Raw genomic sequence first — 71,057 nt, 5'->3', positions numbered from 1 at the left:
CAAAATGTATTTCTCGAAAAAGCAATACTTAAGTCAAGCAAATTAACAGCACACAATTTGCTAAACAAAACAGTATTTGTACTATACACATTTTTTTAAAGATTAAAATATCTTGTTACACTCTAAACAAATTATCCTTATCCAGGTCAAATCATCTTGTTGCTTTAACTGAGTTAAGTTACGACAATGTGTAGCAATGTGTCAAGTTTATGTGTAAACTTGCAGCTGCATGTTGGCAGAACTTAACTCAGTCAAAGCAACCAGATGACTTGACCTGGATAAGGATCATTTAGAATGTAAGATGACGTTTAGCAGGAGTCATCAGTACTTTGGCCTTTTCACTTGCACCCTGTGGAGAGAAAGACGTATGAGCAAGGCACGTAAATAACAAAACCTTTTCAAAACAAATCAAAGCCAGTGGAAATACAATATGGCTGACTTCAAAGGTAATAAAGATTGAGTCATTGTTCCTACACCCAATCTACATTAACATTACAGGAGGAACTTGTTCAGTTATGAGCCAGCCTGGGGATGAGGCAACAAAAAGCACAATGTGACTTCATTTGCCTGTTACTCTATTGACTGATGAACTCAACAGAGCCCAAAGCAAAGTTGATCTACTGGTTGGTTCAGTGTCCTGTCTAAATCTCTGAGTGACTGATAATCCAGTGGGGTTCAAGTGTAGCACTGGAAAAAACAAAAAAAACAATTATGTCTAAGCTTACCCATCAGCCTCCATTTTCTTTCTCTTCTCAATGATCTGTGAAATTAAACAATGACAAGGCAAGAAGAGTGAGTCAACATGAACTTGGCTATGGTCACATTGCAAGCCTAATACAACAGTCAGGTGATCAGATGAGACCATACTTACAGCACTGATCTTCTTCCACTGGCGGTCGAGCTCGGCCTTCTCGTTTGTCTCTTTGAAGCGGCGAGTCTTTCTGCCCTCAGACATCTTGATGCCATACTGAAAGGCAGCCCTGGACAAGATTAAATAAGGCACATGTTATATACAGATATACTTTGAAAACTTTTCTTGAATTATTAAAAACAAAAAGACAAAACATGTTACAAGAAATGTTACTTTTGTGTGTGTGTGTGTGTTCCTGCGTGTTGTGTGAAACACATACTTGGGAAGAGCTTCTTTGTTATTCATGTAATCACTGTACTCTTCTTGTGTGTCAAAGTCCCAGCGACCCAGAGGACCTTTCTTGTTACCCTTTGTAGAAAATAAAATGAAGAACTTGATCAGCACACAACAGTAGGGATAAAAAACACATTAACCAGTTCATTTTAGAGGTGTGACGAGATCTCATCCCACGAGATCTGGTGATACAAAACTCACGATATATTTCTCGTCAAGGTAAAAATCTGTCTCGTGGAGAATAGGGGTGTGACGAGATCTCATGCCACAAGATCTGGCGATACAAAAATGTCACGATATATTTCTCGTCAAGGTATCAAGTATCCAGCTGTAGCCAGCATGACTGACGAGTCTGACTAAATTAGCATAGAAGATGCCCCAGCCACTTTTACTTTTTTTTTTTTTTTTTTTGTGTAGCAGCATTTTGGGTACCTGCTGGAAACAATAATCCCACTCAATTACACCGTTTTCCCTAAAGAAAAAGTGGCGTGGCTCTTTTAAGAGTGCCGAATGCCGAGCTACACTAACATGCTAGCCACCAAGTGTGTGCCACTTGCACTGGTTTAGTTTCAATGGAGATTCATGTGTGTGAGGGTATTAGGCTGCGTAGATTCAACACAGATCCATGAATCTTGTAAACTCTGTGCAACAGGCTTGTGCAAAATTCCAGAATTGAATTGAAACTGGCTCTTAAATTCCAATTAAATTCTTGAATTTCACTTGCATTTCACTTGAGGTAGCAAACAGGAAGCAGAATTGCAATTCGAATTGTGCACAACCCTGCTGTGCAAGACTGAAAAAAGCACAGTGGCAGCACAAATAGCGGTTATGCTACTGTGTTTTAGGGAAAACGGTGCCACGAGATCTTGTCACAACCCTAGTCCATTTAGAAAAGTGAAATGGAGCAGGATTACTTCAGTGTTCCAAGTATAGTAGTGATATGGTGTGATGACTTCTGGCAATAGACCACATGCCATTAAAACAAACCTGGTCCATTTTGCTGTAGTCCACTTCCTCATCACTGTCCACAGCCAAGTCATCCATACTGAGAGGACATAGCAATTGCAGAATAAAAGACTGATTAAATGTTTATGTGAGACTATGTGAAGATGTAATCTTCTGTTTCCATGTTTTTTTTTTTATGTCTCTATATTGCTTTCTCAGCAAATTGTGTGTCTGATGGTGAGTTTGCAACAGGACAGCTCATAGGCACTTACGTGGCTGGGTAGCACTCTGCGTAGCTGTTCGATGTTCCAAAGAAGTCGCCGAGACTCTTCTTTTCATCACGCCTTATTCCAGCAGTACAACGCGGTTAAGGGCCTTATCAAAAAACATCTCCAGGACAAACACATGAGCAGAGAGAGACAGGCCAAAAACAACACAAATCAGGTTCAGACAATACACCCTGCCTGAACGATCACTGATGACAAGCTGATTGCAGTAGCTATGAGCACCCTTGGACATGCTGACACTAGTTAGGCAGGTTGGTCTGGGGTGAGTCGGTATGTCTCTCTGGTGAGGTGATAAAGGATATGTCTCTTGGCCTGGCCACGGATCTCCTGCAGCACCAGCAAACTTCTCATTAATCAACTTGAGCTGGTCCTTTACTGATCCTGGACCTGTGGGAATCAGGGCACAGAGATGGAGGCTGAGTGGACACGACAACACAACAGACAACTACTATACAAAACAGAGTGTACACAACAGATAACCACTACATAATGGAATGTGAGACACACACATACACACACAAATCAGAAGGAGGAAGAAAAGAAGGAAATATTTACCTTTCTCAATATCAATCGCCTGAGGAGAAGAAATTTAAGAAAATACTCTGTTAGATGAGCATGGTGCTCCATTAAGTGTGTATGAATGTATGCGTAATGAATTCATACATGTGCATCCATTTTTCTCACTCAATGCTCACCTCATCATCTGCTCGAGGTTTCTCAAAGTAACTGTGCCGTCTTTTTTCCTCCTCTCGGTCCCTCTCTCGCTCCCTCTCCCGGTCTCTCTCCCTCTCCCGCTCCTTCTCCCTCTCACGGTAGCGCTCCTTCTCCTTATCTCGGCTGACCTTCGTTGAGGTGGACGGAGCGTAGTCTCCGATGTCGTCAAATATGCTGCAGGACAATTTGGACAATCAAGTATGAGCGTTCACTCCTGGAGCTTTCTTGAAATTAGTGAAAATGAGCAAACACTGTTTTCTGATAAATCTTCAATTACAAACCCTATGTCTGCTTCAGGTGCCTTCTTTTCATCAAGCTTCACTGAAAAGGGGAGAGAAATTTCAGAAATATTATATCCAAACTATATCTGTCAATCAACCTTGCATTCCTTTATAAACACATGCTGCAGTGCCAACGCTACACAGACTCACCCTTGTCTTTCTTCTTGAGTTTCTTGTTACGTGTGCCCTGCCTCAGGTAAGAAAGGATCTGGGTCAGCTTACTGATGACGATGTCATTAGTGGTGAGGGTGGTCTGGGCCTGTGGGGAGAGAAGGCCTCAGAATTCAGAAAGGACACTCAGGTGACTGCAGACAGACCCTCACCCTGTCTCGCAGTGTTAACCAAAGTGACACCCAAACTGGAGCCGGACACAGATGAGCATGTAGGGGGGCCAAAAGATATGAGATAAGAGACATCAGACCAATACTTTTTAAAGTAGTGTGAATGGAGAGACACACACAATTTGTTTCAGGAATGGGAAGGGGTTTGCTATGGTTGTTACTAGGGGTCGACCAATTATCGGCCTGGCCGATTATTAGGGCCAATATTTAGCATTTTTATAATAATCGGTATCGGTCATTTTTTCCACCGATAAGCCGATATTGAAATGGATAAAGAACGAAACGCGCTACTTTGTCTGTAAAGCGTCTCTCACTCCCTGCATTTGCTACTCTGTGGAGCATTGTCCCGCCCACTACACCATCTGATTTGTTAGTTAGCACGAATGCAGCCAATCAGGATCGAAGACTGAACACAGAGAAAGTTTAGGATTCTCACTGAAGCAGACTGTAGACTGGGCTTCAGCTGTACGGAGCTGCTTTTTGAAGGTAAGGAAGGTAGCTTACATTGCTGAAGTTGCAATAAATCACAATCATCTACACTGAAGTTACAAAAACACCACTTTGTAAGCTATTGCACCCACTTCCTTCATTTAGCGAATTCCCGATTGATGCACGTTGGTATGCTGTTTACTAGTTAGCCTACAAACTTCGCCTCGTCCATTAATTGTGAATAACAGGACACCTCGGCGGACATAGTACAGACAAGTCCTAAATTATGCGATAGCGAACGTCAAAAAGTCTAATTGCTCCTTTTTGAAACGGACTGTCAAAAAAGAGTACATGCACCCAGGGCCAGCCGTAATTTGATCCGACCTGAACTAAATCGCGTCTTGAGCTGGCTATTAACGTGCCTTTTAGGCTCTCAAAAGTGTATCTTATAGCATATGGACACAAATTGCATGCTTAAATAGCCTAAGAACTATTTTGTTAAACTATTCAACCGTAACACTTGCCATCACGCATGCACCTCTTCCTCTCCCTCTCTCATGCACTCACACACACGATGGCAAAGCATCCTCTTTGTGACAGGTCCCTTAACAAGCACATAGCCCATTGTGTAGGCCTACTATGAAAATAATTGCTATCACTCAGCTCTTGGATCAACATGATAGGCCTACACAGGATATACACTTGCAAGTGATGCAAGTTGATAGACAATTGTGTATCAAAAGAAGAAAGAAAAGTTTGCATAATTAAATGCTTTTGAATGAAATTTTTGCAGCATATCGCCTTTGCTATCTACCCCCCTTTTTGACAACTGACATATCGGTTTTACATATCGGTTATCGGCCTCCTGTTTTGGTAATAGTTGATATCGGTATCGGCTCTGAAAAAAACATATCGGTCGATCCCTAGTTGTTACTGGCATGTCGCTAGGGTAGTTGTTGTGGAGGTTACTATGGTGTTGGCCAGGCCTTCACTCACCTCCATGGTGGGGCAGTCAGCTTTGCTGCGGATGAGTGTGGTGGGGATGTCTGTGTCTGCGTACTCATCCTCCAGATCCACCACGTAGGCCATGCGCCCTGGCAGGAAGAGCTCGTTCCTCTCCATCTGTCGCCCTTTGAACAGGATGCGGTAGATGTTTCTTCCTGTAAAATGGAAGTGAAATAGTAGAACATAAGGAACACTCTGTTCCCCCCCAGATAAGATACTGTGTTAGATGACACTACGCGGTAATGTATCTTCATTCTTCAGAAGTGAACGACAGCCCAGGAATTAATTTGACATAACCTACAGACACTTACCAAGGCGTGTCTTAAACTCAATTTTCTGCTCAGGGTCTTCATCTTTTCTGTGGAAGCAAAAGACATTTTCTTTAAACACTTAAAAAAAAGTTGAATACTTGTGTGTCAGTGGCCCAGAGAACCAAATGAACCCCTGTAGGATATGGTTTCATACTTACTTGACTTCTTTCTGTACTTTCTCTATCATGTCCTCTTCTTCTCTCTCCTTGCTGGTGATCTCAGCTCGTACCTGAGAGTGGCCAAAGAAAACAAGTTTTTACTATAAGACCTATGTACCATGGAGAAGATGAAGATAAAAGCACATACAAGGAAAAAGTTCTGCATGACCAGTCAGTTACTTCAAACCACAGACTGTTTCAGCATCGATTTCAGAGACTGACCTTTTGCAACAGGGCAAAATCCAATCCTTTCACCAAGTGAGTATGCTCCATGTCACCACCCAAGAACTTGGACTCCTGGATCAACTGACGCCTCTTCTCTGCAGCCGATTTATCCCTGGCAATCAATTGTGAAACAGTGGATACAGATCAACATAGCAAACAACGCAGCAGCTTGAGTGAACACCCCACAAACATAATGAGTCTCTCACAAATCAAACATGTAACACGCAACATAACCGGTATTCACTGAATAATTATATTAGCATTTCTAACTTTAAAAAAAGTAAAAGTGCCTATCCCAGCAGGAGACACTCACGCTTCTGCCGTGGGGCCCACAGCTCTGTAGTTGGCCGTGGTGCTGATGAGCTCCGTCTCCTCGTAGTCCTTGTTGACACCGTCACGTCTCTCACGGGCTCGGTCACGGTACTTCTCAGCGAGCTCACGCTCCCTCTCCATCTCTTGCTGACGCAACTTGGCATAGTAACTGAGAGGGAGGGGATATGACATATCATATATCAATTTAAAAACCACCAACATGTTAGAGAAATGGATATATTATTACTTCTATAAAAATGGGTTACTAGATTGACAGAACCATCTTAAATCCAAACCTTTTCTTCTTCCGCCTACGTGCAGCAGGGTCCTCATCTTCATTATACTCCCGTGGCATTCTGGGTAAGGAAACCATATTAAGTGGCAAGGAGGGGAATAGAATCTGATTTCACATTTACATCACAGTTCACAAATACTACACTCAAACCCTCCAGGGATCACACTTCTGCTCCCCTGACATGCTTGACTGAACAATAATAGCATGTGTGTGTGTGTGTGTGTGTGTTAGGGATGCACGATATATCGGCGGTCGATATATTATTGGCCGATAAGTGAAAAAATGAAAGTATTATTATCGGTCCAATAACAGAATTCTGGCCGATAATTTGTGCCGATATTTTTTAAAGTCCTAATTTAGGCCTACGTAAGGTCCGTCTGGCTACACTGAGCTACTTGAGCTTGGTTGGCTATACTTTTTCCTCAATATAATGTCAGCAGTGTGAATGTATTTCACCACTCTAACAAAATCTGTGGATATGCGTTCATTTGGGAGTCTGTGCATCTCAAAATCCTCTCGTGAATGATCCGCCATTTAACCTTACCAGAGCGGAGCTCAGTCCTATCTAGAGCGGTCTTGTGCTGGTGTATTTGCACTTTACCGCGCTGGTCGGGGAAACAAATGTTAGTGGGACGACTACATAAGTAGGCCTAGTTCTAAGTTGTGTTTTAGTATTATATTTGCATTACTTTAGTTTGGGTTTTGTATTATTACCTAGAAATATGCTAACCATTCGTGCTTCAGTTCCAGACAGGTCACCAAGTTATTAAAACCTTCGGGGCAAATGCCTTTCATTTCTGCTGCAGCAGGTTGTGCGCAACAGAGTAGACAGACATAAGATACAGTATGAGGAGTTGCAGCTTTATTCAGTTACCCGCAGTTGAAACTAAACCTAAGTTTCCCTCACAAAATCTGATTTGGTCGCTATACTGTAGCTTATTCCAAGCTGAGCCGTTTATGAGCGTTTAGTCCTAAATGAAAACGATTCAAACTCTCTAGCCACTCACTCGCAATTCACTGATGTCAGGTTCACTTAAAGGAGCCACACATAGGGCTAGGCTACTGTTATGTTGTTGACTGCCGTACTATTGAGGACTATTATGAGTTCTGTCCATCATTTGGTGGTAGGCAAAATTACTGCAATAAAATTATGCTTATTAAATGCTTTCCCCAAATCACTTTTCACAATTTTGTTTCAGGAGTAATATTATCGGTTATCGTATCGGTATCGGCCACAACAAACCAATAAATATCGGTTATCGTTATCGGCACTAAAATTCCATATCGGTGCATCTCTAGTGTGTGTATATGATATATGCGTGCATTGACAGACACTCACTCATGCTGTCTTGATTTTGATGGTGGAGCTGAGGAAGGTGTAGCTCGAGGGGTCATCAAAAGCTTTCTGAAGTCTTCATTGGTCAGCTTAGACCTATGAGTTTGAGAAGGATGACTGGTTATTGTCAAGAGTATGGATAATGCTACATATCAGATATTGTAGTCTGTGTACATTTCTACAACTATTTGGTTACCTATTTTTATAATACAAATGTAACCAAGTAGAGACTCACAATACTATTTAATAAACGGCAACAAAAAAAGCCTTTGAGGCCATAGCAATAACATTATGCTGTACATATTATGGCTGTCTCAGCACAACCACATGAACAACGAATGATACAACAAATCAAAGGTACCATTGTATAGCATTACAAACAACAATCACACTCACTGATTTGCTGACCGATGATCCTCCACCTCATGGCCGTCAGGTGCCAGGGGATTTGAGTAGAGCTCAGCTGTAGAAAGAATAAAGTTCATGGTAATGCAGTTATTTCCTATGAACAGGTTGCTTACTTTAAGCGACCATAGGCATGCATAACAGGCGCCTCCACTGGTTTAGTGACGGTATTAAAACTGTATTAAAATACGCCTTATTATGACTCAACCATCAGTAACACGGATCGACAACAAAGCATACCAGGCAAACTACACAGTATAATTACAAAATCGTATATAATAATATAATCGGATATAAGGGTACGTGGAGCTAGCTAGTTAGCAACCATTACATGAATACAAGCGTTAAGATCAACATACCAACAAAACGTCTATAGGCTACAATGACACATGCTAAACTATGATGTGTAGAGTAATGTAACGGAAAAAAACTTTCATTCACGTGTGTATTCCCATGATCTATAGGCATATTTACACAAGTGTGTTATCGAGCAACCTAGCTAGATAGCTAATATTCACATGCTAGCAGGTTTCTGCAACAACTGCGACAAAACATTACTTACTCTCTGGCATTTTGAGGCTTTAGGATGCCAAATGTATGATTAATTGAAGTATTTAGACAGTCCTCTATGAGATATATTCTGTTTTCAGACAGGAAATACGGGAAATATGCGCACAGTAACCAGGCTAGCTACTCCGTGTCTGTAGCAAACAAGGTGAAATGCGGAAGTAATCTATTTCTTGGCTTGCGAGAAAAAGGCTCATGGCACAATTGCTGCCACCTACCGGACTGGAGAATAATCGTCAAGGTTGACCAAGTTGCAGCCAGCCCAAGCTCCCCTGGTTGCAGTGTGCAGAGATAGATAGATAGATTAGATACTTTATTGATTCACTTCACTAGATCACTTTGATGCAATGACTCAGAGCATTATAAACTAGCCTACTTTTTAGAAAGTATTAGCAATTGTGTTGGAGAAAATGTGAGTGAAATGCAGAAGAACATTCTCACTGCAGCTCACAGGCCTAACTGCGGTTAGACTCATTGTGTAAAGTGGAACATATAATTTCCTTATGCCTAACTTGTTGAATTAATTTAAGCAAGGAACATTGTAGTATCTCAATTGTTCTAGGGAACTATCCAATAGATGAATCCAAAAGATTAATCATTTTATCTGATTGAATCTTTTCTCCTATGGGTTGCATGAATGCACAAGGTCAGTGTTCTTGCAGTGGTCAATATGCACATTTTGTCTGCCTTCCGAGTGACCACCCAAAACAAGAGGGCCCTGTGCAGCAATACATGATTATGTTACTTCTCATTCTTTAGAAATTACATTGAGCTGCATCCCACTCACATATTTGTTCCTCATTCTCTCTTTTCTGCCAGTTAAGTTTTGAACATCAACATGTTTATGGGCCTGGGGCGCCTTTCCCAAAACCATAGTTGCTAACTAATTTAGGTTTAGATGGTTTTGGGAAACACACCCCTGTTTGTCCAGATAAACCACCCCTAGCTCAGCCATTGAAAAGACTAGGAGAATTGATCTGAATATGTTTGTTTGTTTGTTAACAGACGACGACAAAACAGAATAGCCTGTTAAAACAGTATACCATCAGAATATATTGCTGTGAAGACGTATATGAATGTACCTTATTACTGTTGTTTTTCAAGAGATAGGAATATTCTAGCCTCTAAATTTCCACTTCTGTGCCTTGCTAAATTTGACTTGTTGTCAACAGGAAGGGCTCTAGGGCCAACAGAGTAACATGCACAACATTTGGATTAAATGTCTAGGCCTATCTTCCAGCAGATGATGACAGAATATGGATGCATAAGCATCCAGAACTGACAATTTAGATGAAACTTCAGTTTATTATGACCGCCGCGCAGCGAAGCGGTGGTCATATAGCTGCGCGGCGGTCATATAGGTTTAGTCAGATTTTTTCTTTTTTTTTCTTTTTCGCATGCCCAAATTTCCGTCAATGATTCCCGGGACACTGAAAGACCGGGGTACACGAAACTTGGTGGACATGTAACCCCACACATGGATAGCATGGAACCATCGTTTTTCGTTTTGATCTGTAGCCCCCCCGCTGAATTGGACCCCCGAAAGGAGGGTAGGGCAGACACAGTTTTCTGTGAATATCTCGAAAACCGTAGGGTTTAGGAGGACCATTTTTTTTTGTATGTTGATCTCAAGGGGCCATGTCAACCCATTCCATAACCACTCATTTCATGTATAGCGCCACCTAGTTAAACACAAAAAAGTAAAAATGAGGTGGTGTAATTGAAGGTATCTGTGACCTAACATAGTCAAAACTGCACGAAATTGGAAGTGTAGGATCATTATGACACCCTCTGTATGCACGCCAAGTTTTGTGGAATTCCGTTCATGGGGGGCCACACAATAAATTAATTTATGTTACTATACACCAACTGGCCTGCAGGTGGCCGGAGACAGTTTTCTGTGAATATCTCGAGAACCGTAGGGCCTAGGAGGTCCACCTTTTTTTTTTGTATGTTGGTCTTAAGGGGGCATGTCAACCCATCCCATTACCACTTATTTCATGTATAGCGCCACCTAGTTAAAAAATTAAAAGCAAAAATTAGGTGTTTTCATCACAATATCTCTGGCTGACAAGGTCAAAACTGCACGAAATTAAAAGTGTAGGATCATTATGACACCCTCCGAATGCATGCCAAGTTTTGTGTACTTTCGGTCATGGGGGGCCTTACAATAAAATAATTTATGTGTACATTTAGTGACGTACACCAACAAGGATTCCCGGGACACTGAAAGACCGGGGTACACAAAACTTGGTGGGCATGTACCCCCACATGGATAGCATGGAACCGTCATTTTTCGTTTTCATCTGCAGCCCCCCCGCTTGACTGGACCCCCCGAAAGGAGGGTAGGGCAGACACAGTTCTCTGTGAATTTTTTATGGTATGTTGGTCTCAAGGGCCCACATCAACCTGGCTTATAATCACTCATTTGTGATTTGCACCCAACCCCCCTCGTAAGCCATTGGTTTCCAAAGGAGATTTTTTTTGTGTCGCCAGCATAGCCTTGACAATATATGTTGTAAATAGGCCTACCTTATAATCCTACCTGTAGCTTAGGGAAGCTAACAGCTTTCTATTAGGATCTAGTTTGTTAGTTACAGTTTTGTCATAACTCCCTAATGCATTTTTGCATTTAGAATAGCCAGAGCGTGTATATCTCAATCTGAAAATTAAACAATATCGGGTGCCTATGTACTAGGCTGGGTGAACCCAGCCTGATCTGCCCCATTTATTTATTTTTTGATTTCTTAAAAGATTGAGCTTGGTCTGATGAAAGCCAGACTAGCCATGGACCTCAGTTACAAAATGCAAGGGAACATGAATCAGCCTATATTTGCACGAACAATAACGGACAGAAGCTCTTCAACTTTGGCCCGTTAAAATGTGTATGAACAGTCTAGCGACGCATTTCATCTAGGCCCATTAGGACATGTCAGTTATTTGCACCACTGGTTAGATGTAAAACAGCATTTCGTTTCAGACTACTGTTACTTAATTTGTGCATTGACAATAAAGTATTACATGAACTAAAGATGACTAAAATCTTATGTAGAAGAAGAAACATTCACAAAAAATCCATCCATCCAAAAATGACCTTTGTTTTTGATAGCTGTTGAAAACGGCATGGAACTGACAGAGATGTTTTTGTTTATAAATACATAAAAAAAATAAAAAAAATAACATTATGCTGATACCTTTTGCTTTTCCCAAATACAATGTAGCCTACAGGTGGAAGTGACCTTTCATCAATCCAGTTGCAATGGATGAACTGTGATGAACTGCCCTACTTGTGAAAATTGAGATTTTAAAGGTTTTATAACAATGCTACATCTTCTTTGGCTATTCTACAATCTATTCACCTTTTCAGCACCAGTAGGCTACTTTCTGTGCAGCCGCACACACACACTCAGGCATGCCAAACAAGCATACACAAAAGTTTCAAGAGTGGGGGATGGAGTAAAATATGGAGACAAATTGAAGTGTGATTTATTTTCGCGGAATGGATGTACAGGACTGAGCGGCGGTCATATTTTGTACCGCTATGCGGTACATCTAGTTTGGTTTACTTTGAATCTCAAAATGAATTATTCCCAGCTGTTATTCCATTTTAAAATACAATGGGGTCAAACAGAAATTGCAAGTGTTATGAGCAAGATGGGCAGGAAATTGTCAAAGCCAGTAAGTGACATCTGTGATTTGTAATAAGACTACAAAACCTGCAACCATGAACACTTGGGAACATACTGGGCTTTGGAGACAGGCCCGTTGTCATTTCTCCACAGTACTTCACACCACTAGATGGCAATAATCTACGTAAACTCAGTTAGCTGATCGCCTGTGGCTGCAATCCAGGTAGAGATGGGAGAGATGCCTCTTAAGCTAAGAAGAGAGCAAACCTGAAGGGCCACAAAGATGACCATCCTTGTCAGAGGGTTCTAATGCCCTGCCAAGAGAAGGAAAAAAAACAAAGCTCATGTTTTGGTTGGACAATAGGAAATGTTGCAAGAGAAATGGAAATGACAACACTAAGTGTAAGTCCAACAGTAGCATATTCAAGTGTTCCTCCATGGATGTTTAAAGAAGTAGCAATAGATTTAGCATTATTGGAAGAAAGGGAGAGTGGAGTTACTATTGATAATTGTGCATTTGAAATAAATGTCAGAGAAAAGTATGGAAATAATATGTGTACACAGATGCATCAAAAATAAACAAGAGAGTAGGAGTTGCATATGCAATTCCCGAATTACAGTTTAAAGGCTAAGAGAGTTAGTGATGATCTTGCTGTATAAACAGCTGAATTAATTGCAATATGGTTGGCGTTATAATGGGTGGAGGAGTATAGATCTAAAAGTGTAGCAATATGGTCTGACTCAAGTTCAGCTTTATTAAGTATAAGGAATGTACATTCTGAATCCAGGCAGGATATTATAAATAAGATAGTGCATTTGGTAAATAGGTTAACCAATTCAGGAGTCAGTGTCCTTCTGGGGTGGGTTCCAGCTCATGTAGGAGTAGTGGGGAATGAAGTGGCAGACAAGTATGCTAAACAGGCAACAAAACAAGACAGTATAGGTATTCAGGTACAATATAGCAAGGCTGAAATTAAAAACATGATTAAAGCTAAGAATAAGGAAATATGACAATATTTATGGGATAATGAAGTTACAGGCAGGCATCTGTATTGAATTCAAAAGAATGTAGGATGGAGTAGGAGTACCAGCAGAAGCAAACAGGAGGAGGATATTGTGTCAAGAATGAGGTATGGGCATACAGGGTTGAACAGCACACTAGTTTTAATGAGAAAGCATGCTGATGGTTAGGCTACTGTGAGTGTGGCAATCAAGAAACCGTAGAACTTGTTATAGTACAGTGTCCTAAATTCCAACAGGAACGGCAGACACTTATAGAGCAGCTAGCACAAGAAAAAATAAGTCTGGACATAACAGATATACTGCAAAGAAATTCTGGGGAACAATGTTTTAGATGTGTTTTTCAATACTTGAAAACAACAGGTTTATTCCATAGAATTTAGAGGGATGTAGTATTCAGACCCACACTCCTATTCAGAAGGTGGCGGTAATGCACCTAAAAGCTGTTTGCTAACCGCCAAAAAAAAAGAAGAAGAATCAGACAGGGGCGCGCGGAAATAAACAGGAAAACTCAATCGACGCATTTTACCCGCCTCATTTGCAAGGAACATTTGAATCTTTATTTGATATAATTTTATGCCTTTCTGCAACTTTGCAGCAAGACATTAAACTATGATAAGTTAACTTGATATTACCAAATGTGTCTTGTTCTTTATTAACGCATTTTCCCACAATCAAACCATCTAACGCTGGTCAAATATGGCATCGTCTTCACACCCACAGAGAAGTGAAAAAGATAATAGCCTTCATGAGAAAGGTGAGCCACTGCAATTTAATTCTGTGGTTTCTAATAAATAACGCGACAACATCTTCTATGATAGAATAACGCTTCAACATATTTAATGCTGAAACAAATGCTTTATTTCCTCTCCAGCTCTGAAAGCATTCCCCTCTTCTGATTTAACGGAGGACGACCTCATCCAAAATCCTCAGTTTTGCAAGCTTCTGGCCAAACTGTCAACACATGTGGACAGCACTGGGCTCACCGAGTCTCTTCGGAAAGAACTGGAAAAGGCATAGTGTTATATTTTCTAAACAGCCAATATCTCAGCTATATGTAAAGCCTTTATTCATGTACTCAACACTTGTATTTAATGTATTGAGAAGACGCCTGTATCCTTCACTTATGATAGTGCATTTAGTGCATTTGATTTCCATTTTAATAAGTGTTTAAACATCATTGCTGTTTACAAATTTAAGGCGGAAGAGGAGCTTCAGGCTGAGACAAAAAAGTGGATGAGGCCTATGATTATTCATCAGTTACTGGAGGAGATGGTTCAGGAGTACATAGTCGGAAAACACCGATCCACAGCTATGCCAGGGAATGACAAGGTACACAGGGATTCAGGGGGTGGACATTCACATTTCTTGTTGATGCTTATAACCAAGCAACAGAACAACTGATAAAGCTGACATATTGTTTTGAGTCAGTGGTGGTCCCGCATATTCCTGCTGCATTCAGTTGCTGATTCAATGTGCATGCTTGATTGTTGTAAATATGAATGGTCTATTTGCAGTTTTACACAACACTAGAGCAGCGCTTACTGGCTGCTAAATGTGACGTGCAGTTGGGTCTGAGTGAGGGCCCGTCCTCTGTCCTGGAGATCTCTGCCGACCACTTAAACAGAGTAATGCCTTCAGAGCAGGTAGGTCTGTGCCATTACTGCGATACTTGTGGTTGTGGATTTGCTTTTTGAATGGTGTGTAACCCATTATGCATGAATTTGATTTACTTAGTCTTCCTTCATCTGGTCCTCATGGAGGAATAAGAGTGTATCTCTAGACCATTAGTGAAGTAAACCTCTGTGCTCTGTCTACTGTCTTTGTTTTCCTCGAGGGAAATGCCTTCACTTCTTCACAATTATGTTCCCTCAATTAGTCATTGTGAATTTGGACATTGAATTTGGGTTGCGACTATGTTGCATATAGGGATGTAACGGTATGAAAATTTAACCTCACGCTTATAGTGACCAAAATTATCACGGTTTTCGGTATTATCACGGTATAAAAAGAGTGGCTACATGATCCTACGGAGCCCCGGATATGTCATGGGGGGAGAAAAATATTAATTCGTTCCCACGAAATAGGTAATTTGTGGGCATGAAATATTAATTCGTTCCCACGAAATAGTAATTTGTGGCCACGAAATATGTAGGCCTATAGGCTGTGCACTGGACAGCTGGATGAGCAAATCAAGCGCAACTCCTCAAACAGGAACAGTCACTGTCACACAATGGACAGGGATTGTATGGTAGAGTGCTATTTTAGGCTGGGAATGAAATACAAAGACATTTTGAAAAGCCTGGGATTGGAGGGATTCATTATTAGCGAGAGGCATCTCCACAGACTATTAAGAGCCAGGTCGCTGCACCGGCGTAGGTAGGGGAGAACCGGGACGAATGAAACACTTCTTAATTAAACGTAATTTACAAAGACATAGTAAAACACTGAAAGTTAATATTTTGTCACTAGCAACCTACATCTATCCTCTGTCAAATACAGTTGCATTTACAGCTCTGAACAAAAATGTTCAAGAGTTATTTAAGGAGAAGTCGAACGTGCGTTTTTTGTTTCTTTTGTCCCTCCTGGCTGGGACGAATGAAACAGCATGGGGGACGAATGAAACATACAGCTTAAATTATGTAAACTTTCCACAATTTCAATATTTGACAACATATCATGAATGGTACTTCCAGTATGTGTTATTTTAGATAGATTGCTGCTGGGCTATATGTCTTGGTTCATGTCTGTTAACAACTCATTGCCGTCATGGTGAAGCGCATATCTCGCGCTTATGGAAATAGCATGCATGCCATTAATATAGCTAGAATAATGCATGTTTCAAATTATATAATGTTTCTATAGTACAAAATGTTATTTTACTCTGTTAAAGCCACCACACATCCAAATAAGTGTCCTTCATGACCCACAGGCCGTCAGTCTCCATAGGTTAACATGGCAAAACTCGACCCCCTACCTGATAGCCCCAAATATATTTGCATCTTTCTAAAACTGCTTTTCCATGTCTCACCTGCATACAATATAGCATAAACACAGATACGTGTGCATTGACTTAGAATAAATGGGGTTTACTGCCTGGTCGGGACAAATGAAATGGGTGTTTCAATTGTCCCCCCATAAACATTTAGCATTATAGGCTGTTTTGCATCCATTACAAACAAACATGCAATGTGAACGTCTGGGATTGGGGAGAGCACTAAATGCTCTACTGAATAAGCATGAAGTCAAACCTTTAAATGAAAAACACATCAATCAAAAAACACATCATAATCAAAAAAAATAAATAAACCGCTAATGAAGTAAACTTGTGACCATCAGAAATCGTTTATGGCCTGTAACTCCGTGATAACAGGACGTAACAGGATGGTATTTGGCTGAGCAACGGAGGTTAATATGCTCTATGTTTTGTCCAAATGATGTCTGTCTATCATCGTTACTTTTCGGAGAAAACCGGAATGTTTCATTAGTCCCCGTTTCAATCGTCGGTTGTACCCTACTGCAAACCAGAGAATTGAGAGCTGGTGGGGAGTGATGAGAAAAGACACGACAGGCTTCTACTGGGCTTCGATTTGCTCACCCAGCTGTCCAGTGCCGTTAGACTATACATATTTATTGGCCATAAATTACTATTTAGGTGGGAGCGAATTAATATTTCGTGGCCACAAATTACCTATTTAGGTGGGAGCGAATTAATATTCGTGGCCACAAATTAGTACTTTGTGGGAACGAATTGCTATTTTGTGGCCACAACTTATTATTTTGTGGGAACGAATTGCTATTTCGTGGCCACAACTTATTATTTTTTTCCCCCATGACATATCCGGGGCTCCGTATGATCCAGTACACGTTTTGCGGTGAAAATGTTCTGCCTTTTAAAATCAGGTGTAAACTAATCCGTATCACAGTTAAATCCATCAATTAGACAACAGAATCAGTAGGGTACCAGTTTTTTTTCATTGTACCAGGCCTACTGTATGTTAAAAGCAGGCTCGGATGAACCTGGGAAGGATTAAACACACGGTTTCCACACCGTGGTAATCAACTGCGATAATTATGATATTTGAAATGAAAACGGTAGTTGTTATCGTCAAGATTTTTTATCGCGGTTTACCATTATACCGGTAATCGTTACATCCCTAGTTGCATACTTACTTTAAAGGAAAATTTTGGTATTTAGCACTTTGAGTCCCTTTTCTGGTTTGTTTTGGATGAACTAGAGTGGTGGACACCGAAATTTTGACGATTGGTCCTGTCTCGACTTTTCTGACTCGTTTTGAATTGCCTTTGACTACTTCAGAGTGGCTGCAACAGGCATGCACAAACATGTCCTAAAACAAACCTTAACGTTCGTTTTCAAAACTGTGTAACTCACCGAATGGTTACTGGTGTTCGTTGATGTTCCAAAACAAGTAGCATAGCGAAATACAGTTTCTGTCGTTTTGTAAAATCCCATTGATTTCTGTTGGAAGACTCATTGCACGTTGATATTACTGCGCCACCGTCTGTGCTTCAGCCTCAAATATTGAGCGGAAGTTTATACGCGGTTGTGTGGTGTCTGAAAAAATAGTTCCACAATAGCAAATAAGACGGCTGGAAATCATACATTGCGCCGATATATTTGATTTTAAAGGTCTCATCTCATCGTTTTTTCATTAATTTTGCCATGGTCTCTAGTATTAATGAATGCCCTGTGAGCCGGTTTTGGTGAAAAAAATGCTCTCCTGCGTCTATTTCATACTGTTCTAGTTTGGTGGGGAAGGTGGGAGGGGAGGAACGACAGGATTTGCCTCTTGCTCATGAATATTCATGACATGTTAAAGTACTGTGACGCTCCCTCCAGTGCGTCCTCACCCGATTCTGCCTGTGCTATGCTCCATATTCAACTTTACAGTGCTAAAACCTGGCTAAAACTCGAGTCAAAACTGTTGCACAAAATGTCTTCGGAGATACAACTTCATGTGTTTGATCCTAGTATCCGAGAAGGAAGAAGAACCGCTTCCTGATCGTTTGTCGGTGAACGTTGGTTTAATAGAATGGTAACAATTGCATGTCAGCTTAAAATTTTTCCTAAAAGAGGTAAACGTTTGTGGCAATCGTCATCTTGCATTCAAGGAATAAACAGTTGGAAACGTTTTAAAATAAAAACCTATTTCTTTACACAGTCAAAAGTCTTTGCAATCTTCCTAGTAGATATTTTACTTCACAACACAGGTTATAAGCACCCTAAATGCAGTTCAGCCACTGACCTAGCCTGCTAATTGTATGCTATCGGAATAGATAGTTATGGTTTGAATTCCATGATACTATCATTGAAAGACCACTTGGTTATAGCTCAATATATATATAGATCTAAATGCAAACACACTTACCTACTCCTAGCTATATTTCGCTGGAATTGCACCAGAATGCCTACAGAAGAAGAGAACGTGTGCTGCAAGACTTCTCCAGTAATGAGTATAAACTATGGCTTTGATAGCCTACATTGGCAGAGGTTAGCCTAAGTTGTTTTCTGTCACGTATGACCCTTAGGAAAAAGTACTATAGGAATCTTATAGTATAAGACTACTATAGAAAAACTATAGCAGTTATAGGATATTATAGAGTTATTAGTAGTACTTCTACAGTATGTCCCAAAATACGTATTCCTATAAGATTACTATGGACCCTTTCAAGAGTTCTATTATCAGCATCATAGTTGGCCCCACAAGACTTCCTTTTTAACATTCCATATGTTATCTTAATGCAGAGGAAGTAGATTGGGGCCCAAATAGAACGTTCAAGCATTGTTTTTGTTTACCTTGTTGAAAGGGTCTATAATATTTTATACTACTTTTTCATAAGGGGATTGCTCATGTGTTTAGAAAAATGGGCAACACCAGTACCCCTGTTGTCTGTATGACCCTGTACCCAGTCTGCCTTAACATAATGTACTCCCTTCAAAATGCACTAAACATTCGACTATGACGACTATGGCCCCCCGTGAGACAGAAGAGATGAGAAAGGTAAGATAAACCTTTAGCCTAAAAGGGACAAAAACTGATGCAACTCCTAAAACTAATATACAAAACAGGTCAATTTTCAATAAATAGCTTTATTATATTTACATACAGCAGTGGTACTCAAAGTGTGGTCCGCAAGCTCTCTCAAGTGTTCCACAAGTAGATGTGGTAAAATATAATAGATGAGTTGTTTGCAATATTGAGCCAACTTGTATGTACAGTAAATCCAAACAGTTCTGCAACACTCATGTAACCTACAGTATGCCAGTTTAAATCATATGAATCCTCTGACAGCATAAGCATGGTGCAAAGACAATAAGCAAGGTGGTTTAGTGAGAAGGCCTATTGTGTAATATACTGTTGAAGTAGGTCTACTGTTTTGTTTTTTTATAGCTAGGTGGTCAGTGATCTTTATACAGATGATTATTATTGTTTAAGTGGTCCTTGGTCTGAAAAAGTTTGAGAAACACTAACAAATAGTAATATTGCAGTCTATTAAAATAATGCAAACATAAAACAAGAACATCCAAACTATGCACAGAATTAACAATGTCCTCATTTTGCCAGAAGATGCAGACATCTGGCCTACAGATCCTTTGTAAGATGGTGCTGGGATTATTTAGGGAAAAAGGTCTGAGTTGTTGTTTCGGCTTGTGTTGTCTTGGGTATCCGAAGGGCCAACACACAAAACACATTCGTTGGCTGTGATGATTCTATTACATTGCTCATTGATTGCGCTGGGCCATAGGTGGAGCCATCAGGTGTTATTGTGGAGATGTCACTTTCATCCTCCTCCTCCTCTTGATCAACCCGAGGTCTTCTAGCTGGCCTTGGATGAACAGGCTTTATGGGAGTAGAGGTAGCAGGCCCCCATGTCCATGGTGTATCCGAAGTGCTTGTATCAGTACTCATACTTTTCATGAAGTATTCTGTTTGGGTACCTAAAGTAAATAAATGTGTATTACTGTCAGTTACAAGATACTAATAGTACACAGGACATTCACTATCTCACACAAAACTGTACTGGCACAATGGAAACAAAAAATATTTTAGTGACCATGGTAAGGTGTATGATGTACTAAGTAGCACACCCACAAGAAGACATTCAGTAATATCAATTATATCTGTTATGCAATTCATGGGTTTCATCAGGTCCATTTACACAGGTGTATTAATCAAGCACCATGCAGTCTGCATTCATAATCGAGGTACTTGATTTTATACACCTGTGGAAAGTGACCTGATGAAACCCATGAATTGACTTTCCCAAACATTGACGAGCACATAAGAACCTGTAATAGCCTACTAGAAAAAGACTTCTAGAAACTAACTTGCACAACAATAAAAGTTAGATCACAAACCTTTGCTTCTAGCGTGATGACCTAATGTAGGCTAGAAAGCTGTGTAGCCCAACATGAGGATGTGCTCTGGAAGACATACAAAACACTAAGTAAACAGCAAGTAATCAAACAAAACATCATTGTAGGCCTACTACATTAGACTGAAGTGTAAATACCTGGGCTCTAGTGATAGCAACTTAGCCTAATAGTGCACGGGTATTGTGTTTTTGATTTTCCCTGTTTAGACTAGAACAATACCAGTCCTTAGTTGAGCATAAGATATTGTTGCCAATATTATTTTTTGTGGTTTAACGCTTAGGTTAGAAGATTATAGGTTCAACAAGCTAAATCTCTGTGTAGTGTGGTCATACAGTTTCTTATGAGTGTAGCTACACCAGCTACGTAACTGAAGCATTCCGTTCGCGTTGCGTCTTCTGCAACAATTAGCTTCCAATAGGTCTAATCAATGGAAGTAGTTACACCTGGCGCGTGGCCTGTAGGCTAGATTAAAAAAAATAGACCATTCCTCTAATGGATTTTACCAGAGCCCTTCCTATTAGACATTCTCTGATTTTACACGTCGCGAACAGAACACTTCAGTTACGTGCCTGGTGTAGCTTCCTGTAATATAGGCTAGCCTAAGCCTAGCTTGTGCCCTTTTCATGCATGCTAACGTGAAGAATATGAACATGCTATTTTGTAACAGTCGTTAGGTGGAAAAGTTTGTTTGTACTTACAGCTTGTGAGCTGGTGGTCGATCGTCGTGATCGACCACCAGGTCCAGGTTTTCAGAACATCGATGCAAAACCACTTTCTAACTGTAGGCAGGCACAGTGAGTGTGGTCGAAATGATTGGAACACAGAACTAATGTTGCACTATACTTCGGTGGTGGTGTTCCAACGATAAATTCCAACCATTTCTTCCTCAACTCTTCTTTTTAAGGCAAGACATGTAACATTGATGTGTTATTGCCACAAATAACACAGGCACAAATTTGCTCCACCATGTTAGCAACTTGCTGTTAGCTCCTACAAGCTGCAGAGAGACAATCTCCTGGCCAAAATCTTCCTGTCTTCCTGTGGGCGGTCACAAGCCAAGGTGGGCGAGGCCATGAATAATTGTTTTCCCTCTTGGCGCCACAGGGAAGGGCTTTTTTTCTGATTCGCTTGTTTTTCCGTGTATTTTCTTTCATTGGCTAATGCGGGCAATGGGGGTAGAAGATAATTTTCACATGCAGCATGCATATGCAACTTGGAGTGAGCTATAGTATTTCGAAAGGAACAAGTATTAAACGGTTTCTCGGTGAATGAGACCTTTAATAATCAACGAACACCACTAACCACTCGGTGAGTTGAACAGTTTTGAAAACGAACGTTAAGGGTTGTTTTAGGACATGCTTGTGCATGCCTGTTGCAGCCAATGTTGAAGCATTAAAGGCAATTCAAAACGAGTCAGAAAACTCGAGACAGGACCAATCATCAAAATTCGGTGTCCACCACTCTAGTTCAGCCAAAACAAACCAGGTAAGGGACTCAAAGTGCTAAATACCGGAATTTTCCTTTAATAGCAGGAAATTTCAAGTTGTTTTCGTTTCCTTCCATAAGGATATACAAGATATGGAAGAAAGGCTGCCAAAGGAGCTTGAGAAACATCTGAAAAGGAAGGCTTTTAGCATCCTAACCTATATCCAGCCTGAATCAGGTGCATTGTTTTACTCAGAATTCTCTGTAGGACTTGTTGGAATTGATGAGAGCTCTTTTACTTTTCTCTAAAGCATTTCCCTATTTGATTTCAAGGTATTTTTATGTTTATTTCCCCTGATGACTACTTTGTTTCATGTGCTTGTACACATGCATCATATGCAGTGTAAACCTGGTAAACTGCCCTAGCCTACTTTCTAGATGCACAACTTCGTTTCACTTTGTGAAGAGAGTCTGACCTCTCATGATTGGGAAACATTCCAACTCTAACATCGTAATGGGCGTAGACTTAAGGTTAACTTTTAAATCATTAGTCCAGCCTACACATCACATTGATCAGCGATTCCTAATGTTACTTCCTACTTCGCCTAACCTTTACAAACTGATAATATACCGCATTGGTAGTCAGGAAACAATTTATTTAGGCCTGCCTTTGCTGTACTTACATTTACACATTCTTCCGACTGCAATTCTTTTATGTTAGCAGATATTTGTTATTGCCGTTTGCCACAGCCACTTTTGATTTCCAAACTAGCATCATCCCCTCTCGTTGCTGATTGACCAACAACCTGGAAACATTATTGTATTTTCAGATGCCAGATATGATAATGAATGGAGATACTAGGCAGGCGGGGCCAGGCTAATACTGCACCTCATATTTCCTTAAAGAATATCTGTTAAAATAAAAAACAATTATATGTGAAAAGCAATATATATAGTACAATATAAACCCATTAGGTCATACAGGTCTAAAGAAAACCAATAAAACGATACAGTAACGTGAATAAAAACAATGCAATTACCAAACTTACACAAAACTAAGATGGGAGAGACTTACTAAGTGGCCACTTACTTGGCTAACCTGATTTCCTCTCGTAGGTCGTTGCAAAACCTCGGGGCCTGACACTAACTGTTCTGTCCCCTTTAGTCTTGAGACGGGCTTCAGGAACAGCTAAAAAAACACTACCAGAGGACTTCAATGTACGTATAGGTGTATAAGGCACTAAGTGAGAGAGAGACCATGTAGAGCTTTATAGGTGATTAGAAGAATAATGACATGTATTTCAAAACATACTGGGAGCCAGTGCAGTGAGCTTTTCTTAAAATGTCTTTTGTAACCTTCAGCCATGCTGTTAATAATTAGTAACAATTTTGAATATTTAAAAAATAATCATAATTATGAATCCCTGTTTGTTTTGTTGTGCGTCTTTGTCTCTGTCTCTCTCTCTCTCTCTCTCTCTCTCTCTCTCTCCAGAGAAGGACAGTGATGGTCTAAAGTTGGAGAAGTTCAACCATCTCCCTGAACTGCTAAAGGAAGAGATTGACAGAATTGAGCATTTACGAGAAGAAAATGCAGAGATGGCCTTCAGATTGACGCGGGAAACTCACAGTTATCTCAATGTATGTCAACATTTCAATACAATCAGTTACAATACTGTACTGATGTATCATAAAATAACCATATAGAGTTGTTTAAGTAATGCACTCAATATACTTCATATTAAACCTTAAATATTAAAATATTTGAGAGAATGAATCTGCTGGTAACCTTACACCAAGTCACAGCACTACAGAACTCTGTCCCTTATACAACTTATTGATTACATGCAGTGCCACAGTAGGATGTAGCCATTAAACAGTTCAACAGCGAGATGCCAGAACAGCTCTGGAGGATGGCCATGTTTACTTGTAGTTCTGGCTTTGCCAAGATATTTTCTCTTGCATCTATTAAGTGAGCTAAACAGTCCCATTAATCATCTGTGAACTGTGTGTGTGATTTCTCAAAATGTATTGTTCCAGAGTCCAGACACACCACATGTTCAATGTTACTTAAACATACAAAAAATATATAAATATATATATTTCTTGATTTGAGGGGACCACACATCACTGTCACTGGTTTGCCCATATGAGTGCAAATCTAGAAGAAAATATCTTAGAGGAAGGTTGCGCTGATTTAAAACCCCTTTCTTAATCAGAATCAGATTAAAATGTCATGATGCATTAGCGTGTCTCAGTTTTGGTATTGAGGATCACTGATGTTTTGGCCACCATCCCAGGACTTATTGGAGCACATGAAGCTTCTACAGACTTTGCTTCTGGAGAACAGATTAAAAGTTCAGACAAAGTTGGACAGGAAGAAGTTGGAATACCTTGAAGCCAAATGTCAACTTGGTGTGCAGAAGATAAGGTTTGTATTTTGGGAATGTGTACACTTTTGGATTCGCATTGACTGATAAAATATGATAAAAATGTCATCTTTACTAAATGTACTATTGTCTCTCCTTCAGGGTTGAGATGTTGGATATACAGCTGGACACGTACACAGCGAGCAAAATATCTACACATAAACAAATCAGGTGGGTTCCAAAGCACCTAACTTAAAATGATTGCCCTATGGTTTATCTTAATCAAATGGAGAAATAAATAAATACATAACAGAATTACAAATAGTTATGGTTATGGGATTTGGCAGACGCTTTTGTCCAAAGTGACATACAACTACGCAATAATATAATACTTAAATTTAACAGGGAACAATTTAAAATGTTGGTCAGACTACATTAAAGGTTGTATCAGCGATTTTAGGCCAAAAAAAGGCCCAAACATAAATTATCACATTCATCTAATCTTTCCTAATGATCCGCTAGCTGCCTGCCCCATAAGCAGGCCGTCAAAAAAACGCGTCTCTAGGCAGCCTAGGCTCCGAGATCTGTACACAAAAACAATAGCTACCAACAGGGGTTGGCAACCACTCAAAAGCAAAATAGAGTGTTTCAACCAATAACCGACGAGATGCACGTTTAGGAGAGTTTCAAGGGGAGGGAGTAGCGAGCTAGCTCTCTGTTTTGTTTGAACATCAACAGAAGTGACGTATCCCCGCTATCGCTGATACAACCTTTAAGGACGACAGCAATAATAACAACAATGTCAATTCGATCTATAGCCTAATGAAATAAACAATGAAATTGAAGGAGAATATCAATAATAAAAAACAATGTCAATAGCCTAATGAAAATAAACAATACTATAATATACAAACCATAACGCATAAGAAGTAGGCAGAATTACAAATGCCTATATGCATTTTACAGTGAATCCAGTATATGCTAGTTATACAACAAAGATGTAGAGTGCAAGCTTTATTTTCATTCCTTTGACTGATTTGGTTCTTTGTCATCCTGCACAGAGAGCATCTGGAAACAGAGTTGACAGCCACTCAGAAGGAGAAGCAGGCTGCTGAGAGCAAACTGGCTTCATATGAGATGTTTGGTCAAGAGTTCAAAGACCTGGCGGAGGAATATGCTCGGCTTCAGGTTGAAATTGAAGCCAAAAAGTTGGCTATAGATTCCTTGACTAAACTAGAGGTTAAATGATTTCAGTTATGGTCCAAATAAAGCACTTTTTATATGTTTTTGTTGATTTTCATATATAAAAAAAACATAACACCTGGTGAAATACATGTTCAAATGTTACTGGTTTAATTTGTACAAATGTTTGTGATTACTGACACACAATAGTATTAAATAATAAAACGGTGTTTTATGATCATGATTGTGGCTCTGGCAGTCTTATTACTAAACGCCTTCAGAGGATGGATTTCCAATGTCAGGTAAAGGTAAGGGGACCTCAGTTCTAGACATACAAGGATACAAGGGAGTTTATTGTCACATGCATATAGTTACTGGAAGTAAGAAATGCAGTGAAATTATGTCTGGTGTCAGCCTATTTGTGCATTAATGGGGGTAAAAAGTGCAGTAGAAGAGGGGTTTAGTAGATTAAGTGGCAAGGGCTGCATAAAAAAAGGTGGGGAGGATTGGGATTGGGTGGGGGGCACCAACAAGGAGCACCCAAGAGCAACAGGGGCAAGGAAAAACTCCCTTACCAAGGAAGAAACCTTGGGCAGATCCACGGCTCAAGGGGCTAACCCAACTGCCAGGGGTCTGGGTGTGTGTGTTGGGGGGATGACCGGGGAGATGGGATAGTGTGCTGTGTATGTGAGGGGGGAGAGGGCAGTGTGCAATATGTGTGTTGGAGAAGCTTCCTCATGAGACAATGTGCTGTGTGGGGGCAGTGTGCTGTAAGTATGTTGGGGATGTGTGTTGGAGAAGCTTCCTGATGAAATAATGTGCTGTGTATGTAGGGGCAGGGACTTACTATTGCAAGCAGAGTACTGTATGTAATGTATGTGAGTGATGACAGTGAAGATGTGTGTGTGGTAGGAAGTGGAGCAGTGACTGTGTGTGTGTGTGTGTGTGGGTAGGTGGGGGCAGTGTGCTGTAAGTATGTAGAGGATGTGTGTTGAGAAGATCCTGAAGACAATGTGCTGTGTATGTGGGGGCAGTGTGCAGCAAGTATGTAGAGGAGTGCTGTATGTATGTGAAGTGATGACAGTGATGATGTAAGTGTGTGTGTTGGGGATGGGGGGCAGAAAGGCTAGGCAATCAAGGACATGGGTAGATGGAGGAGAAATCAAAAATAATAAATAAAAAGTGTGCAAAAGTTGGAGAAAGTCAGATGTGTGTGTGTGTGTGTGTGTTTTGACGTGTGATGAAATAAGAAAATAAATAAAAGGTCTGTAGCATAGGGAGAGGGATGTAAAAGTGCTAAAAGTCTTGTAGGTGTGTGTGGGTGGGTGGGGGGTCATGAGTGCTGAGGAGTGAATGAGTGCAAAGTCAGTATAGTGTGAGTTCAGAGTTGGGAAATGTTTGAGAGTGCTGAGGAGTGAATGTGCAAAGTCAGTATAGTGTGAGTTCAGAGTTCGGATGGCCTGGGGATAAAAACTTCTCCTGAGTCTCTCAGTTCTGGCTTTGTGACTACATAGGCGTCTTCTTGATTTCAGCGGTAGGAATAATCCATTGTTAGGATCTATCTGCGCCAGCAGAGACCAGGCTAAGTCTACATCCTGTCTATTTCACATAGCCTGCTGGCTGAGAGAGCAGTGAAAGTGTGTACACATCAAAGACAGTAAAATTACAGACATATACAGGTTATATATCCTTTGAGTAAAAGAACATCTGGAACTTGACTTTTCCAGCACCGTTTTCTCATCGTGTCATTCATACGCGATATCATTGGCCACTGGTCAAACACGTCATTGGGGGCAGTCTGTTTAGAAATTGACATCATGGCGGCCGCCGTTGTGAGAGGAATTGGCTCTAACCTTGCAAGAAACCTTCGTGAAATTCGCTTACATTTGTGTCAGACGTCCGTGGCCAGTCAAGGAGCCAGGTACTGTACTCAATTTGTTACAGTTATGTGACAATTATATGTTCCAAAATCCTATGTTTAGCCAGCCGGACAGATCTCGCTGGTTAGCTAACGTTAATGTTAGCTGGCCGAAGCACGTCCTCAAGGTTTCCAGTCAGTCAATAATTTGCTGTTGGAGTATGTCAGCAGTGAGAAATTTGTGCAGGAATCGTTTCAGTTAATGCAACCATGAGTAGCTTCTTTTAATAGCGTCTTGATGCTTGACTCTGTAAAGCCCAAGTAAAAGTAAAAGCTTGCTAGGTACACTTTAACGTTAGCTACATTCAACTTAGCTAGCCAGCTCTAACGTTAGTTCACCTGGCTGCAGAAAAAGCAACGCTATCTGTCGCCTACCACATACATAATTAACTTGACATTTGTTGGTCCTTGTGGGTTGCAGAGATTTTGTGGAACAACACTATGTGACCCTCAAGAAGGCCAACCCTGACTTTCCCATCCTGGTCAGAGAGTGTTCGGGTGTACAGCCCAGGCTGTGGGCACGCTACGGTGAGACATTAGTTCTTGAAGTCTGTGTTTAGAATGCAACTGTAGGGATAACAACATAACACATTTTTAGAAAGTAAAAGTAAAGTCTGTTTAGTTCTAGTTGTAATTTAAAAAGGACAACTAACTAATGCGGATAAAATGCCTTCTCTGCAAACCTAAACTGACTAACCCTAACATTTAAAGGGGTGTATTGGTGAAGTGGGACACACATTTTTGTTTCTAAACAAACCAATTAAGGAAGAGGATGACCTTTTGAAATTACCTATAGTAAATGATTTAAAACACCCCGTCCTTACTAATCACCTGACCACATTTGATGGCCTACTACTGTGCCATAGCCTAGGCTACATCAATACGATCGATCCTATAGTAAGTTACAAAAATGTCAAAAGTGTATCTGCTAGCATATGCAAGCTGATTATAATCAATCACTAAAGTATCATGGATAAAGTACTCTGCAATAAATAAATGTATCTAACTTTATTTACACAATATGTGGTCAAAATCAAATCAAGTTTTGCAAGAGGTAATACACCTTAATTTGATGTCCCACTTTAACAACAATTAGCTGTCCCACTTTACCAATACCCATACTGTGCATACTTATTATTTTAATTCTATTTTGTTGACCTGTGACCCGGTGCTTTGTCCTGTCTTGCAGATTTCGGGAAAGAAAGTAGTGTTGCTCTTGACAACATGAACGCTGATCAAGTGGCAAAAGCAATCGAAACAGTTGCTAATGCAAAACCGTAATGGCCACCAATTTGCATCATCGGAAGAAGAATGGGTCTGTCTTATTGTAAAATGTGTATTGTACTCTCTCAAATGTGATTAAAGATAAAATACGTTTATTTAAATATACAACTGTCACGCCTCTTCTGATACTTTTCCTCTTATGTAGGATATTTCCTGGTTATGACCTCGTATGATTTGTCAAAATAATTAGAGGGGATGCATTGAAATCCGGAGACTTCTTATTATTATTATTTTTCGTTTTACCTTTTTGTGCGCGCTATTCAGCCCAAACCGCTTAACGTACAAATTTGGTTCAAACACCGTTCCGTAGATCGTAGAGCTTTACCGTCTTATCCGTTTTTCATTTTTGAGAAGTTTATACTTTTTGAGATATTTGTAATTAAAAGTGTATTTTTCCCCCATAGACTTGAATGGGCGCTGTGATGTCATAATAGAGCCAGCTGCGCTCGTTTAGTAGTTCTCAGAGCAGTTCCCAGGCTAATCAGAACACTGGCACAGGTGTCACCTGTGAGAAATCCAACTGTCTCAGCTTCTAAGCATACAATCTAGCTCTACCTGAACTACACATCCTGTTAAAGTGTTTCCTGTGTGTCAAAATAAAAGTCCCAGCCATATCTCATGCATTCAGCATTATATCTCCAGAAAGGCTTGACGTACATGCTTCAAATTTGGTATGAGAGTTTTTATGGACTCAAAGGTGAAGTGAGTTGATGTTGGAGGTTGAAGGTCAAATGTCAAGGTCAAAAACACCTTGAGTGTGATATCAAGAATGCCATGTCACACAAGATTCAAATTTGGTTACTCCAAAAGCACCTTTGCAGGTATCACAATTACCCTACCAACCAGCTAGCAGCAAGCTCAACAGCCCCACCAACACCCTAACCAGCAGATTGCATCCCCTTCTAGTTAAGAAAGGAATTCAATTTAAAATTAATTTCTCTTACAAGGTTTTGATTAGCTTCTGGATATTTGCAACTGCAGCATTGGTGTTGGTTACGTTTGAAACAGATTTGGACAGTCAAAAATGGCTATATCACACAATTGATGTAAATTGAAATGAAATAGAATCTAAAGGTTGCATATTGCTGTTATGGTCTGTCAGTAGACCTATGTAGCTTAGTGTTTAAACTTCTTTCAGTCTTAGTCCATGAGCCAGAGGCCCATGATGGGCCGATCAGTGCCAACTGAGGGTACCAAACTGTATTGTTATTTTCTGATGGCTATATGTGTCTATAACACAAAAATGCATGATGGACATCTGGGACTCACAGCTGAAGCTTGGTAGAGCGCTCTATACAGGTAGTGTATGAAAAAAGACGCCTACAATTTCAAACCTCATTAGAAAACCTGGAACACCAAATAGAACATTTCTGTTTTTTTCTGTTAAGATTTTACATGTTTGCTGTCCAAAAACAATGGATTTTAAAACAGAATTACATTATGTTTCAGTATACACATTCAAATCTGCCCAATTAACTTCAGTTATTTCCCTGCAACGTTTTTCAAACCTTTTGACCTTTTGCAACATATAATATTAAAATAAAATTCTACATATATTTTAAATATTGGTTGTAAAGGAATATCTCACAATTTTTTTAAAAAAAAAATTTTGTATGCATAATTGAAATTATTTTGTCCTTGTTGAATTTTGGTGGACATAGAGAAAGATGTCTCAACTCCTCTTTCATCACATCTTGAGGATATATGTTTTTAGAAAATATATTGTAATTGGATATATTAATTTTCCCTTCATGGGATGCCAAAAGATTAGTTATGCACTCGATTTTACCTACATCTAATGTGTTATGCATGTGCGACAAAATAAAGCGGAGGATTAAACTTGTCTCAAGACATATTAAATCATATCTTGAGGGAATATGCTGAGAATATATGGTTTAAGTGGTTGAATCAGTTTTCCCTAAATGGCACAGGCCAAAAGGTATTAACCATACACCCAATTTACTCATACCCTATGAGTTATGAATGAGCAGCAAAGTAAAGGGGAGGGTGAAAAATGTCAAAACCTATGTTAGATCACATCCTGACGGTATATACAGTTGAGAACAAAATGATTCATACCCCTGGCAAATATTGATGTAATGTTGATTTTCTCTTGACCAATATGTTTGTTCTGACTGAAACAGCTTTTTCAATGGTGGTGCTTCGGCATCGGGCTAGCATTGAAAAAGCTGTTGGTAGTATCGGCTAACTAGCGCCAGATTTTGGAGTGCAGGGGACAAGCCGAGATGGGCTATGAGACATACATTCACACTCGGTATCATGTTTCAACACACTTTAGGTCAATATCACACCGGAATTCTCCTTTAAATAATCAATGTAAACATCTTTATTTACCATCAAAGCTCTCAAAATGGTTCTTATAGTACCCACCAAGCCTCTCCAGGTCTCCACAATGATTTTAGACTGCACCTTTTTAGCAGCAATCTGGGTTTTGAGGCAGGAACGAATATTTGCCATCACTTTGGCGTTGTGTTAACTTTTTTGACTGATTGAGGTCTGGACTCTGGCTGGGCCACTCTAAAATATTGACATTGTTCTCTGTTAACCATTTCTTGCCTTGTTTAGCTGTATGTTTTGGATCATTGTATGGTTTAATGGTCCAATGAGGCCTATTGGGGCAGGTCTTTTGGCAAACTGCCTGATCTTTTCCTCCAGAATCTCAGTGTAGCCTCTTGCTTTAGTGTTACCGTTTACTTTGAGTAGGTCACCAGCTCCCCTTGGTTGAAAAACATCCCAAAAGAATACTTTTCTAACCCCCACAATTGAAAAGGACATGGTGTCATTGGAATTTAATGCTTATTTTTTTATGCCAATCTCAGGCCATGTCCCTGGGTCAAAAAGAAATCTAGCGAAAGCTAAATTCTTTGTCCAGGTGTGCCCTTATAAAGGTTCAGCTGAGTTGTGCATGTTTGGAGAAGAGTGATCCATAATCAGCATCCAAGATGACCCAGTGATCAATTTTGAGATGGAGTCAAAATTTCAACCACCAAAACACCATCCACAATGTGGAGAATAGTTATAGTAATGTATTAGTTTTGGGTGTTTTTTTAGACGATGGAACCTAATGAACGTCTCAAAGTAAACGGTAACACTAAAACAAGGGGCTACACTGAGATTTTTGGTGGAAAAGATCAGGCAGTCTGCCGAGAGACCTGCCCCAATGGGCATCATTGGACCACTAAACCACACAATGATCCAAAACATACAGCCAAACAAGGCAAGAAATTGTTAACTGAGAACAATATCAACATTTTAGAGTGGCAGAGCCAGAGTCCATACCTCTTCCTTTTCCTGACTGTAAACCCGGATTGCTGTTAAAACGGTGTGGTCTAGAATCATTGTGGAGACATAGAGAGGTTTGGTAGATATTATAAGAACCATTTTGAGAGTAGTTAATGCAAATAAAGATGTTTCCATTGATTATTTAAAAAGGGTATGAATAATTTTGGACTTGCCAGTTTTCATAAACATGCTAAAAAAAAAGATAACGATTATTTTTTGGATTCCTTGTTTCCATGTTTTCCCTAAATGGTACAGCCCAAAAAGGTATCAGCCATATACTCTATTTACCAATACCCAATGTATTATGTAATGAGGAGGGTAGGACATGACTCATGGTTGAATTGGTTTTCCCTTCATGGTGCAGACCAAAATGTATTAGGTGTACACTTTTCTTCACCTAAATCCAATCAATTCAATCCCCATTTCAGTGGGTAATTTACTTAACAGGCTGTAGAACTCAGCCTTCAGCTGTGAGTTTGGAAAATCCATCACACATTTTTGTCATGTGGGGGCATAGACAAACAAGAAAAAACAGGTTTGGTTTCTCTGCAGGCTCATGGACTATCTGCCTAGGATTTATTTTTGAGTTTGGGATATGTTTTCTTTTCTCTTTAAAAAGGGGATTTTACCACAGCAACAGATCATTTAAACCACACAGTCCAATATGTGCACTCATTGTTTTGCATCAGTGTAGGTCTATAGGTCATCCTAGCTGTAATAAGAACACGTGAAGCACTGCAGGGACTCCTGGTCTTCAGCGTCCTGCTGTATTTGGCATACTACATACTTAGAGCCAGGCAACCACTTCAAAGATGAAAACTAATGCAAAAACTGATGAGAAAAATATGACCATTTATTACAATGTACTAATGTTTAGTATTCAATACAGTTGTATGAGATTGAGTGCAATAGGACATGATGGCAAAAGCTGTGTGCACGTGAGAGACACCTTGGCAGAGACTGAATACCTTCTTTCCAGGACCGAAAAGGAGACTAGGAAAAAAACTGAGCTTCAGAGAACGCCGGCAACTTGCATCAAGGCTCAGTAGCTCTGGCAGGTGTAGGCTTCAAGTGCCTTGGAATTTGTGTCTCCAGATGGGCATTTTTTTTTCCAGCCAGGCTTCACCAGACTCACTGACTTTGTTTCACTTAGTTTCTCAGTGAGATGAAAATGAGCAGAGATATTAGGTGGGCAGGGCGTGTCTAGGCATTTTCAGCCTTTAGTCTCCACAATAAATGCAGCCAACATCTTATTTTTACTTTACGTTTCCTCATCCACTGACAGGGCTAATAAAAGATGCTATGTGGTTATGTGGTGTTCAAACTATCAATGTCTCCCTAGTGATACAGGTATATGTGTCAATGTGCTTTATGGAATATAGAAAATAATTGCATAGAGATGCTCTGTTGGACAAAAGCCTTGGCCATCTCAGACACATAATAAGCTTGAGTATCCAGAATCCTTGAAAGTACTAAGTACACACTGGCAACAAGACTGGAAATTTCTCTCACATGTTCTCCGCCAGGTCAGATGATGGGGCCAAACTTCCAGTTACTGCTGTAGTTACATCTAATCCGCCTGCAATGCTTTGGCACCCTGTCTGGTCCAACATTGGGGTGTGTGGTAACTGGCATCTTGCCGCCATTGTTGCAGGTTTGCCTTGTGGCCTTGTGGAGAGGTATATCATTAACCGATTCAGGGCTCATTGTATCATATTAAAGCTGCAACAGATTATCTTTAAATACGACAACATGGATAGGTATTTCCAAATTATTCATTGCACATAAGATATGACATGAGATAATTGCAATATTTACCAATTATTCACCTTAATACTTTATTTTATTAAATACCATCTAACCAATCCTAATCAACAGGTTAAAATTCAGGGTGCTATACTGGTAAACCTGAAGTATTCTAGCCTCTTTCTTACTGGAACTGAAATGCGCCACCATACAAGACTCATTCTATGACTGAAGGTGATGAAATACTAAGTGGAAATGTTACACAAATCAGGGACAAATGATAAGAACCCATTAGCACAAGAAGTTCACAGTAAAGCCAACATCTGTAGACAAGATCTGCCGATTTGTACAATGACTCACCTCAAAACACTACTTCATTTCTGTCTGGTAAAATGAGGAGGAGTTAGACAGATAACTTTAATGGAGCTCAGACGAATCCCCCTATGGACTGTATTCATGAATCAGTGCATATAACATTAGCCTTTCCTTTCGAAGAACTCCACAGATTCACCATGGGGCCCAGTCAGAACCCACATTTTTACAGGATGATGTCACATTCAGCTCCCGGTTCACTAGAGGACGTGAGAAGTAAGGCAAAGACTGTATTCCTCTCACTTTTAACACAAAACAGATTCTTGTTGTTAAAGCACTCCTCAAGCCATCTGCCAACCTAACACAAACATTCACTGACCATAATGTTTCAGATCTCTGTCCTCTTTGCTCTTGATCAGCATCAGAGCTACTCTGGCCTATACTTTAATCAACTGTTGCCACAGAAAATATTTGTGGTTTATGGTGAGCACTTTGTCGAGAACGAATGACAAAAATCAAGCCTCTTTTTCCTTTTTCCACACAAGATGTGTTCATCATATACACTAAGTTATTTTCTATCTAAAGAATCATGCATTCGGCTTTGTCAAACCTCTCTTTTGTAACAAGACAGTCCTACCATTTATTCAGAGAAAAATATTTTTAGAAATAAATGTACCACACGTATGTACCGGACTCAAAATTCATATGAATTCAGTCTCTCCTGTGTGTAGGGTACCCTTATGTGTTGGAGTGAATGCATAGAGCACACTGTTGACCTCTTTTAAACCATCTCTGGGAAAGTCATTACATTTATGCAGCACACAGCATCAAGTGAATGTTCAAGGAAAGCATATAAACGCCAAAATAAACGCTGGGGCAGCTTGAACTGTTTTGGCTGGACATAAAGATCATACTTTTTGTTCTTGGAGAGGATATCACTACAGGTCACGTCGCATTTGTGGCAGTCTTGCTGGTTTATTAAATCCTGGGCTAATATAAAAATGAGGCCATCAAGATTTTGAATGCCATGCTGGCAGCATATGTGAACTGAAGGAAGACAGAGGTTTTGGCCTATATGAGTTATGTAGGCTACACTTCTCTCATTGCTTCATAGAGCTAGACTAGGACTATCTGTTCCATATTGTAATCATTTGTTAAATGTAAAGGATAGTTGTGGCACATCATAGTCCACCACAACTGAATGAAATTACAAGTTTGTGTTGAGGTTTTTGCAATAAGACACATCACAAAAAGTTAGAGAGTAGGTCTGACACATTGTACATTACACTCCTATTTACAACAGGAGTGTAGTAGGGCTACGTAAGAAGTATTCCACGTTTCCACAACCAAATAATCTTCTTTCATGGTAACACATTGAACATGTTGCATTCTACTTCCTTAACGTTCTCTTGTGCACTGAACGTAGCACTGGACAAATGTAAATAAAGTAGGGCTAGATGTCAATTTACAAACGCGAGGATGGAACGTGACCCTCTTGCATTATTAGGCTATAATACATCAGCGGTGCAAAGGTTGAATTACGCTTGCAGCTTAGTGGATACTCTGAAGCAGATGTGCAGTTCGCATGCAAAGGCAAAGAGTACTTGTTTAAAATTAGGGGAGGTCCCTAAGCGTCTTATTTCAGGTCGATGGGATGCATCTAAACGGGCGGAGTTTACGCGACCGTCTTGGAAAATGTGCAATACGAGTAATCTGTGTGTAGCACTCAGCAGTCATCTAAGCTGTAGTCAGAGTGTGCTCTGTCCCCAATTGCTAAATGGGTTTAAAATGACCAGACCAATACCATAGAACCATAGGGCATTTCAAATAACCAGGTGTTCGTTGGACGGCTACAATCAGCCTGGTTTTCTTTTCCCCGCGGGGCGTGTAGTACTGAACGCTCCATAAGCGCGTGCAAGCGAGTCATGTTGGTTGGTGTTGCCAGTTTTTGATCAATGACGACTCTTGAGATGAATGAATATTAATCTTGAAGTCGTTATGCCAGCTCAGGATCACCCGTAGCCTACACAGTAAACAGGTTTAGTAGCCTACGTGGATGAAACATGGCTATGCTGGCACTGACTGGTCTTTTTTTGCTCAATTTATTACGCTTTAGCGGCGCGTCCTGGGACTGGGTAAAGCCAAACCAGGTGGAGAGCGAATCTATCCACTTCCAGGGTTCTGCCGCATATAAAGCGAAGCAACCTCCGCACATCATTTTCATTCTAACGGATGACCAGGGATTTCACGACATAGGCTACCATGATTCGGACATCCGCACTCCAACACTGGACAAGCTTGCCAAGGAGGGAGTCAGACTGGAGAACTATTATGTGCAACCCCTTTGCACACCGTCACGCAGTCAGCTGATCACTGGCAGGTAAGTTGACAATTTGACAAAGAAGTAGTTGATATTATTAAGATTACTTAGAGCTTCATGAAGACTAACTTGAAATGGATTCCCTATGTGCTAGGTAAATTACTACAGTGTACAGATGCTTAGTAATACCTATGTCAGTATAACCTACAGTTCGAATGTAATGCCATAACAGTGATATCATCACACTGGTATAGCCCAGCTATAGCACTTAATAATATAACACTTAATCTCATATTAACTCTTACACTGAACTGAATGCATCTAAAGAAACTACAGATATGACAGATATACACACACATGCTTTCTCTCTTTCTTCTCTCTCTCTCTCTCTCTCTCTCTCTCTCTCTCTCTCTCTCTCTCTCTCTCTCTCACACACACACACACACACACACACACACACACACACTCAAAACCTAATATGTGCTTCTCAGAGGGAGGGAGCAAATTGCACAGACAGAAAAAGCCACAGCATCTTTCAGAGGTGAGAAATGAGAATAGTATGCAGGAAAAGGTCAGCAGCACAGCTATTTCCACTGGCAACACAGGCCCCAATTACCCAACCTTACTTCCAGAGAAATCTTCAAATACAATTGCTTAATCATTGTGCTTTACAGGAAATGGACAGAAATTACCAAAACAGTGAACAGATTAGCAGCGTAGTGGTCTCTCCCTCTTCAGTCTGAGTCCAGGGAAGTGGCCACAGAGAGTCTTTGAGAAGTGTTTGTATAGGTTGAAGTTGGCAAACAGGCGAAAACAAAGAGAACCAGAGAGTGGTATAGTTTGCTCTGACGCCACCGAATTGTGAAACACAAGTGGTGGATGTGTGATGACATTTAAGTGCAGGGGGAAAGACTAAACAAAACCAAAATGACAAAGGCTGAGGGAAGGTAATTAAAAGAGGTTAAAGACGTAAGTTGTGGTTTTGGCAAAGTCACTTTTAAAAGTTTGTTGGGGGAGTGCAAATCTGCAGAATTGACTTTGTGCAGAGACCACACAGCTGCCGGTGACCGTCCTGGGAAACAGCTGTGCAGCTGTGTATCTTAACACAAGGACATTGTGTGCATATGTGTGCGGATGTGCACACACATCTGTATGTGTGTGTGTTGTTTGTGCATATATACAGTATCTATTTATCTAGCTTTTTAGGTCTCTCTCTGTTTCTCCATCTCAATCTCTCAATCTATCCATCCCTTGTAAGTAGACGAAGGCACACATAACTGAACCATATTTAACTAGGGGAATGTGTGAGGGAAAGTGTTTACCTCCTTTTGGAGACTCCTGCTATATAAAGAATTCTCACAAAAACAAAACAATGAAATGTGTCAGTGAAATGTTGATTCATTTCCTTAATTGGTTGCATGTGTAGCAGAGACATGATGTTTTAACTTTAAAGTCTGGGATAATCCCAGTGGGATTCTGAATTAATGTTTTCCAATGTTAAAATTGCCTGTCTATGTTCTGGGATGTGTAATGAAGATGCTCTAGAAAGAGACGTGTTTCCTCATAAAGTATGACGATGTGTTTTTGTCTTACAAGACTATTGTGAGCATAATGGTGCAGCTATAGGATTGCTACCTGAAAACTGCTCAGCTTCGTAAGAGTCTGTGTCACTTTGAATATAAGCGGCTGCTAAATACCACTCACTCTACTTCCCCTTCTGTTCTTCCCCCCGTCCAGGTATCAGATCCACACTGGTCTCCAGCACTCCATCATCCGGCCCCGGCAGCCCAACTGCCTGCCCCAGCACATGGCCACCCTGCCCCAGCGCCTGCAGGAGGCCGGCTACGCCACCCACATGGTGGGCAAGTGGCACCTGGGCTTCTACAAGAAGGACTGTCTGCCCACGCGCCGCGGCTTCCACACCTACTTCGGCTCGCTGACCGGCAGTGTGGACTACTACACCTACAGCTCGTGCGACGGCAAGGCGCTGTGCGGCTACGACCTCCACGAGGGCGAGTCGGTGGCCTGGGGCCAGAAGGGCAAGTACTCCACGCACCTGTACACGCAGCGCGTGCGCAAGATCCTGGCGGCGCACGACCCGCACAGCCAGCCGCTCTTCCTCTTCGTGTCGCTCCAGGCGGTGCACACGCCCCTCAAGCCGCCCAAGGAGTACATCTACCCGTACCGCGACATGGGCAACGTGGCGCGGCGGAAGTACGCGGCGGTGGTGTCCATCGTGGACGAGGCGGTGCACAACATCACCTATGCCCTGCGGAAGTACGGCTACTACAAGAACAGCGTGCTCATCTTTTCCACGGACAACGGCGCGCAGCCCTTCACGGGGGGCAGCAACTGGCCCCTGCGCGGGAGGAAGGGGACCTACTGGGAGGGTGGCGTGAGGGGGTTGGGGTTCGTGCACAGCCCTTTGCTGCGACACCGGCGGAGAGTGAGCAAGGCCCTCCTGCACATCACCGACTGGTTCCCCACGCTGGTCGGTCTGGCCAGAGGAAACGTGTCTCAGGACCCCGGGCTGGACGGCTACGACATCTGGCCCACCATCAGCGAGGGCAAGGAGTCCCCGCGAATGGAGATCCTGCACAACATCGACCCGCTGAACCGCAAGGGCCGGGGCTCCTGGAGGGACGGAGAGCAGGTCTGGGATGCCGCCGTGCAGGCGGCCATCCGTGTGGGGGACTGGAAGCTGCTGACCGGCGACCCCGGCCACGGAGACTGGGTCCCGCCTCAGGTGCTGGCGCACTTCCCAGGTGGCTGGTGGAACCTGGAGCGTGGCGCCGGTCACCAGGCCAAGTCAGTCTGGCTCTACAACATCACCGGTGACCCATGCGAGCGCCACGACATGGCCACCCAGCGGCCCGACGTGGTCAAGAAGCTTATGGCGCGGCTGGCGTATTACAACCGCACCTCCGTGCCAGTGCAATACCCGCCAGACGACCCACGGGCCAACCCTGACCGGAACGGTGGGGTGTGGGGGCCCTGGGTTGGAGACGATGAGGAAGTCGAGCAAACTTTCTCGGGGGTCTACTATAAGAGGGGCAAGAATCGGAAGAGGAAGAAATGCAGGATCTGCAGGCTCAAGCCCTTCTTCAAGCGGCTGAACAAACGGGTCCTGTCCAACAGAATGTAGCACTGATGCTGTTGTTGTTGTTGCGCTTTGCAAACCAGAAACATTCTGCTCACTGCCCTCTGAGCCTTGGCATCCCACATCTGAGAATCCCCGAGAGGGGGATGCAAAAGCCTGAACTCTGTTTACATCTCACAGTACAACCCTGTAGTTTTTCCATGTGAATCCAGGGTGGAAGTCTTACGTTTTATCTTCACTAGTCTGAAAAGGGCAGAAGCCTTTTGAAATCCACTGGTTTTAGAACTTTCCACTTACAAAGCCTTGTCTACCTGATCTGCATGGCAATTTCACAAACATTTCATGTATTCCCCATGTGATCATCACACCACATGGAACATGCAGGAAAAATGAAAACCCTCAATGTGTTTATATATTCTTAAATTCTTAATTCCTTATTATAATTATAAGTGCATGTCTTGACATTTCTGAATGACATAATGCTGCACAGCATTGCAAAAACACACACTGGAACTTGCCTTGAGCATGTCAGATTCCCCTTTATGCGGTCTAAAACAATTAAACTGTTTCTCAGCAGTGCCTTGTCACAACATCTTGCCGGAATATTCTCTGTTGTGTTTCCATCTGAATGAGCTTGTCACTCGCTTATCCAATGCTGCTGCATTCCAACTTTCCATTCCAAGGAATATACTGGAATTGTTTCTGCGTTTGTAGCACATGTTTAGTATGCTGGCCAACAATTCAGTCATGTTTGAAAACAAACTGTTATTGTGTTATCTGTGAGTTGGTAGGCCTTAGTTGTTCTCTGATACCAGAAAACAACTTAAAAGAATGTAGAATGTTTCACATAGAAAAACTTAAAGATTTCCCATTTCCCTATTTTGTCCTGGAATCTGAATTATTTAAGTGCTAATATTGTTTCTATCACCTCGTAAATGTTCATTGTTGATCCTGCTTTTGACATAGACAACTGTTGGACTTAAATGGACACAATAAAGGCCTAAATGCTTTCACTTTTCAAACACATCTCTTTATGGGGTATAACGACCCAGACTAGCATAAGTGTTTGTGTATTTGTGAAGAATAGGGCACGCTGACCTTTATTGAAAGGCTCTGCGTGGCAGTTTGTCACTATGACAGGGCATTTACTCCTGCCTTGGAGTAGAGTGCTGAGCGGAGTCGAGCCCTTTCAGACAACAAGTCTCCTCCGCTGGCATTTAGTGACAGGTGGTGAAGCACCAGATGTGCTCTCTTTTGTCCTTTGGGTTTGGGCTTCAGCCCGCTGGAGGAGAAGGGGAGTTCAGGGGGCATGAAGCTGTTGTGTGTGTGCTAAGGAGATAAGACTGCTGCCAAGAGAGGCTCTTGATCACTGACACTGACTCGGAATGGGACTGACTCCGGCAGGAGAACTTATGAAAAGAATTCTATCACCATTGAAGACTGCAAAGAGGAGAGGTACTAATGTAGGATAACTTATTTATCTTTTTTAAAGATCTGCAAGTGGAGTTTCAGGGCATAGAATGATCTATTCAAGATGTTGAATGAATGAATGAATAAAAGCATCCCTTTCCATTGTTTTCTCATAAGGATAGTTTTGTTTGAGAGAGTGACTCAGTCTAAATACCGTGGCTGTCATGCTGTTATTGTTACTTGTAGACAAAGCATTCAAATATGTTAGCTGTGTGGCATGTTTGTTTAAAAATGTCTTTCCCCAGTATAATTTCTCCATTAACTGAGTCATAAGAAGTATATCCCATTTCCCCACATTTAATCCTATTTATGCAGACCCCATTTGATCCCATTATTTATAATCTTCATTTAACATTGAGTTTCTTGTGTCTGCAGAGCAATAGGCATCATAGAGAAGGTAGTCCTGCCCTACAAGGTACTGGCAAAGAGGAAAACAATTGGCAGGATAAATTGTCTTTGCAACACCTATCTTCTCTGGAGTCGTTCGATATGGTCTCTCGTATGCATTTGCAATGGTAATCAGTGGAATTTTATATACTTTCATCATGTCTGTGCAGGTGATGTTTTCATGATGAAGACCAATTTTAATGCTGCTGTGAAAACCTTCATTCCAATGGTACAATATGTTTCAACAGTCTTGCTGAAGCGGGTTGGCTAAAGGCCGAGTCTGGGTGTCACCAGGGGAGTCCCTCTGTGATATCAATCAGATGCCTGGCTTGTCCCTGACTCTTCCTTTACGCTGTAGCTGTCTTGCTCCTCCGGTCAAAAGGTAATATTCGGTTTAGACACTCACAAATCATTCAAACCAAAGTGAACCAAAGTCTGCTTTGTGAGCCCTAAAAGCCCACAGGGAGGCTGTGGCTGTGGCACGGGTGGAGGAGATCCAGGTGTGGGAGGAGAGGAAAATGATAATCCTGATCTCTACTGTCAGATTAAGATGAAAGGCGCAGAGATGCCGAGGACAGGAGCTCACAGGATCCTGCTGGAGGAGATTTTTGGCATTTGGTGGGCGTCCGCTGACTAAACACATGATAAAAGTCTAGAGTGCTCAACTAAGCTGTTTGATCTGATTCTCCACAGGGAGTGTGGTGTTTTTTGCTGTGATGTTTGAGAGAGATGGAGAATGATAAGACAGCACATCTTGTTGTGAGTGAAAGGAAGCCCAGAGGAGTGCTTATAAAGAGCAGCATCATATGGCGAGAATCATCAGGAACACAATAACAATGACAAACTGCCTGAATATGGGATGTGAATATATGAATACAACTAAATGAATGGCCTAGCATAAGGAAAAAAGACGACTTGTGCGTTTTATCAGGAAGAGAGATTATACTGTCTAGTGCAGATGCCAGATGAGCCTCTTCCATCAGCAAATGCTTTCACACTCATAAACATACACACACACACACACACACACACATACACACATAATTTCACAAATTCACAGAAATATATATACACACACACACACACACACACACAGGCCAGCTGTGCTTCGATGATGACTCACACCTCAGCGTTGCCATGGAGATGTTGGAATTTGTCTGGGAGAGGTATGAGAGGAGACTTGCAGGAACTAAAAGCTCAATCCACAAATGTTAGCTCAGACGAGACAAAGAGTGGTAGATTTGTACTCCCTGCTCTATTTTTAGCCATAGATTGAGACTCCTTTGAAGTGTCATTTGGCTGTGGAAGACCAGATGTGTGCATGTCTGGCTGGCTCTAGTCTCACATCATTATGTGAATAGCTGCACTCTCCTGTCTTCGATCACTTAAAACACAGCTGAGATGGAGTGGCTGTCATACCAAAAGCCAGCACAGGGAGTCACTAATATTCTCCTTTTTACCTCTCTCACAGCCCCAAGCCCCCAGAAGCCCTGTGTAAACTGTCTTGTCTTTGTGATTAGGCTAAATGATGGCACCTCCGGTTGCCCCAGTGCTCATAAATGACTCCATATGAGCAAGGTTGTCCTCTGGATTTTGCGGATTTATGTTTGTGTTTGAGGCAAAAGACTGGGAAAGTACTTGTCATGTCATTACAGGTCTGTAATTGTGTTGACTACACAGAATGACAACCATAAAACCTGCGGTGTCTTGGCAAAGTAATTCACAAAGAATCGTTTAAACCATTCAGCATTTTCCATAGTTTACCGGATAAGGCTTACCTCTGGCCTTTTGGTCCTCTGGATTTTCTTTTCCAGAGTAGAATGTTCCCTTGTTGATTTAATGTATATTCATAGATTTATGGAATCAAACATGCAAGAATAATGCAGTCTGTGGAAAGATTTCATCCCTCTAAATACCCATCCTTTATACTCTTCAGGTCTCAGATGAGTTTACCTTTTGCTAACCGTATCAGCTGTCATTTCTATATAGGGGGGTGTTCTAACAACAAAATTTCACTGCAGATTTACAGCTGATGATCGGCTGTAAAGGGGAATCACAGCTTCTATTACTGTACAGTAATTTCAGTGTTCTATTCATCGCCCTCCATGATCCCTATACTTCTTTTCCAAAATGAAACTTTTATGCAAATGACACTTAACCTCTCAGCAAAGCACTTGCAATGTGTTTTTAATTCTCTCTCTCTCCCTCTCTCTCCCTAATTTCTCTCTCTCTCTCCCCCCCCACATACACACTCACTCAATCGCTCACTCACTCATATTCCCCCTTGCACTCACTCCATCTCTTTCACACATGACTATGTTCTTTCATCTCTGATTTCCCCCTCTTTTTCCAAACCCCATCCTCTGCCCCAGGAGAGTCTCTCACATCTACTCACTGGAGCGTGACTCCGCTTGAAGGGCTCGCTTTCTCTCCAGCAGCCATCGGTGCAGTGTCCACAAAGCAGACACAGAGGCTCACGTGTGACGTGATGGAGGAAAACAAAGTTCAGGGCTGCATGGGCTGTCTTGTGCGTCCCTGAGGGGATTCCTGCCTTTATGCCTTCTGCATCCTCCTCCCACATCACATCTGAGCTGAGATTTCCCTGGGATTCAGAAAAACAAAGGGGCATACATCATTCATCATATCAGGTCTAGAAAAAGTACTCACACATGACCAACTTGTTTGACAAAAGCTAAAAAATGACTACAGAATGGGACAAGAGCTGATGATAATAGCAGATTAAGAAACATTACGCAAATGGGATGAGCATTGCCACTATAATTTCTTTCCTGATAGTTGATATGCAGAAAGTGAAACATCCTCTAGAGGAAAGGCATGACATGAAACCAAACATAGTCATGGCAACATGAAAGAGCCTGAGATGTTGAAGGAGTTCTTGCATCTATGTATTTGGTTGTGTGTGTGTGTGTGTGTGTGTGTGTGTGTGTGTGTGTGTGTGTGTGTGTGTGTGTGTGTGTGTGTGTGTGTGTGTGTGTGTGTGCGCGTGCGTGCGCGCGCGCACATTATCCACAGAGCATCAGCACATGCCTTTGTGGTAGCCAGCACGCCTTCCTCCCTGGCCCCGTGCATTTGGCAAAGGAGGGAGATGCAGTTGCCATGACGACGGCGCTGTGTATTCAGGGGAGCTGTTGAGCGCAGGGATTGGAGGAGAGGCGGGAGAGCGGGCGGGCAGAACACTGTAGCAAACCTGTCACCCACCATCTACCCCTCACATCCTGTCTGCAGATCAGGAAAGTGATAGAGAGGCGCTCACTCTACTCTTCCTCCAGCCATCCCTCTGCACATTTCTCTCTGCACAGCAAAAGCATTCTTTTAGAAAAGCACACTCACACACCACAAAGCAAAGGACAATCAGACAAATAAACTGAGCCGCCATCCATCTCTGCGATCTAGCATGGCTACCATCACCTGTACCCGATTTACGGAGGAATATCAGCTCTTTGAGGAACTTGGAAAGTAAGTCGTCACATTTATACATTTGTTTGTGCTTATTTTAAACAAATAACTGGAGTGAATGAATGAGTATGAGTAAACTCTACTATACTATAAAGTATGTCAAATATACTGTTTTAAGAGATGTGGAACTGTTTGAAAGATGGTAAGATAAGTGAACAGTGTGCTCAAATTAAGTTGACAAAAGCTGGAAGCGAGACATGAAAGCTTAATTGTATGTTAAGCAGATGATTAGTTTTGATTAGATTTGATTAGGGATTTGCGCTGATTGAATGATGGTGAAACTCTAATGATAAATATTTGATATTTTATTTATTTTTCCTCTTTCTTTCTATTTTGCCATGGTTTTATGCATAGACACTAACAAGTGTTAAGGGGGACAAAATCATTGAAATACTCTGTTGTAGTATGGGCAATAATTACATATTAATTATTGAACTCAAGAGTTTATTACATTGTCAGATAGTTAATCATACACACATTTTAATAACTAAAGTGCAGAGAAATGAACAGTATCAGGAGTGAGGAGAATTTATTACTTAAAACAAACCAAGTGGCCGCTGCGGCTCTGAAACACTCGTAATGAAGAGATGAGCCACTGTGAGCAGAGAATGTACTTTTCTGAGTGCTTTTCACACCTACGGAGAGAGAGAGGGTCCACAGACCCCACAGCCCACCTGCCCACATCTATACTCCCACTCACAGCATGTATCATACAACACACACACACACGCACACGCACACACACACACACACACACACACACACACACACACACGCACACACACAGACACACTCACAGACACTGACACACACACTAACCGTTGAGTAGAAGCTGCCCAAGCCAAGTTCAATCATTTTATTTGAAGGCAGAAATCCAGCAGCTCACAGACGCAATACAATATATTACTTTGCTGTGTGTGTGTGTTTTTTTTATGTGTCATTGCATCACTGAGAACAATCACACACTTCAGGCCCACTAATTCACATTCACACTAAGGGTTACACAGTAGAGGACCCCTCTCCCTACCCCTACATAATAATCCAGTGGCCACGCTTTTAGTGTGTGCTGACAGACATGAGTGGCAACTAACATTAGTCAGGCAGCCTTCCTCTGATTGGGATAGATTATATAACCAACAATCTGCTCTTGTGTCAGCTTGCCATTCACGAAAGAAAAGTGAGCTGTGTAACTTAATAACAGTGATCTGTTGGAGCCTGGGGAATGTGATGAAGAACTACAGCCAGGGTCAGGACGGTGCTTAATTAAGTTAGACAAAACTTACGCTGCAAATGTACTGCAACCCAGCAAGTATTCAAATAAACTGGCTTCATTTAGATAGGCCTAGTCACAGAGACGATACAATAATTCGATTTTTAAGTAAAAACCTTTGTCTTACGTAAACATGTTGCCAATATCTGGCATTCCAACCACCAGTTCTCAATATGCTTGTAAGTTGTGTGTCTTAACTGCACTGTCAATCATAGGTAGAGAAGCTGCTCATTATTTACTTTAATAGTTTTAAACAATCAAATTAGTCTATATCTGCACTCTGATCATGTTTGGATGACATTTTAGACTTTTGTCTTTTTAAACAACCTGTCCTCTTTTATTACAACTTGTTGATCCTAGCAGTGTTAGTAATGTCACTTAACACCATGCTCAACTGTTTCCCAGGGGAGCGTTTTCAGTGGTGCGCAGATGTGTAAAAGTCCTCATAGGGCAGGAGTATGCTGCCAAGATCATCAACACCAAGAAGCTTTCTGCCAGGGGTAAGTGCAAGCCCTGTCGTACTGTCTTAAATGCACTGTGTTCCACTTCCAACAGGCTGTTGAGGCATCACACTACTGCCAGAGCACTTCATTATGCTACATGCATTAACATTCAGCTATGCATTGCTCTATTGAAGGTTTAGTGTTCCAGACTACAGTTTAATGTGCGTTCCAGGGCTCTTGGGTGGAGTGTGGCCTACTAAAACAGAGAGGTCATAAGATTAGTGCTTATGTTTCTTTTAGAAAAAATTTCCTCCAAAAATTACAGTAATAGTACAGGAGAATCAAATCAAATATGCAAACTAACATGTCATCGTGCTATCAATGGATGATATCCAATCAAAGTCTCTGGGCCACTAGGAAATATGGACTCCTGTTAAGGCTCTTTGGCTACTTTCGTCATTGCAAGAGCTTTCATATAACAGAGCAGATGAAAGATATACTGTATACCAGAAGTGTGGGAGGACTTTAAAAGCATTTTGGCACCTTTTACCGCCCACACTCAGTGTATAGAGACACATCACTTTGTAGTCAACCTTGAGGTTTGACTCGGTAAAAGGATAGGCCCTTTCACACTGGCGAAAAGGCCGCGATTTTATGTACCAGAATCGCGGAACGACTGTCCCTTTCACATAGACCGAGGCGGAACGGCGGGACAAAGTGTCTCGCCAAATTTACTACGAAGCCCCCTAGACATTTTGCCGAGTTTTTTCGTTCCGGGCACCAGTGTGAATGGGTCAAGGCGGAAAGGGGAATCTGGGCGGGCATTTCGATGCTATGTCCAGCCCACCACAGGAGATTGCAAAAAATCTAACTGATCAAAAGCAATAGCAATAGCAGAGACAGCACATTATGTCAATCTATAAATTCACAAAGTCTCCAGTCATTCAATGCCTGCTAGAGTTGACTGTAGCTTGGAATGCAATCAGTTGCCATAATAGGCTATCCTAAAACACTCTACACGCCTGTTAAACACTCTACATGTCTGTTACAGAACACGGTAGCCTATGTAGATAATTATTCTGACCCTAAGGAACATTGAGCCTTCTGAACATGACTCATGCAACCCTATAGATTCTGCAGCAGTCTGCCTGCACATTGGAATACCAATGTCCAACAAGGGAAACAAGCATTACTACACAACCATAAGAAAACAACCTTGGGGTCACCACCAAAGCACAGAAAATGAAGGAGAGGGATGCGAGCAGAACAGTGTGAATCCACCCACACACATCTGAAGTTACGTCATTACTGATTGTGCTCAAAGCTCCATTCTCCAATCTCCATTCACGCCAGGCTTGCTTTCGAAATTATGTTTTCTCAACAAAGTTTGGGCGGAGCCCATAAGGTTGATTGACAGTCATCACTCACCCCACCCTTGTTTGAGGGAGATTTAAACCCTCCTTACCTGCCAGATTTGACAGATTGTTCCTGAGACATTGGGCTCTATCTTGGCGATCTAAAGTGCATGGTCAGTGGCGAAAAACTTTATTTAGGGGTGTGTCCAGTCCACATTCGGAGTGGTTTTGTTGTCAAATGTTGCTTGGTGCAAAAAGGTTGTTTTTATGTTTCTTAATCAGTCATGGGTATGTTTTGGGCATAATATCCTTTAAACCAATGAGAATGAGTCATTCCCTTTAACAGCAAGCAGCGCAACTTCAAACAACGCATCGGTATTTTGATAGTCAGCGGTGCATTTGAAGGAATCTGCAGGTATTCCACTAAACCATGCTTAACTAAAACCTAGCAGAGTATAGCCTACACGCATCTGCACTCGTTTGAACTCATTGGCAAAGTGAAATTAACTTCACCGTGGTCTCATAGTCAACAACAAAACAGTTCTACACAATTAATTACTTTTATTGACTGACAAGGGGTTACCATCAAAAACATAGCCTGAAAAAAGCAACACTTACCCCAGTAATGTTCGAATGACTGAATAAAAATCCTAAGGCTATTTATCCTGCAGAGAAGTTGTTTCGGCCTGCTTGCTAAGGGCTGCTTACATCTGTGACAGTGTCTTCAACTGTGCTTTAGATGTGCCTTTCGCTATAGGCCAGGTTTTTCTTGGTCAGTGGGGTAATGTTTTTTAGAGGGTGTAAGATAGCGATTTTTGGATCATGCGCCAGACCACACCTTCTGCCACACCCCTGGGCGCAAGGCTTAAAGGAACCATATGTAAGATTGTGGCCAAAACTGGTACTGCAATCACTTTCAAATTACTGTAGAGCGGTGTATGCCCTCCCACTCCCCCCTGACTCGAGGTTGCCAACCGAAACATGCCGAAACACTACTGACTTTGTGATTAGTAGATAGGTGGAGGGTGGCGCATCAGGTCAAAACACAACATGACATGACAAAACACAACATCAACATCTGTTGAGGGCTGCAACTTCACTTTTTAAATGACAATATCCTGGCCGGACTACTGTTGTCAGTGATATAAGTATTTGAAATTAACATGATTTCTTAATGTCTAGTGACATATCAGGGCCATTTTATCATTTAATTGAAATACATTTCTTACATATGGTTCCTTTAATAAAAGTGAAGCGCATGGCGAAAAATTTCAGTGTAAGAAAGGAACAAGCTTTGCACCGCGTTTTTTATTGTCAAAATAGAGCCCATTGCTTACAGGTATTGAGTGTAGCTCTTACCATGTGTCTAATAGCGAATAATTAATAACTAATTTAGCCCAATTATGCACCCACCTAATAGGCTATGTGCTTGCTAATGTTTAACATACCAAGTATGCATTAAGTCTGACTACACATGGGGGCGCTGTGGCGCAGCAGGGGACCCAGGTTCGAGTCCTACCTGCGGTCATGACCCGATCCCACCCCATCTCTCACACTCCCACTCGCTTCCTGTCTGTCTTCACGGTCCTGTCCAAATAAAGGCAAAAAGCCCAAAAATATACTTTAAAAAAAGGTCTGATTACCTCCCCCCCACACTCACACACACACACACCAGCTCAGACATCTACTGGGCCGAGTCCCTTCTCGTGGATTAAAAATGCTAATGAGTGAGCGCATCGGAGGAGCCATTGTAATTATGTAATCTGGATGTCTAAGCCTCTCTGGGATCCCAAACGCTGTCTTAAATGAACTTAAAAAACATTGTGTTTGGACCTAATGACTACGATTTAATTTAGTTTCCATTCCAGCAACAGTCTCCACTCTCCTTTGGAAGCAAGCAAATCAGATGCATGCAGAGTATCCTCGTGAAATGTACCAGAGTAGTCAGAATGGTGATTTGGCTGTTAGGGATGCAGTTGGCTGACAAGTGGTATTGGCTGGCAAAACATGGAAATGGCAGAATGGTGAAATGGCAGAATTAGTCATTACATTTTCAGTATTTTCTTTTCTATCATGTGTTTTGTTGTTTTTGGAGAGAGGACGGGTGTTGTTGACTCATTATGTGTCATATTGAAGACTTTAGGAGGAAGTCAACCTTAATAAGGAACACCAGGACTTCTAAAACCAGTGGCATATCACTAGTTCTTGGTTGTTGTTAATACATTATGGAACATTTTCTAGTCAACACACTCTGTCCCCCCATCTTTCATGTAAGGCTCCTTAATATGGCCATAATTAATTAAATGACTAGATGCATTAAGAATTCACATGTTCCAGAACAGCTGGTCTTTTAGTGATAAGGTCTGAGACATCCGCTTTACACTTTAAAGCTGAAGTAGGCTTCGTATAGTGCATTGAAGGGAAGCTAGGGTGCAGTGTGACTCAAAGAGGTGTTTACTCAGAAAGGCGAGGAGTCTAGAACAGGCCTGAAGGTTCTGGAGACGCAGGTCCTCCCACTCTGTTCTCACATGAAGAGCCTGTATGGGGCGGTGGCCACGCAGTGATGGAGAACGTCTCGGGATCCAGGACACTCAGGGCTGAAGTGTCTTTGGAGAGGTTTGCGTGGGTAAGCTGAAGCTTACTCACCTTCGGAAAAAAAGTATGGGTGAAAACAAGGGCCAGTGCACTGCGCAAAAACAACGACCAGTTTGGTGGTGAAGTAAAAAGACAGGTGACTAAAATGATCTGAGGCTGGGTTTAGACAATGGGAGAGCATTGAGTTGGAAAGGCAAGGTGTAGGCACATAGAGGACTGAGTGGAGTTATGGACAACTGACCACTAGGCTGGTATAGAGTGACAGAGTTAGAGTTGTAGTCTACTCCTCAGCAAAGATGAGACGAACATGACACATAAACTTGGGTAGTAGTGTTTTATGTTGCCATATTTTGTACGGTTTCTCTTCATATAATGTTTGCTGACTGTTGGCCATTTAAATAGCAGTGCAGACCCAGTGGGTGTCCTTGAGGCACACATTTTCTGTTTCTGCTATCTATCTATGTCACAGTGCATTTTTGTCATGTATTTTATGAACAACAAACAACATTTATGCAGCATTTCTATGTATTTTGCACAAAGTGATGCCTTGTAATTGATATAAGATAAGGGACACATAATCGATTTCCAAATGAGCAATCTGGCTGTTTTGCGCTTTGTGAACTGCATGATGTTTTGCTGTTCTGTAGACTCCTGGTTCCTGTTCTTGGCCTATTTGATGACTGATTTTGTTTGGTGTGTTTGTGTGTGTGAAGTCATGTCAGAAGGCACTGGGGTGGCGGTGTGTGTGAGATGAGTCTCAGACGGCACCCTACTGTGCTGTGAATGACAGTGAGAGGCCAAAAATTCGGCCTGTCTGCTGGGGTTTTTGTCCTGGCAGATGATACCTTCTTCGTGTGTGTGTGTGTGTGTGTGTGTGTGTGTGTGTGTGTGTGTGTATGTGTGAATGTGAGTGTTTAAGATTTGTGTACATATCTAAACTTCTGTACAAGCTTATTAGGTTGTTTTTCAGTTATACAAACTCAATTTGGCACTATAGCATGAATACAATGTTTTGGATCATGATAATGGTTTGTGTGAACTGAGTGGAAGGATTGCCTCAGACAATCTTGAGACATAATCTGCAGAAAACAGCACTCTGCATTGATCCTGTAGTCTCATCCCATAGATGTATTTTATTCTGAGTATACTTTACTAAGTATACTTTACTTATATAGTAACGTATTAAAGTAGACCTTTTGTGATGAACTTGGCATACAAATCTCACTTTTTTTATTGGATGAAAATATTGGATTTTCATTTGTCTAGTAGCTGGTATAGTATTATTAAAGAAGGCTCTCTCAGTTCCGGCTTCAAAGGCTCATATTCTCCTTTTCATTTTACAATGAATACCTCACATCTCAATATTTAATGAGATATCTCAAGAGCACAAGGCTACTGTAGAAGTTATTTTAAAATATTGTATTACCGGTACTCATTTTTGTCTTTAGAAAGCATTTGCTGTTTAAGTAGGACGGCTACTTCATTGCTAATTAAACATGCTTGAAGATTCCATAAGCTTTTTAACAGATGAATTATTTTAATCAAGGAGAACATTATCATCACCCTATCTCAGATGGATCTTCCTTGCCTCCTCGATGGGATGCAAATAGAGGCAAAGTGGTGGTCTTGCCCACTTTTGCCTTGAGTTTGAAGTTATTGTTTTTTCCTAGTTGATTCCCAGTATTCCTCCAGTTGGACTATTCAAGGCTGAAACCTGATATATTTCATGTTTCATATTTTGTTATTCTTTTCCGACCCTCTGAGAATGCCCCCCATCCCCTTATATCTTATAATTCTATTCCTGTTCTGCACGGTTGCCTAGCAACACCATTCTCAAAGTTCGCCGCATGTCTTTGCTTAAATGCGTTTTACACTGTGAACAAAGTACAGTGTGAAGAAATGGATGGACTGCAGATTGTATAACACATTAAATGCTGATATGACAGTTGAAAGAATTAAAAGGGGGGCTGGGAGGAGGGTCTAGTCCACCAGATATCATCTCCATCTCCATCTCATCTCTGCTAATGGTGGTGTTGCCCGCGCCAAACAGTGCCCAGAGGACATGGGAGAAAAATAAGACCTCACCACAATTGCATATTAAATACAATTTCACTGATAAATAATACAGAGTTCCTTTGGACGCTAGCCTCATTTGGCTGCAGTCCCCCACCCCCTTTAATGTGGGCCTGTTTGTCTTCGAACTGTTTGGCCACCTGCAAGTTTATAAGTAAATAAAGAGAAGGAGGGAAATTTGTGGACGTTTTTTTTTTTTTCTCCTCTGGCTGATTTCAGGGAGCTTGTTAGAAGTGAACTCTGAGACGGTCTGAGGGAAGAGTGTAAATGAGGGAGAGTGGCAGCTGCAGCTGCTGGTGGTGATGGTGGCTTGGGCATTGTTTACCGCCTTGCCTACCCCCTTGCTCTCATTACAGGCCTCCATAGTGTTAGGATGAGTGATCTCCAGGCCTGGGGAAACTTCTTAATCAGCTCTCTGGCCCGTGGCTGTGCTCTCCCCCATTAGCTCTGATTATCATCCCCCCTTCAGTAGCACCATCATAATTACAGTAGGTAATGTACTGAACTTCCAGACCAGATCTCACAGGGCTGGGTGCCACAAACATCACAGAGGCAATCATTTGATTCAGGACCCACTGTAGGTCGTGTCTTGGTGATTAGTGGTGCAATGTTTTTGTAACATTAGAGGGAATGCTTAATGCTGTTGATTGGAGTGTATGGAAGGTATGATGCAGAATAAAAGCATTAGAGAATAAGGTTAAAATCACTATGCTGATGCCCAGTATACACTTGTGTGTTGGATTTTTTCGTTTTTGCTATTACCATTACTCTTTTGTACAGTATGCCACAGACATGGTCATGTCATGGGTCAGTTCCTAGAGAATAAGTGTATGGATTGATGTATCGACTCAATATCTTTGGATTTCATTGAACTCTTTTTTCCCCCATTTCAGATCATCAGAAGTTGGATCGAGAGGCCAGGATCTGCCGGTTATTGAAACACCCCAATATAGGTATGGTCCTACAGAGATGAGAGGTGCAGCTCATATACTCCTATAACCCACTTCACTGTGTGTCCTTTCTCATAAGTCTAGAAAGTCTCTGTTAAACTAGTATGCATTTGTGCACATGCTGTTAATTTTACAGTAATGTCCATTGTTGTAAATGCATACCAAAATGAGCTTTAATGTATGCTCAAATAACTTTAGGGAATTGTAGTATCCTTTTAAGACATCTGTCAGAGTTGTACTTAGCATGAACTTCCTCTCATGAAAGATTACCTATGAAGAAAAGAGCGATAACCATTCTTTACGACAGAAATAGATTCAACTTAAGTTGGAAATCCTTTGGTTCTCTGTAGACCTAGCCTATTAGACGCAGAATGCATGTATTCTTAAGCACTTTAAATGCTACAGTTAAAGCTATATTATTGACCCATGATGCTTTTAATTGGGTTGGTTAATTGTACATAATCTGAAAGCATAGGCCTACATCCTATTAATTTCAGAAAAGGCTTTGAGGTCTATGAAATCTCAACCTATGAAGAGCATTAAGGCTTAGAAGGGGTGTGTGGGAGTGTATGAAGTCTTAAGTAAACGCTGGATGTCATAAGGAGTTCGCTCGTGGAACGGGGTGTGTGATATACTGATTAACAGGCTACGGGGCACTTTTCTTAGCCCACTGCCACTTTAATAATGCAGATCCCTCTGTGGCACAGACAAGATGGTTGCATTATTAATCAGAGAAATTCACACTCTTTTCTTGGAGAAGAGAAACCTGTCTCGGCTGATCTTTGCCAAAACAAGCTAGCATTACATGAGAGTGTTGGAAAAAGTTGAGAAAAGACAGTTGAGAGAAATAATCTGAGATCAGTTCACAATTGTTCACGACAAGTGAAGAGTGAGGGGGAAAAAGCAAGTTGAAACTGAGAAATAGCACTTGAGTTGAGCATGGAATGACTAATTGGGAGAAAAAGGGCAACTATTAAAATACGCAACAGCTGAGTTACTGAGTTTTACCTTTCTTGGTTGGTGCATAGTAAAGGAATACGTTCACTAGACTACTTCTTTGAAGGCTTGGCCCTTTGGCTGTGTGAACACTTAAAAACCTTGAGGGACGTAAACCGGCTCTGACTTGAACTCAGTCTGGGAGATTGTGTAATCTGTCAAGGGCTCCCCTGTTAATAGTAATATATCATGTTCAGCTTATACCAGATGGATCTGAGGCACTCTTGCCATAGGTCTGTTTTCCAATCTATACATTTCGAGGTCACAGGGGAGAGGATGCTTCCTTCAGAGGTGTAGTACAGTGGTTTGCAATACCAGTGTCTGTCCCAAAAAGTCCACTAGCCTTCTTTAGTGACCAGATATGATGCAAACGGCTAATATTTGCAGCATCCTCCTCCACCATCTTTATGTCGACAAGAGTCCGCTTTTATCCTGGCACTAATGCAGTGATTATCAAACTTTTTCTTTCATTACCCACTTTCTTTCTTCATTACCCACCCGCATTCTCGAGCCCCACCTGTCCCTCATCCCTCTAAGAAAGTGGTAGGTCAAGCTTAAAATTGTCAAATTTATTGAAATAATGACAAATTCTAAATATATCCTTATCAACAGAGTTAAAATCAGCTAGTGCTGCAGATATAATAATAAATAAATACATAACACACATATTTCTGTTTTCCAGCAACATATTAGGAAGCATAGGCCATTTTACAGCATTGCAGGCTACAATAGGCTATATCAATGAAATACCAACATACTGCATTAAATGGATCCATAATCCAGTCATACTGAGCACTGTGCTGGTTGGGAAATATTTTTGAAATAAACTTTGCAGGGATGTGATGTAGGCCTACTGTTTAATACATGGGATCACAAGAGTGGCTCCCAATCAGACGTTTCAGCGGTTTCGCTCAGAAATCTCAAAGGCATTATACTGTCGCGATCGAGGCGCCTGTCCCATACTCAAGTTTTTTTGGTGAATGCAGTAGGCCTAATCTTATTTGCTAGGTGAGGTAGGTGCATGTCTTTGCCTTGTAACTGGACATTTAACTCAAATGTATCGCTAAGATATATCAAATATATCGCTAAGATAGGCCAGCTTCGTCAAGAAATGTTCATTAGTGAACGTGCTTGCAGCTTTCAAACATGCGCTCTTCCTCCAAGAAGAGGCGACAGCACTTTACCTCGGGAAAGCCACCTTGCCTCGCTGTGAAACAGTACAGCCTTTTGGTCAGCTACCCTCTCTTCGCAAAGTGCGGAGAATAGACGCGCTTTTAAGGGCCGGGTTTTGATGAAATTCAGCACTCTCACAACAACGTTCAAAATCTCATGTAGGCTTGGTCGGGACTAACTAAGCTAGCGCTGACACGAGCGCTTCCCTGTGAATAACACAGTGCGTCCATTGCGCATCGGGTGCTACCTGGGCCCAGGCTACAGAAAAAAAAATAAATAAAAAAACTCACGTCACGTTTTTCACGTCAGTTCGTGCCCCACCTGGCATGTCTCCGCGACCCAGTAGTGGGTCGCGACCCACAGTTTGAGAAACGCTGCACTAATGGAATCACACAGGCTCACACACAGGTCACTCCTCTGCAAATTGACTAACACAAAAAGTTTGTCTTATTAACTAATAGAGACAGTAAGGCATCAATAGGATTTCTCTTGTTTACAGTGTCTCTGATTTAAAGAATGACAAGCTACTGTTAAAAAGGACAAACCCAGGGTAGGGTCATTAGTCTGGGGTCCTTGTGTCTAAACTGTTATGTAATTGTGCAGATCTGCATTTGGCGAGAGAGGGAATGTGTGTGTGCTGACTTCATTTGTTTATTGGCACATTCTGTCAAAAGCGGTCTCTCTCAGTGGCAACTGATGGTATTTAATTGTCGAGTAGCCAGCGCCCACCCACGCCCGTCCAGGAGATGTGAACCAACATGTCGGATGAGCTGGCCCGTGTTCCTGCTGGACCAGGTGCAAGGTGCCAGAGGCACGGTGCCAGTTTTTATGTGGTTCATTTGGAGAACAGCATGTCAATGAGGTTGGCACCCGGCAGTCTGTGATCAAAGCGAAAGCCCTACATTCCCCATCGCCATGCTTTGATTTGCTAGCTAAAAATGACACAGTTTTGTTCCTCTCAAGACATCCAGATAAAGGATTTCATACCGTTTGCGTTCTCTAAGTCTGGGTGGCTAATGCATAGGAACAGAAATCCTTTTAAAAGATCAGAAACCAGAGTCTTAGACACTGTGCATCTTATGAACATTTCATGTAGTAGTTATTTAGAATAAGAAAAGTAGACACCCGCAAATTAGCCACAGATTGTAATAGGCGAGACCAAGAGGTTCAGACAAGCATAAATGGTACAGAGAATGGATACCTAGATGCATGACATGGTGGACCGATGCATTCTTATCATCTTTGTCTTGTTCTTGTTTGAAGTTGTCTTTTTAGTCAAATAACCCACTCCTATTCATAGTCATGAATATTACTGATAATGAAGAGTAATGTGTCCTGTTTACATGCAAAGCACAAGCAGAATGTGACATAACGCTTCTGTTATTAAGTGACATTCGGTTTTTGTCATAACAAGTTAGGTTTAGGGTTAGGTTTAGGGTTAGGGTTAGGGTTAGGGTTAGGGTTAGGTTTAGGGTTTCATGTGTCATGACAGTGTCGTGTTCGTGACAGTGTCATGTCACTCTTATGTCGACATTGTCAAGTCAAGTGTTACCGATGGATTTAATGCATCATAATTGGCATGCCAGTACATGGTTATGCATGTTTGTGTTTGTGTATTTGCTTTAGTCTATACTGTATGTTGCTGTTATTGGATCTCTGTGTAGTGACCCTATCACTATCAGTATACATTATTTCTTGTGCTCCATGTGAAATGTACACCTTTAAGCCACAATAATAATTACTTAGGCTAAAATAGAAGACAGCTGGTTTGTTTAGGTAAGGAGATGAGCATGTGACACAGCAAGATCTGCCCATTGTGTGAGTGAGGCCTGCAACCATCAGCACACACAAAAAAAAAGATTAGCTAATGTTGTCCTGTGTCATTACTTGTTTACACTTGCTTGTATGTAGATCTTTTTGTTGGTAGACAACAATCAGTGCGTTGGCTCGCTGAGCTACTGAAGGATCTCTTCACGTTGCTGTTGTGTGTCTGCGGACCGCTGCTTGAGTGGAGCTAGCGAGACGAGACGGGCTGAAGGTGCGGCGTGTGGAGTGACTGTACTTCCTTGCTGATTTTTGGTGCGGTGGAGAGCGGGCGCTCAGACGTGAAAGAAAGCCTGTCATGTTGTGTGCACTCACAAAAGGAAACAAGCGCATACGCAGTCAGGCTGGCCATTCAGAGGGAAACATACTCTAGGAGATAAGATATTGATGAGCTGGAAGCTTGTCAGACATTGCTTTGAAGTAATTGAAAAGTGTTTGGAGAGAGCAAGACATGTTTGAGACTGTCTATGTTTATCAGCATGTCCTTGAGATGTTTACGTCTAAATTAGTAAGCATATTTATTGAAAATTCTTAAAGATTCTCATGGATTGTGTGGCACCAATGTTAACCTTCACTCAGGTACCAATAAATGCAGTGTGTTTATGTATTTTCACTATGTCATTGTTTTAGTAATGACTCTCCTTTGCACCTGTGTCTAGCCAGCTGGTAGTAATGTTTTGGCCATTGATGTCATACTAGTGCCATTCTTGCATCACAAATAGCCCTTCGTATTCTTCTGCTCTGACATTTCTTTGGTCTCCAGCCATGTTTGAAATATTCTACGGCTGTAAGGCTGCTGTGGATGAGGGGTGAATTTTGTTATGTGGTCTATAATTTAGTTTTTTTTTGTAATGCTGTAGGTCGAGAGGATGCTAGCAAAGGTGATTTTGCAGATCTGTGAAAAACACATAGAGCATAAACTAGCTCTTGCAGTCTTATGTAATTTTTGCACCGGTTGCTATGCATTGGCTTTGGCAAGTTGGAGCTATCTAAACAGCAGCCTTTCCTCTTGTTCCCTCCAATCTGAGCACCCACACACAGACATGCATGAGTCCTCTCTCTCTCTCTCTCTCTCTCTCTCTCTCTCTACCTCTCAGAGTGCACACACACACCCACACACACTTGCATACAGCCCATCATAACACTTTGCATGGTGGGAAGAGGGAAGGGGGCGGATGGTTGGTGGGCTAAATTGTGCAAAGGATTATTTATTCTTTTGCAAAGAGATACTGTGAGTGCACAGGTCTCTCAACATTCATAAACTGCGTGTCTTTATACAACTGGTCGTTTGTACAATGGTGGATAATGATGGATGTGACCAACTCTAACCAACTAGTTGTTCTTCTAGCATATGAGATGCTTGTTAGCATGTGAAAGCGTGTTGTATTTTGTGACTTGCATAATCATCATAAATAACCTATAAGCAATCTCTGCTCCCCCCTTTCTTTCTTCTCTCTAGTGCGCCTTCATGACAGCATCTCAGAAGAGGGCCACCATTATCTGATATTTGACTTGTGAGTTTTAATATCTTGGAATACAGTACATTCAAAAATGCTTATCTCTGTATCTAAATGAGCTGCCTGTTATTCAGAATTTAGGAATAATTGAAAGAAAATTTTATTTGTTATCTGCACACATGTTTGAATTAAATCCTGAATGCTGTTTTTTTAAAGCACATTTTAAAGCAAAGCTACTCAGGAATTACAGAGCATTCCTGCTGAACATATTTGTACTCTGCCACTTTTCATTACTCAGACATACTCAACACACTTTGATCAAAAATGTCTTTCACCATCAAAGTGATTGTTATTCTTCATTTATTTGGAGACTCTCATTTCCAAAAGGTATTATTTTGCTTCTGTGTGGAAAAAAGAAAACTTTTCATGTTAACAAAGGCATTTCAAAGCTATGATGAGAAACAGTACAGAGATGAAAGTAATCAAAAAGACACACCAAGAAAATTCTGTCAAGGGCCCCATATCCTAACACTTGACAGGAGGTAAACCATGAAACCACATAGACCCTTTGTCGATGATTACCAAAATATACTGTAGATAAAGATTAGTGCACCCAACATAAGACAGTCAAGTCATGTAGCTGTTTTGGAGTCAAGCTATTAATACTACATATTGACATAGTTTAATTTAAAGAAACATGATGACTTGACTGGGTTATGTTCAATATGCTTTTTTTTACAGTGTATCTGTCAGGCATAATCACAGACCATGAACTGAGATAGATCTGTCTGACCTGAGTCATGATATCTGTCTCGTGGCAGTTCCAGCAGAGTAACACGTGTGTTTTTTCACCAGAGTGACAGGTGGGGAGCTCTTTGAGGACATAGTTGCCCGCGAGTACTACAGCGAAGCTGACGCAAGGTAAGAAGATGAAGACTAATGTTCTGCTGCAATCACATTACTGGCACGCACAACAGCACAGCAGTATCTAAGGGTAAAGCGATGGGACATTTTTGGCTATTGAGGTGTCCCTGTCCTTGCATACAGTATTTCTCAAGCTAAAGAAGACTTTGTTAGGTTGAATAGTCTCATTTATTTACTTCTGTAATACTTCCCTGTACCAGAGATTTTCTAATGAGGAGACACAGCACTCAAAGAATCTCCCATAGAAATGTATGGGGTTAGTTTGTAACGCAAACATGGCAGTCGTCTACACATATTTTGCCCCTTCCGCCCCCAAAATAAGACATGTGAATTCCATAGGTATTAGAAAACTAGATTCCGCATTGTCCGTTGAGTTCTTTTAGGTGGCATACGTACTAAACACGGCTGCCATATTGCTGGGAGCAACACGTGTAATGTCTATGGGCAACACTTGCCGGCAATCAGAGACACCTGTATGTTCTGGAGCCCAATGCGGCATCTAGTTTTCTAATATCTATGGTGAATACATTGTGCCAATCATGTTTTGTGATCTCGCTGCTGGAGCGAGGTTGGTGTCGTAAAGCCTTGCGCACGCGCAGCCCAAAATGCATTGCAATATGGCCTCCGAGTGGAGGGACTTGCCTAAAAGGACTTTGCCTATACCATGTGAATGAAGCACATCTCAAGCAAAGGAAAGGTTTCACTGGGAAATATGTGTTGAGATAAGTAAGATCAATTCAGCACCATTGTATGCTCAAAGCATTAGTGCGTATCACAAACCAACCAGAAATGATCATGGAAAATCATAATAGCACGCAATATGAATATAGAGACTCAACGTCTCAACCTGCATCATAAGATTAGCATATTGATCATAAAATTGGCTCGCAACAGTAACACAAAGGAATAGTCAGAAAAAATACTGTATGCAAAAAGGGAAACTAAAACAGAGCAGCTGACCGGTTCAGTATCACATGCCACTGTGCACCTGTCAACTGATGGCCCGTTGTAGAGGCTTTGCATGGTATCACAAGAAAAGAAACCTGAAAACAGACCATCTACAATCAATGCCCTATTCCTATAACAAGTATAAAGCTTTTAGTGTCAACAATCATTCTAAGCATCAGAGGATGTGTAGCACTATGCCTGACCCATACCATTTATACAATAGGTTACACAATTTACACAATAGTTTACACAATAATTGGGCTTTTTTACAATGCATGCATCAGTAAGGCAGTAAGTAGCAAGTAAGACCAAAGTAGCAGTCCAGCATCAATTAGCTTTTGTAGGCTGTGGAGGACGGCCGCCTGTTTCCTGTGCCCAAAATATCTCCGGAGAGGTGAAGGCAAGGCTAGGCATTGATCTTTGGTCTCTGATTTCCTCTGATACCCTCACAGCATTCCACAACAAGCTAATGAATGATTTCAAATGGGAGCACCCCACCACCACCACACACCTTCCACCACAACCACCAGGCCAAGAACAATCTCTGGATCAATTAACATGGCTGTTTCCTCTCGGTCCCTTGGCCTCTGTAGCCCGCGGACATGCAGACTGACAGCACTTACTATCTGTTAATTAGCATCTCACACAGATTTGCCTCCTAAGGTACACAATTTCATCATGCACGGCGCCACTGTCGCATCGAATTACCAGCCTCAGATCATGAATCACATTCCAGAGCAGCACCAGAGGCTGTCGTGCTGAAACCACAACGCACATCTCATCAGAGCTAATTGTCAGTTGTGTATTATTTGTCAGTCAAGTCAGACAGTCAAGTCCCCCTCTCTAATTGCCCGGCGTGTTTATCTTTTCTTGTCCCCTGTGCAGTCACTGTATTCAGCAGATCCTAGAGGCTGTCTTGCACTGTCACCAGATGGGTGTTGTTCACAGAGACCTCAAGGTAATTATGAATGATTCAAAGTGCAGCAAATACAAAGTGTTGCTCTCAATCTTGAACACATTGCATTCAATGTTAAGTAGTGTTAAGATTGTGTGTCATCTCTGGGGCCACTATGGTGTAACAATAAAACGTAAGAAAGGAATCATAATTGCGAACATAACACATTTAATCTCTGTTTGACATTACCTGACGTAAAGCAAGTTTGTGAGTCATATCTAATGCCACTAAAGTGTAACAATACGCCATAAAAGGGAATCCCAATTGCGCACAAAACTCATTTAATCTCTGTTTGGAGTCACCGGATAGTGATACATCTCTTGTTACTCAACTCTCATTATTGTCGGCAATCACATTATGACTGGACTGGCCATTACGGGGCAGTTGAAAAGCGTGTCTGAAATGGCTCCCTACTGCTGTGTTACTGCGCGGCACACACACACACACACACACACACACACACACACACACACACACACACACACACACACACAGGATTCTCCACACCACTGCAGCAGGGAGGCAGGTGATGAGTGGATAATTAGGACGAGCACATCCCCCACACTCTACAGCACCCACTATTATCACCCCCCCCCCCCCCCCCCCATCCTCATGCCCCAGAAAGGTCACGACACCGTGTGAAATACCCGGCTGGTTGTTGCTCACACTAATATTCCGGCTGCTTCAGCTCTTGATGACGTGGTGATGGTGGTGGCGGTGGCGGCGGCGGCGGCGTTAGCGATTGTAGCGTGGTGCGGCCGACGAGACTCTGGGGACGCGGCGACCACCTCGCTGAAATATGTGTGATAATTACCCAGCGGTTAAGAGTGCGGTTTGGGCGAACGCGCGTGGGCTGCAGATGGATCTGCTGCTGCCAATACTCCCACGCAATTCGCCCGCTTGAAAAGCAGCTTGCGGGCCAGAGACAGAGCGGAGATACAGCTCAGCCCTAGAGGAGATGGAGCCTCCACCTCCCCGATGCCATCATTAACGGCAACGAGCAAGTGGAGGTGATGCAACATGCGATTGTGGCGGTGGAGAAAGCCCAAAGCAGTGAAACGTGTTGCTCTCTTTGAGAGGCACTGTCCAACAATCAGACATGGATTGTTTCTCTTCCACTCATGATGAGTGATTTTAATTCCCATTCACTTTGTCCTATAGGGTTCACGTGACGTACAATGGATTAGAAGTATGATGGCCACCAAAAGTTGAAAGTCAGTGTCATCAGGACAAATAGATAATACAGCCAGAGATGACATCTTGCCCTCTGGTTTAAAATCACTCCACACCTTACTGATATAAAATGCTCTGTCCTGTGCAGCACATCCTTAGTCTATTATCAGATTAAATATTATTGCTCTGGTTAACCTCAGGTAAACCAAATGTAAAAGTTTGGAAACCTTAATATTATTGTATTCTGTTGGTAAGTAATCACACGGCTCTTACGTAATGCTAATATGTTGCTTTGTTGATGCCTCATGTATATTCCGCCCCCTCAGCCCCACACGTAAACACTCACAGCTTGCACTATCTGTGCCACCTTACTGCCCTAACTGCTTAAACATACGGCGCACACAGACAGTTCTCTCCCATCTTATTTGTTATTCTGTAAACACACACACACACACAGAGCGATACTTAGAAGAGAGAGAGAGAGAGAGAGAGAGAGAGAGAGAAAGAATGAGAGAACGAGAGAGAAAAATCAATGCTTCATTCAGTGCATTTTCATATATTGAAGCTGATATAGACAAGGGTAAAATTGGAAGCTAAGTCTGATGCATGGTGTCTGTGTGTGTGTGTGTGTGTGTGTGTGTGTGTGTGTGTGTGTGTGTGTGTAGGGGGTGGGAAACAAGTCATCTGAAGCATTGCCTTATGAAAGGAGAGTGGAAGATTTTTTTAATTTGTTCATTTCATCCATGTGGGACGGAGGAGTCTGTGTGGGAGGGAGGATTTTTCAGAGCTGTTAACCGCTGCAATGACATTAACTCTCACTTCCATTCAGTGAGCAGCACAGCCATTAAGCATGTCTGCATCTTTCTCCATGTCTTTCTCTGTCTCTCTTTCTTCTTCAACATCCTTGTCTGATGTCTCTCTTTCTCTCTGTTTTTCTTCTTCAATATCCTCATCTCTTCTCTAATGCTCAATGTCTCTCCCTCTCTTTCTCTTTTTTTTTGTTTCCTGATCTCCTCTCTGACCCTCCATGTCTCGCTCTGTTCTCTCTCTCTTGCCACCCCCAGCCCGAAAATCTCCTCCTCGCCTCAAAGTCCAAAGGAGCCGCAGTGAAGCTGGCCGACTTTGGCCTGGCTATCGAAGTGGAGGGCGACCAGCAGGCGTGGTTTGGTAATGACTGACCATCACTGTGTCCCCATACTGTTTATTATAGGCTCAGTTAGTTGTAGCAATTTTAATTACCTTTGTTTGTTAGTTTTGTTGTGTTGTTTTGTGATTGTGATGCAACAACCAGATGTGTCATTTTGGAAACACACCTGAGCACCATCTTTGATTGACAGGGATGCTTATTGAGGAGATGAATTGGATTTACTGGTGTCATGAAACAATCTGTAGTTAGATTAATGCTGGAAACTGAGTGTGGGAGGTAGAATGAGGGGGAGGGAGGGAGGGAGGGAGGAAGAGAGAATGGTTTTAACAGAGAGATGAGGAGGGGGAGAGGGAGAATTGGTTGAACAAATAGAATTCCCTTGTTCCTGCTGCGTCTCTCTCCAGGAGTGTGACATGCCGGCAGCTCTCCCAAAAGAGACCTTAAAAGAGCAACTCTGGGGAAAGGTTTACAAAAGGGGCTTTATCCAACCGGAGCCTTTTCTGTCCACCAAACAAAAGTGTTATTGACTTAAAGATAAACAAACAAAGAGACCCTGATTATTGGACAGAAGTCACCTTATCACAGAACAGAGTGGAGACTGTGTCTGTTCCTAGTCCAGCTGTCTTGGCTGCCCAGAGAGGACAGGCTGTGCTGCCACTGTGATCAATGTGAAAAACACATTGATATTGCTATTGCTAGTACTACTACCACTACTACTGCTACTACTACTACTACTACTACTACTACTACTACTACTACTACTACTACTAATACTACTACTGCTACTGCTACTACTACTAATGATGACAAGGATGGTGATGACGAAGATGATGCTGCTGATGATGCCACTGACAATGATGATGGCGATGGTGATGATGATGATTGACTCATATAATTTGATCATGATTTCCCCCCCCGGTACTTTGATTATATTGGCAGATCTCTGTTGGTATGATTGTCTTCTACTTTTACACCTTTGTGTATCTAGCTTCTGGCGGTGGAGCTTGTTAAATTTAATAAAGGAGTGGCGAGTGGCTAGAGACGGGGCCAGCCGATCACGTCCTATTTTATTTATGAACCCCATATTCAAGAGAAATAGAAATGTCAGAGGGCTCCATCCACCCTCATTAGTCTAGACGCCTGTGGAGGGTTCCCCTCGCACCAGGGCAGAGGCACATTTTTCTTCCCTCTGCTCCTTTGCAAACAAACTGACAGTCACCTTATGATCCCTGTTGTCAGGCTTGAAAGGTCACTCAAGATGAATAATGTTTGACCCATAATACCAATGAATGGGGTTGATGGGGCCCCTCTATAAAGTCAATCCAAATAGTTTTTAGATCTTGATATTTCATATAGTTTTTTACCCCAGCATCATGTCTAGTAGTCTTCATTTCTCATTTGACACTCATTTGATGAAATTATGCTTCAACATCTACACAGATATGTCACTGGTAGTTTTACCATCTACATTAGTTTCTATTTAAACGTTGTTATGAGTTGTATCCTGGTCATTCTAATCAAATGCATTTGCCCCAAAGGAATGAGGTAATGTTCCTAATAATGTTGACAGAAACTGCTCTGCTGCAGTTTAGTTCTCGTTCCATCAGTATGACCCACAGTAACCCCAACTGGACATGTGCGGCCCACTCTCCGAGACCTCTTAGCAACATTAGTCCGCCGCAACAAACGTTCATTTTTTTTTGCAGTGCCCATTAACCGTAATGAGAAGATGTAGATGTTCTTGCACTCTAATATTGATGATGAGAAGAGGGATCAAATACAAAACCATTAGACCTAGAAAAGCATTCTATTCTGTCTAATTTTCTGAGGTCAAAATCAGCATTATACAAGAACACTATGTTAAAGAAGCACTATGCAACAATTTTAGCAAAAATGAGAGTAATTATGAGAGTCGTTCTGATGGTTCTACAACACTTTCTGGGTCGTTTGGTGGGTGCTTCGTCTCCCCCTATCGGTTCTCCGCGGAAAAAACGAATATGCAACTTTCTGGACCCGGTCCAGGTAAATCCGGATGTGACTCAGCGGAAATATCCAATCGCGCCTCGAAAATGTAGTCAGATTGTAGTTTCGAAGAAGACTGCAAAACAGACGCCGACTTGGCTTTGTTGCTGTTGAAATTGTAGGTAGCCTACCATTGGGTGAACTCCGTCTTTGTAATGTGGTTTGATAGTCTCTTGAACAATGTGTTTGCTCGACCGTTTTATTGTGAGCCCTGTAGGTGTTTAGCTTGGTTTCTTGATGTGGGGGTTTAGCGTAGCAGTCACTTGCTACAGAAGCTGCAGGGGGAGCTGTGTAGTGAAAAATGCGAGCCCAAATCCGGCAAAAACCCAGAAACAGTGAAGGAATAACCAGACCTGCATAGTGCTTCTTTAAGTGGGATAATTTGATACACTATATAGACAATAGTATTGGGATGCTTGCCATTACACCCACTGGAACTTCAATGACATCACATTCTAAATCCATAGGTATTAATATGGAGTCCTCCTTGCTTTGCAGTTCTAACAGCTCCACTCAATTGGGAAGGATTTCCACAAGATTTTAGAGTGTGGAAATGTTTGCACATTCATTCATTAGAGCATTTGTGAGGTCAGATACTGACATTGGACTGATGTTGCACAAGTAGGCCTTGCTTACAATCTCTCCTCTAGTTCATCCCAAAGGTGTGTGAAGCCATAGAGAAACCGGACTTTGACATACTACAAAGATTCAGTGGGAAGATGTGCGTAAATTATGTGTGTGGCCGCAGGCTTTGCTGGGACACCTGGATACCTGTCTCCTGAGGTCCTGAGGAAAGACCCGTATGGCAAGGCTGTAGACCTGTGGGCATGTGGTGAGTGCTACACTGTTCTTCTGTTTACAGTTTTCTCCTAACTTTTATCCTAACTCAGTTTACGTATGTCATCTGTGAAATGTTTGATTTGTGGACATATGTATGTAGCCTGCAAGTCTCCACTGAAATGTTCAATTAGCTTTATTCTGTTTTCTCTATATTACTCAGTATACAGTTGAGCACCATACTAGATCAAACAAGTACAGCATGGATTTAGAAGGCAGGCTGTACTGAGGTGTTTGTGAGGATAAACCAAAGGTGCGGGTAGCGCTTGCATGTCTAAACTCATTCCTGTTCAAGGACAGTTAAGGAAGCACGCTCCAGCTACCTTGTGTTTACTGCCAGCATTCACTCCAGTGATCCTGGAAACAGATGTGATTATAAACACGACACGTCGGCACACTAGCAACACATAACCACTAAGAAATTGGAGTCTGTTATTTTTGTTGAATCACAGGATTTCAAATTGTTATGTCCTTCCGATGATGTGCATCAAAGAAAAAGCTTGTTTTTGTCAAAAGGAAGGCCCCCCCCACCTGCCTCAGGGCCCCTTTAGAATTGTCATCCTTTGTCCCCATACAAGATGCCTGACTGCCTGTCTGTTCTGTGTAGCGTAGTGCATAGATATTAGAAAGCTAGATACTGCATTGCCTGTCGAGTTCTATTAGGTGGCATCGTAAACGCGGCCGCCATATTGCTGGGGACAGCACCTTAATTGTCTTGCAGTCTTAAAACACTTGCAGGCAATCACAGACACCTGTCTGATTTCCACTCAGAGTCACATGCTCCTCCACTGGCCTCCAGTGATTGTTGCAAGAGAGGGGCTCATGGGATACGTACAGAGACTAAAGGTTGAGGAGTGGGAAGCAGACACAGCTCCCTGACTAGAGGCTGGTGCCCTCTAGTGCCCCCTGTGCCACAGGAGCTCACGACACGTGGGCCAGCGCTGCTGGCACGAGTAGGCTGGCTGTGGTGAACTCTCCACAATGCCACTCTGTGCACAGATAGTTCTAGATCATATCATGGCATACAGTCATTTCCTGTGTATTAGCCGCATTGTGTATAAACTGCAGAACAGTGTTTTATGTAAGTTAAAAAGGCAAAACCATATTAATACCATATTAACTGCCCCGTGTATTAACCTCATAGCTGAAGAAATTTTGCAAAATCAATGTATAAACCACGGCTAATAGTTGAGAAATTACGGTACTGTTCATGCAGCACTGAGATTATAGAGGGGATGTTAAAGGTGCTGTGTGCTTCTGGTGAAAGTTAGATGATATTTGAGCTCAGTGCTTCCTATTTTCAGATCTAGAACTGTATACAAACATTAGAGATTGTGTGTGTATGTGTGTGTGGCAGGCAGCTAGAGGACCATGGTGAGTAAATGTACTGGATTAGGATTGCTTACTGTACCTTTAAGGGAAATAACAGGTCTAATAAACACTGTAACCAAAAACATCTTGTAAAGTGCAGGGTCCATGTTGACTCGAGAGCCCGAAATGCTGAAGTTGTCAGTAATCCTTCTGTGCTCACGGGGCATTGAGTTCAATCGGAGTAATTTCTGCGGACTTTAACCTTTTTTTAGCTTATGTCTCGCCTCCCACGGTTAAAAGTAAATCTTCACTCTTCCAGGTGTGATATTGTACATCCTCCTCGTGGGCTACCCACCCTTCTGGGATGAAGACCAACACCGGCTGTATCAGCAGATCAAAGCCGGCGCCTATGATGTCAGTAAAAAGCCCACTGAGTCTCTGAATGAATTTATTCATTTTTGTATGAAATATCAATTTGCATTTCAGAATTATGCAATGCACCATTGTCTTTTCAACTAGAGGAGAGAGCTTGCAGGCATTGCATTTGAAATTGAAACGTATCAGTCCGTCCAGACTCACTTGACATAAGCAGTCTGCTAAAAGCTATTACCAAGAAAAGAGGAAGTGTTCTGGTCTTTTTAGAATGCAGGAGAATACAGTGAAAATGACGACAACTTTAATCATCTATAATGCTACTTGATAAGAATCTTTTTCTTCTCGAGTTTTTATTAAAATGAATTTGAATTGAAATTGAAATTATTCATTTTATCATTAACTATTTAACAAGGTAAATATTTGAACATCATTCATAATGAGGCCTCTTCATTCATAAGAAAAGCAAATATTAAGGCTTCATATACTGTGAAAGTGTTGAATATACTTCACATGCATGTGCAGTTCCATTTAAACATATTCTTCTGCTCTCTTTTGTCCATGTTATCTTTCCTGCTGCACAGTTCCCATCACCCGAGTGGGATACTGTAACCCCCGAAGCAAAGGACCTTATTAACAAGATGTTGACCATCAACCCTGCCAAGCGCATCACTGCCTCCGAGGCCCTCAAACATCCGTGGATCTCGGTAAGTTCTCCCCTGTCAGAGCCTATGGACTGGAACGGCATCAGCACCTTCCCTCCTGAGTTTCCACTTCAGCTGTCCTCATCGTTATAGATCCGCCAGCTGTGGTCATAAAAGGTCCATCTCCCCAGAATATATTTGTGCAGTTCTCTAATGTTTAAATGTGTAAATATGTTCCATGCAAGTAAGCGGTTGAACAAATTGAATCCATTAATGCCATTGCAACCTCTAATGTAAATGTTGAAATGTAAGTGATTTTTTATTAGTGCTGTTATCTCTTGTGGAGCTAATCCTGTGTGTGTGTGTGTGTGTGTGTGTGTGTGTGTGTACGTGTGCGTGCGTGCGTGTGTGTGTCTCTCTTCTCCACAGCACCGCTCTACCGTGGCCTCCTGCATGCACAGACAGGAGACCGTGGAATGCCTGAAGAAGTTCAACGCTCGCCGGAAGCTGAAGGTAAAACACTCTCCAGCGTCGACGGTCCTCGGTGGGAACTCACTGACACAGCGTGCACTCATTCCCACAGCCTGTTTTACAGAGACGTGAAAAAAGGCCCCCCTCACATAAGTCATCTATACTGACAGGCACCCTATTCATTTTTTTGCTCTACCCTGCACAAGGATGTGACACCTGTCTAGGTATGAGAGATTGAGCCTTGAGGCCGAGGTGATCATTTATCAAACAAAGCAGAGGAAAGAAAGTTTCCTTCCACTGATTTAACGCCTTAGCTTTGTTTACTTTTCAGGTGTTCATCATTCTTGTGCAGTCCAGATGGGAGCTCTATAAATGACTATCCTGAGTGTAAAGCTGTCGTGTGTGGCACAGCGCTGGTGTGAAAATGAATCCTGACAGTATTAGACAGCACATTACGGGCCCTTATTTATAATACGTTACATACAGTAGATCACTCTCATCCTCCAGTCATTCTGTTTTGACTCAGATGCATAACATGGATTAAGGTTTCACTGGAGTCATGAAACATTTGGCTGAATTAAAAGACATGCCAGGGGGCATAGCTAGTGGCCATTGGTCTAGGTCATATTTGAAGTGACAGGATCAGCTCATAGCTCATGTTATGAAAACTGAGCTGAGGTCATTCTAAGGCTAAACAGAGAGAGTGAATCATTCTTTTAGTCCCTCATAGAGGCCTATGGCTCTCGGCTTAGTCCACTTTATCCACATCACTTGATGAAATGGATCGGAATCCAACATTTCCTCCAAGCTCAACAGAGGGCACATGGCAGGGATCAGCTTTAGGGTGAAACTGCTGGTCTTGTCATGATCACCCCTGCTCCTCTCTGCTTAACATGGTTTTGCATCGAGTATGACCACATCCCCTTCTCATTTTCTCAGCATTGCTGTCCCTGAGAGCATAAACCCATGCACACACACACACACACACACACACACACACACACACACACACACACACACATAC

The 71,057-nt window shown here is 41.8% G+C and overlaps 5 protein-coding genes across 8 annotated transcripts in view; 4 read left to right on the top strand and 1 right to left on the bottom strand.

The window, feature by feature from the left end:
- The window catches only part of ik (IK cytokine), an 8,912-nt gene extending 9 nt beyond the window's left edge, over positions 1-8,903 (bottom strand). The window contains exons 1-20 of the mRNA XM_048236128.1: positions 8,751-8,903; positions 8,180-8,246; positions 7,787-7,879; positions 6,449-6,508; positions 6,154-6,321; positions 5,838-5,952; positions 5,616-5,686; positions 5,458-5,504; positions 5,138-5,301; positions 3,522-3,630; positions 3,372-3,411; positions 3,072-3,264; positions 2,932-2,950; positions 2,679-2,763; positions 2,362-2,445; positions 2,132-2,189; positions 1,131-1,219; positions 872-980; positions 726-760; positions 1-349 (exon numbers count right to left, since the gene is read on the bottom strand). The exon at positions 1-349 is cut by the window's left edge and continues 9 nt beyond it. Of these exons, the coding sequence (XP_048092085.1) occupies positions 322-349; positions 726-760; positions 872-980; positions 1,131-1,219; positions 2,132-2,189; positions 2,362-2,445; positions 2,679-2,763; positions 2,932-2,950; positions 3,072-3,264; positions 3,372-3,411; positions 3,522-3,630; positions 5,138-5,301; positions 5,458-5,504; positions 5,616-5,686; positions 5,838-5,952; positions 6,154-6,321; positions 6,449-6,508; positions 7,787-7,879; positions 8,180-8,246; positions 8,751-8,760 (1,644 nt within the window). The 5' untranslated portion in view covers positions 8,761-8,903 and the 3' untranslated portion in view covers positions 1-321. The remainder of the gene's footprint in view (positions 350-725; positions 761-871; positions 981-1,130; positions 1,220-2,131; positions 2,190-2,361; positions 2,446-2,678; positions 2,764-2,931; positions 2,951-3,071; positions 3,265-3,371; positions 3,412-3,521; positions 3,631-5,137; positions 5,302-5,457; positions 5,505-5,615; positions 5,687-5,837; positions 5,953-6,153; positions 6,322-6,448; positions 6,509-7,786; positions 7,880-8,179; positions 8,247-8,750) is intronic.
- Positions 8,904-13,851: 4,948 nt separating this feature from the next.
- On the top strand, positions 13,852-26,020 carry haus4 (HAUS augmin-like complex, subunit 4). The gene is made up of 9 exons (XM_048236467.1): positions 13,852-14,161; positions 14,279-14,418; positions 14,605-14,736; positions 14,922-15,050; positions 22,370-22,466; positions 23,721-23,866; positions 24,526-24,656; positions 24,757-24,825; positions 25,656-26,020. Exons 1-9 carry the CDS (start codon positions 14,104-14,106, stop codon positions 25,840-25,842), a joined length of 1,089 nt encoding a protein of 362 aa, XP_048092424.1. The 5' UTR covers positions 13,852-14,103; the 3' UTR covers positions 25,843-26,020.
- A 1,529-nt stretch (positions 26,021-27,549) lies between these two features.
- On the top strand, positions 27,550-29,083 carry ndufa2 (NADH:ubiquinone oxidoreductase subunit A2). The gene is made up of 3 exons (XM_048237407.1): positions 27,550-27,697; positions 28,116-28,222; positions 28,884-29,083. Exons 1-3 carry the CDS (start codon positions 27,594-27,596, stop codon positions 28,973-28,975), a joined length of 303 nt encoding a protein of 100 aa, XP_048093364.1. The 5' UTR covers positions 27,550-27,593; the 3' UTR covers positions 28,976-29,083.
- Positions 29,084-36,040: 6,957 nt separating this feature from the next.
- On the top strand, positions 36,041-40,754 carry arsib (arylsulfatase family, member Ib). The gene is made up of 2 exons (XM_048235996.1): positions 36,041-36,719; positions 38,397-40,754. Exons 1-2 carry the CDS (start codon positions 36,403-36,405, stop codon positions 39,802-39,804), a joined length of 1,725 nt encoding a protein of 574 aa, XP_048091953.1. The 5' UTR covers positions 36,041-36,402; the 3' UTR covers positions 39,805-40,754.
- A 4,057-nt stretch (positions 40,755-44,811) lies between these two features.
- camk2a (calcium/calmodulin-dependent protein kinase II alpha) overlaps positions 44,812-71,057 on the top strand; it is a 38,813-nt gene continuing 12,567 nt past the window's right edge. For 2 of the 4 annotated variants that reach the window (XM_048268031.1, XM_048268026.1), the window contains exons 1-11: positions 44,813-45,093; positions 46,769-46,863; positions 53,723-53,782; positions 59,232-59,286; positions 60,085-60,150; positions 61,987-62,059; positions 64,294-64,396; positions 67,147-67,230; positions 68,866-68,960; positions 69,503-69,625; positions 69,992-70,075. In XM_048268031.1, coding sequence (XP_048123988.1) covers positions 45,032-45,093; positions 46,769-46,863; positions 53,723-53,782; positions 59,232-59,286; positions 60,085-60,150; positions 61,987-62,059; positions 64,294-64,396; positions 67,147-67,230; positions 68,866-68,960; positions 69,503-69,625; positions 69,992-70,075 — 900 coding nt within the window. In that variant the 5' untranslated portion in view covers positions 44,813-45,031. Of the gene's footprint in view, positions 45,094-46,768; positions 46,864-53,722; positions 53,783-59,231; positions 59,287-60,084; positions 60,151-61,986; positions 62,060-64,293; positions 64,397-67,146; positions 67,231-68,865; positions 68,961-69,502; positions 69,626-69,991; positions 70,076-71,057 lie in introns of all 4 variants that reach the window. The other 2 variants (XM_048268018.1, XM_048268041.1) reach the window with 2 other exon arrangements.

Source organism: Alosa alosa, chromosome 2, assembly GCF_017589495.1.
Source record: "Alosa alosa isolate M-15738 ecotype Scorff River chromosome 2, AALO_Geno_1.1, whole genome shotgun sequence".
Classification (NCBI taxonomy): Eukaryota; Metazoa; Chordata; class Actinopteri; order Clupeiformes; family Clupeidae; genus Alosa; species Alosa alosa.
The sequence above is the reverse complement of the archived record's forward strand: the minus strand, read 5'-3'. Positions and strand labels throughout refer to the sequence as shown.

Excerpts from the sequence above, each read along its gene's own strand:
- haus4 (XM_048236467.1), top strand. The coding sequence starts at position 14,104 with ATGGCATCGTCTTCACACCCACAGAGAAGTGAAAAAGATAATAGCCTT. Across the intron at positions 14,162-14,278 it reads TAATAGCCTTCATGAGAAAG|CTCTGAAAGCATTCCCCTCT; the intron begins GTGAGCCACTGC and ends TTTCCTCTCCAG. Across the intron at positions 15,051-22,369 it reads GAGTAATGCCTTCAGAGCAG|GATATACAAGATATGGAAGA; the intron begins GTAGGTCTGTGC and ends TCCTTCCATAAG.
- arsib (XM_048235996.1), top strand. The coding sequence starts at position 36,403 with ATGGCTATGCTGGCACTGACTGGTCTTTTTTTGCTCAATTTATTACGC. Across the intron at positions 36,720-38,396 it reads AGTCAGCTGATCACTGGCAG|GTATCAGATCCACACTGGTC; the intron begins GTAAGTTGACAA and ends CCCCCCGTCCAG.
- ndufa2 (XM_048237407.1), top strand. The coding sequence starts at position 27,594 with ATGGCGGCCGCCGTTGTGAGAGGAATTGGCTCTAACCTTGCAAGAAAC. Across the intron at positions 27,698-28,115 it reads GTGGCCAGTCAAGGAGCCAG|AGATTTTGTGGAACAACACT; the intron begins GTACTGTACTCA and ends TGTGGGTTGCAG. Across the intron at positions 28,223-28,883 it reads CAGGCTGTGGGCACGCTACG|ATTTCGGGAAAGAAAGTAGT; the intron begins GTGAGACATTAG and ends CCTGTCTTGCAG.